The following is a 72,089-nucleotide window of genomic DNA, read 5'->3' as shown; positions in this document are numbered from 1 at the left end:
AAATTAGTTTATAAATTCTAAGAGTTTTATTTTTAAAAACTTTTGTGGTACTGGGGATTGAATCCACGAGTGTTCTACCTTTGAACTGCACCCCACCCCTAATTTATTTATTTTGATTTTGATTTTGATAAAGGGTCTCACTAGGCACCGGTGGCATTTAACCTGTGATTCTCCTGTCTTAGTCTCCCAAGTACTGGGATTATGGCTTGGACCAGAACACCTAGCTTAAATTCTAAGGCTATATGTTGAAGTCATGAGAATTTTCTTTGTATTAGATTATGTTATCAGAAAACAAGAGGCAATTGGATGAGAGAACAATTAAGTCCTAGTTGTAGTAGGACTGATAATTCATGTGAGGCTTTATTTTCTGATTTTATTATTTTCATTTAAAGATGTAAAAGTTTGAAACAATAGAAATAATGTATATTTATATCATACAATAAATTTCATTCTAATTTTCACAAATATCAGTGGTTATAGACTTCTAGAACCCCTTAGCCAGGCATGGTGGCTCATGCTTGTAATTTCAGCATGTGGGAGGTTGAGACAGGAGGATTATGATTTGGGGACAGCCTCAGCTACTACTTAATGAGGCCCTTTGCAACTCAGTGAGACTTTGTTTTAAAGTAAAGAATAAAAAATAGGGCTGGGGTTGTGGCTTGGAGGTTCAATGCCCCTGAGTTCCATCCCCAGTACTGCAAAAAAAAAAAATAGAACCCCTTAAAATGTTTAATAAATTTTGTTTATAAAATATATTTATATAATCATATTCATAATAATATTGTGTCATAATATTTGACTGCTTGATTTTTAAACTTTTTAGTTGTAATATTTATCTTTAATTTTTAGGATGTTTTAAAATTTTTTAATATATACTTTTTTAACATGTTGCTTATTATTTTTTCTCATTATTTTCTTTTTACAATCTTAAGGACATATGAGGTGAATATTTTTGGTGTATGTATATGTATATATATAATGATATATAAATATATATAAGATATGATATACTATATAGAGATTATATAGTTATATAATGATATAATGGTATATCATCATATATAATATATATAATGATTATATTTAAAGTGTTGATGAAACCATAATTTAGTTTGTTCATATATCCTGAATACAAGGACAAGTGTTTAGCATAATTTATTTTATTTCTAATTCTCTAAATAATAGTCTGACTATAGCTTTCCAATCAACAATTATAACACATTTAATCAGATTTTGATAGCAATAGAAGAGCTATAATTACTTTTAAAATGAGGTAAGCTTTTAGTTGCAATATTCTTCAGTCAATTAGATGTAAAACATTAAATAGCATTTTATTCATTTCTTATTGTAAAAACCTCTAATATATTTTGTTGTTTAAATGAGAGTCTTGAGTCCTAATGAAATGTATAAATTAATGAAATTCATAAAGATTATCCGATTACTGCTGGGCGTGGTGGCGCATGGTTGTAATCCCCGCGCTTGTGAGGTGGAGACAGGAGGATTGTGCTGGTTCGGAGCCAGCCGCGCTGGCTTAAGAGACCCTGTTTCTAAATAAAAAAAATATAAAATAGGTCTGGGAGTGTAGTCCGGAGGTAGAAGGGCTTCCAGGAACCCCAGTATCACACACACACACACAAAAGATTATCCTATTATGCATATAAAGAACTATGGACCTTACCATGAAGTATGATTATTACGACATTTATATTTAATGAGATCATAAAATGAATAAATAAATACATTTCTAAATAATAAAATACAAATTTGATAAAGATGATAATCTAGTTATCAATAAATTAAAAATATTTCTTTATAAATGGGACAATTTCTATCATAAATACTAACAACATATGTCATTTTATTATGAATAAAACTGTCATTTTGGATATCAAAATATGCCAGGTATAGAAAAATAGATTCAAAATATAAAATAGAACAGTGATAATAGACCAATGCTCTAGAAACATATTTCATGTTAAAATTATAATATTCTAAAATAATTTTTAAAGCAAAATTATGAGTTGAGGTGGTATTCTTATAAAATAAATCTTGGATGTGGTATATTATGCTCTTTTTTTGGAGTTTACAATGTTTGTAAAATGTGAAAGATGTCGAAAAATTCTGGATTAGAAGCTTTGTTTTCTAAAAAAACATTTTATAAACATTTTGTTTCATAACATTTGGTATAATATCTTTGCAAATCTATTATGTTTTTCTGAACACTAGTGTTGCATAAAAGGCAATTTGGGAGATGTTATAATATTTTCATTTACAATCTGGTATGTTGCTGCTATATAAACTGAAGAGTGTAAACATTTTTAAATTGGTTTTTGCCAAACATAATTGTCTTCAACAGTATTTTTAAAATAAAAAAGTGGTGTGTGTGTGTGTGTGTGTGTGTGTGTGTGTGTGTGTGAATGAACAGCCATGGCATTTTTAAAATTATAATTAAGATTATCAGTCAAATATTCAGTGAATGTCATTCATAGTAGTAAGAACATGATACTAATGATTGTGCAGTAATGCAAAAAGACATTGCTAAAGTTCATCAGTGGAAAAACATTTTGGCTTTCAAGCATTTATGAAGAAGACTGTTGGAAAATTTGCTTTATAAAAATAAAAGTATACTTTACGATCATGTAAATGAAAATAATTGTGTTTTATCTTGTTTTGTTGAATTAAAGAATTATTAGAATTAGAAACACTTCTGTCAGCTTGCCATAAAGTCTTTCTTAGTTTATATAAAACACATAGAAAGACAAATATGGTACAAAAGTAATGACTGGGTGGTTTTGATATCATGGAGACTGAAAAGAGAGAGAATAAAACTGTATGTGTTCAAGGCATTTATGTAAGTGACAGTCACAGAGATAATATAGACAAGTGGGTGATTTATGGATTCGAGGAGCTGCCTTGAGCTTCCAAGCTTGCAAACAGTGCCCACACTTGATTATTCCAGCTGGAGTGGCAGTAACTACACAAGTAAATGAAGGGATTATTTATCTATGTTGCTTCATTTCTCTTGCCTCTTGGCATTATTACCTAAATGAAACCCTTGGAGATATGTGAAACTCCTGTTCCTAGAAGATTCTGTGAAGTGGTTTGATTGTTAGAAATGATGGCCATCTGCATCTTGAAGATTTTTGCTGCCACTACAATGGCTAATGCTGGTCCAGGGGCAGGAAGCTGAAGAACCCTTTTCAATTGCCAAGTGTCAGATATGAAATACTCAAAACAAGAAGCAATGAAAATTTAATTCATAGTGAAATACTTTGCAATGAATCTTGAAAGAGTAAAAAAAAATTTTTTTTGCAAAAGATTACTTTTTAGTGAGTATAATTTTAACTTAAAAATGGAGATTTAATGTTGATTCCTTCATTTGGCTTACAAGATAATCTTTCTTACAAGATAATCTTTCATCAGGCTACTTGCTTTAATCTGAAAAGTAAATTAAATATTTTCTTCTGGCAGACATATCACTAATATTTCTTAAATTTTTTATCTAATGTTCCAAATCTGTTTTTTTTTTTTTTTGCTTTTCTCCTGCTATTTATTCCAGGAAGTATTAGTGGCCACATTCTTAAAGATTTCACATTGACTTACATACTGTTTTGAATTTTAATTTTTCCCTAAAATCCTGCCTCCTATTTTCTTAATATTAAATAATCCGATAGGTCTTTTATGAGATTGTTTTTCAGAAATATTAATTTTGTTGTAAATTTTGTGAAAAACAAAAATTTATTAAGAACCATTTTGGGGTTACTGAGAGCCTCATAGTACAAACAGCCTCTGATGTTTCTCCCAGGGGAGTGTGCTGGGACTCCTGGTCCCCAGGGGCTCCCATGCATTCATGACTGGAATCCCCTTATAGACCAAGGTAATTTGCATTCCTTCTTCCTGCAGCTTAAGAGTCCATGGCTGTCTGGTGCCCACACCCCAATAGCAGGCTCCAAGTAGCTTGTTTTGTCTCTATCTCTGCCATCCACAGTCACTGGAACCACTTTATTTATTAATCGGCATTGCCTCTGCCTCCTTTCACCAGACCCACCTTGTTTTAGAATGCATAGCCTGTCATTGGGGCTGTATAGCAGCAACAGATTCTTAAAAAACTAGCAGGCCATTTTTCTAGTCATCTACTCCTATCTCTGGCTGTTGCCATGGCTACAGACTGTGGCCTCACCAGAGGGTACCTTGGTGGAGAAGGAGTTTTCTTCAGATGATAGAATCTGAGCACACCCACCTACTCTCTTTCTCCAGAAAAATTGCTGCTGGTGCTGGAGCTGAGTAGAGGGACCACTGCCTCATGATGGTAGTCCATGCTGAGAGGGTGGTTCCCCATCTTTAGGATGAGAAGGGGAATAGCAGACAGGCTGGCTCCTTTACTCCCCTTATGCTTTGTTGGCTTGTCTTCCTCAAGCAGCTGATGCTCAGAGGTTGGGAAAAGGACAGGAGCAAGGGCAGACTCACTGGCACATCTTATTGGAGGGAATTGTACAAAGAAAGAGCAACATGTAACTTTCCTGTACATGATATTCTCTTGAAATGTTCAGCCTAAACCCTAGCTTATCTGATTCTGTAGTATAAGATATACAGCCATATCATTGTTAAATTTTATTTTTCAAAGATACCCGTGTGTCATGGAGGTTGAAATCTATGTCAATGGTGGCCCTCAGTACTGTGGGTTTCAGGTGGTTGTAGAGGGGCTCACAGGAAGGATTGGGAGTATTCCTACTCCTGGCTCAGCCATGAGCACCCCAGGATTTTGTCTATGGCAGGCCTCTGCATAGGGTTCATGACGAGTAACTGAAAGATAAGGCTGTGAGCTTCCTTCAAAAAGTGAATTGGAAAGGCACACTTGGCAAGCAGGATCTACTTCTGATTTATAAGAGGCTGTCTGATCAAATGGAAGGTCCCCATTATCATCAAGTAGAAAATGACACTCAGCCTCTAGATGTCCACTGAAGAGCCATCATTCTCTTCCCACTAGAAGACTTCTGAGGCCCAGTACTAGTCTGGGCTTCAGACCCCATGCAGCTTCTTCCTGGCCTTAAACTTGTAGCCCAGCCCCAAACAGATGACTTAGTCATTACTTCAGCATCCAGCAGGATGTTCTGGTGCTACAGGTCCCTGTGCACAAATATCTTCTCATGGTACACAAGATCTGTAGGAACATGCCCCTGGCTTCCTCCTCCTCACGCCACCATCTCTCTCGGGATGTGCTACAAGAACTGTGCTCCATCATGAAGCAGTTGTGTTTTAAGGCTTAGATCACCAGAGACAGCTGGCTGATACTAGGGTGCTGCGCAGTCTTCATTACATTCATATTGAATATAATGAATGGGAAAGCCTGTCATGGCCACCTCTGTCCCTGTGAGGCAACGGATGGCCAATTTCACATTGTCGTAAGTGCCCTCGAAGGTGCCTGCTGGACCAAGTAACTGTCCATGAAGGTCTCCTTATATATCAAGAGAGGGCCTGGAAACCCTGCCGCCCTGTCCTCAGTTCTCTACTCTCACTATTCTCAAAATAGTAAATAAGGTTGAGTGGGTAGCTTGGATGTAGCATACCTTGGCTTAATCCATAGCACCACAAACACATACACACAAAAGTAATCAGTCTGAAGAAAATTGTCATAGAGTCATAAGAGCAGAGACAAAAAGGAATACAAAGGCAGGAGATGATTTGTCTTAAAGGAAATAATGCTTACTGTCTGAAACTGAGTGTATTAGTAAGAATATTAAACTATAAGACTGAAAAATATTTGAAAGATACAATTTATTAATCAGTTATACAAATATTTAGTTAACACCTGGTCTGTTTGCTGCTATTTTAAGCTTAGAAATATGGTGATAATAAGACCAAAAAATATTCTTTATGTTTATACTTCTAAAGGGGTACTAAAATGTGAAGAAATAAACAAACCAAGAAATAATAATGACACCATTCATAGAATTTGATTTGTGGAATATAAGGGTTCTTTGTATCAGTCATCAAGGAAACCCTGCTGAAAAACTATATTCAGTAGAGACCAGCTTGAAAGGAATAAAACAACCATGTCAAAGTTGTTTAGGGGAAAAATTTATAAACTGAGCTGGGAATAAATGACAATAGATAGTATATGGCATCAGAGAACTATACAGGAGAGGATTGTGTATAAATGTTAGTGATATTATATCTTAACTCTATATTTAGTGAAAAATCAGTGCAGCATGTTAATGGTATATTATGGTAGGGATTTAGAATGTCTCCCTAGACCTCACATAGACAAGATTGACATTTTTGGGGTGGGGCTCGGTTACTTAGAAGGAATTCCTGTGGGTGTGCCCTTCGGGATTTTATATGGTTTCTTCTTTCTTAATTATGCTTTCTATTTTCAAGTCCCCCTCTGTGGTGTGAAAGCAGATCTCTCTCTCTCTCTCTCTCTCTCTCTCTCTCTCTCTCTCTCTCTCTCTCTCTCTTTCACTTTCTCTCACTTTCTCTCTCTCTCTCTTCTTCCCACACCATGCCCTGAACTCCACATACTTTAACTGGCCTAATATGGACTGAAACCCTGAAATATCCATAACTGTGACAAAATAAATCTTTCTTGCTCTAAGTGTGGTCAGGTATTTTGAGTCACAACAGTGGGAATTCTGACTGAAACAAAGTAAAATGATGTGATTTAAATTTTCAGTATGGGTATTATATGGCGAATAGAATGAGGAAGGTGAAGATACTTAATAGAGGTAACATTAATTTAAACATGATATTGGCTATAGATATAAATTAAATACATGGATTCAAGATATATTCGGGTTTAGAAATGACACGCTAAGTTTGGCGTCAGGTCTGACTTACAATTTATTATTTTCTTCTTAATGATAAAAATAGACTTTCCAAATTTTTCTAGGTAGTGACCACCTGACAAACGAAATATCAGCAAAGTTTACTGGCTGCATCAGAGACTGAGATTACAGGGTAAACGCTCAACCCCAAATCTAGAGAGTCAAGTGTATTTGGACAGTCACAGCTGAGGTATACTAACATGAAGCACAGGGGACCATATGCCACAAACGTGCATGAATATTTAAACAGTATATTTGACATATTGCTGGAAGCAGTGAGCAGAATATATTAAGGCTAAAAAGTTGCCATGAGCTATATTCTTGGGGGTGCCCCACACATTTGCAGGATTTTTCTCCAGGTTTCTCATCAGATCGTCAAAAGGAGAATCAAAGAGAGTTGCTTTGATGGAATTGGCAGGAAAGGGTGATAAATAGTCATTGTGAAACCAACCTAGGCCCTTAGCCCTAACATATGCCTGAACTCCAGGGGAAAGGATTTTTGCCAGACTACAATTTGAAAATGACTCCAGTGCAGAAATAGAGTTCCACAACAAACCTGCTGGTGGCTAGCTTTTCTGACTCAGCTAAGGAAGAATAAATTAATAAAAGCCATAGTCAACAAGAAAGAAAGATTTGAAGATAGAGAATGAAAATATTATCTACAGGAAAGTAGCATAAAGAAGTATAAATAAGTTAAAAAGCTCTGCTTCTGGTGGAAGGACAGAAAGAGTTTCGATTGGCATGAGAAGGTCTGATTAGATAAAGGAAATTGTTTAGATGAATAAGGTCGAAACACAAAACTGAGTATTTGTCAAGACTCATTGAATTTAGCATGAAGACTAAAATTTAAGGTGAGGAAATTTTAATAAGACATCTTAAAGTGTTGAGGGATAGTAAGACGCAAAAGGTGATAAAATTTAGACACATATATAAGTACATACATATAAATATAGTCACATAGGTATACACATATCAATACTTATATACCTGTAGATATACATATGTACATACATACAAATACACATTTATATAGTACATACTGCTAAAATATTTTGTTTTTAAATGTTCAAGTAGTTTTAGAATTAATGAAAACTAGTAAAGATGGTACTGACAATTTCTGTAGACACTGTCCCTTAGTTTCTTAAAACAGCTTTCTGCTTCCTGACCCCGATGGCTGGAATCTTGAAAGGATAAAAATACATCTCCTACCTCTTCTTAGGTCACACCCATACTGCTAAGGGAAGCTGAAGAAGTATATTCAGTGTTAATGTTTCATCATATCTTATTGTATAAATTGTTCCTAATTCATTTTCATATTATTTTGTTTAGATTTGAGAATCATTTTTTTTATTTACTGGTTGGAATGTTCAAGCCTTTCTATAGGGTATATGCTTACCAGTGTCAGTTCTGGATCTTCTACATAGAGCATATGTTTTCTCAGATTCTAGAAGTTAAGTTCAATTAGTTTCCAACAACAAAGTCTAACTTATTATGGACTCTCCAAAATTATGTTTCCAAAGAGAAAAATCTCTGTCAATACATATAATCGAAAACTTTTAATTAATTTCTGATTCATACAAATTATCTCATCATTGTAAATTTGATTTGTATTTTTCAGATTAATAGTTGAACAGCTTTTTGTGAATAATGGTTATTGAGTTTTTTGTCATTTTCAAAAATCTACATAAATTCTTTGCATATATCAAACATTTCATAATTTTTAAAATAAAAAATTTTCTTATTGAAAAATAAGATAAAAAACTAACTCTACCATGGCCATGGGCATAAAGTAAGAAAAATTTGTTACTGTTTATTTTATGTGATTTTATTTTTATACTACATCAGAAAAGCTGCAATCCAACATGAAACATATTACTAAGGACTAAAAATAATAATACCAAATATATTTTTCTAATTAATCATGACTATAATAGTTATAGTTAACCCCAGTTTCCATACGGATGAGAAATGTTATCTGTATTATAAAATCTATAGTGCCAGTTCATATTCTTAAATTATGTAGTACAATAAAATTATTTAACTTGGAGAAGACACAAGATCACTTGAAAATACCCAATGTCATATTTGTGAATTTTTTCTTAATGATTAGATATAGGTTTACTTTTCCAATTTTAAAAATACAAGACAGAATTTGAATAGTAGATATTTTATAAAAATAAATATTATTCAAATATAATAAAAGTATTTACCAATCCTATGAAGTAGTGAGTTCTTTCAAAATATTTCAACAGAGAAAGTGACCAATTATTCAAGATGGAAGAGGAAGTTTTGTAATATGTATTTTGTAGCTTATTAAATGATTCAAATTTTTGTAATTACAAGCCTATAAAAATATGTAAAATCACATCATTACTCCAAATATTTGTTTCCTTCACTGTTTTTAAAATCTTTGTAGATTTATTCAATATATTCCCAGGAGCCTTCTTTATCTTAAAGATAGTTTAATGTTATTAAAGCACAAGATAAAGAAGATTTTAATCTTCAATTCCTTTCCCATGATTTTAACCTTCAATATTGAAGAGTAGGGAATAAAAATATGTCTAATCTGTGATTAAAACAAAATCAAACATAAAGCAAGAGATCCTTTAAGCATAGTCAGGGGGTTCATACTCCATATGACTAAATTAGGAAATGAAGGTTGTTGAATATACCTTATACTCATTATCTTTTACCAGGCTATCAAGAGCTCAATTGATCTGAGAGAGAAGGATGGGGGGAGGAGAGAGAGAGAGAGAGAGAGAGAGAGAGAGAGAGAGAGAGAGAGAGAGAGAGAGAGAAAGTGAGTATTGAGGGTCAGATGTTAAAATAGCTAAATTTAAGCAACATAATTAATTAATTAAACTTTAGATCAGTTACTGAGATTGTATAAGCAATATATTCCATATATTAGGGATTGAACCCAGGGGCATCCTACTTCTGAGGTACATCCTCAGCACTTTTTTCATTTATTTATTTATTTATTCATTGTTTAGAAACAGATCCTTACTATGTTATTGAGAGTCTCACTATATAATTAAGGCTGTCCTTAAATCTATGCTCTTCCTGTCATATAAGCATTGAGCCATCGCATCCACTGGCATGAGAAAATTTTCAAATATATTTTTATAGGGGCATTGCAATTATATGTCATAATGAAGAGCACATGACATGAACATATATGCACAGAGCACCTTGATGTTTCCCTCTGCATCTCAACTACCCCACTCTTGCCCCTCCCCTATACATGTTATGGAGATTGATATCAATAATTTCATATACATTGGCAATGTTGCCTTTATCGAGTCCCCCCTTTCTCCCCTAAACTCCATCCGTCATTAAAAATCTAAAGTTAGAAAGCCATTGACTCCCCAGAGTGATTTTCTTCATGGATTTTCTTTCTTCAAGGTACATCAGTGGAGAGGTGGATTAAAACAGAATTACAGGTCATCTTAGTAGTTGAAGAAACCTGAATAGTGCCCAGGCAATTATAGGTTCAAAGGTGGAGTGAGAAAGTGAGAGGAGGTAGAGTGGTAGTAGTGGAAAATTGAAAGTGAGGCCAAATATCTTCTAGGTTTCCCCTTCCTATTTTTCTTTACCACCCTATAAGGAGGCCTCAGCATAGAATGAAGAATATTTCTGCTGGAGACCTGATATAAAAGACCTAGGAATTGAAAGCCTATAGAATAGAAATGCAAATGTATGAAACAGGACCTCAAGGCGGAATCCTGGACTCTGACTCCCTTCAGAGACTGCCATTCTTTGGGGGTACACAGGATCTGGGGTGGGAAAGGCAGCTTTCCTCTAAGTCCTGCCAGGCAAAGCCATTGGAATTACCATCAGTGGGACCGGAAAGATCCCAAGGATTTCTATCCAGGACCCAGGCTTTTCACAAGCAGTTTGGGTAATTAGGTTAGAGATTAGGTGAGGATTAGAGTCAAGGAGACATACAAAATGTTTTACCCTATTTTATCGAAAGCATGTATTAAATCCATCCCCTGATTTAAGCATTGCTTAATAGTGACATTCAGCTATTGGGCTGCCATATGCTGTAAAATGTCTATACGTAGTTAAAATATAACTGAAACTTGACTGTGGAAGATCAAAAAAATAGAGCAGAATGTTATATTGGCAAAAATATGAAGAACATTTTCTAATTAGAAGTATTCAAGGAGATGTGCATGATTATACAATTTTAGATTTGGAAATAATTTGATACATTCAAGCCAATCTATTGATTTATATTTAAAAGTAAAATTTTAAAAGTTTTTCTAAGCTCATATAATTAATAATGGTATATCTGGAGCAAAAAAACCCCATAATTTACAATTATAGAAACACTATGAACTAGAAGTCAAAAGTAGAGCTTGGAGTACTAATTTTGAAGAATAATATTTTAGATATTTTGCCTAGAATAAAAGATACTTAAGAAGATAAAACATTAACGCAGAATACTCATAATAGCTGGCATGATCCATTAGGCATATTTTAAGAGAGCCATCATAATTTTAGTTTGTATGCATTTTGAGACATGCATTTATTGAAGGATTGTCACTTTTGTAGTCTTCAAGCTTCCATAATCAAATGCCATGGAATATACATGTCAAATAATAAAAATGTAGTTTTCATAGTTCTGGAAACTTGAAGTCCAGGATCAAGGCAAAACAGGCCTTCATTTCTGATGAGGACCCTCTTCCATGCTGGGAGGTGGCCACTTATGACTACATTTATTTATTTATTTATTTATTTATTTATTTATTTAGTGGTGGTGGTACTGGAAATTGAACCAGAGGCATTCTTCCTCTGATTTACATACCCAGCTCTAAGCCTCTAAGTTTCTAAGGCCAGCCACAAACCTATGATCCTCCTGTTTTATTCTTCCAAGTGTTGGATTACAGGTATGTACCACAATGTCTGGTCTCATTTAACCTTAATTATCTTATTTTTTAAAATATATCATCTATCTAGATATCTATTATCTGTCTATTTGTCTGGATAGCTACCTCTAGCCTGGAAACTTCAAAAATGCAGAGAAAAATTTTTCTTTTTGAATGATTTCCATTTCATTTGCATAAACAGAGATGGAATTCAATAAATATTTGGTGGATGAATGAAGAAAGAAATATGTTTTGCTCATCTTCCAGTCCTCAATTTCCTTTATATATAATTTATTATAAAATACTAATTTTCTTCCTATGGACCTGTCTGCAAACACAGTCACATTTGGGGATTAAAGTGTCAACATATGGATTCGGAGTTAAGATTTAGCCCATAGCAGTCACCAATAGTAACATTAGTGGATGTGACCACATGAGATCATTTGAAGTAGTTTATCTTTCATTATAAAAACAACAGTGCCTGCCTAGGATTTTGCAAACATTTTGGCTTTGGAAATACAGTGTGCATTAAAAACCAAAACATAATTTTATTTTAAAAGACATTTGTATGTATGAATATAGTACTTCAAATCTTACTATGATTCATAGTTATGAGGCACCAGTAAAAGTGTAAAACAACAAATAATACCACACTTATTTCAAAGGAAAAATAAAGATAAAGGAATTAATTTAAAAGTTTACTTCTTTTATTTATTTTTCTCTGATTTATGTTTTTACAAACATGTCTAATAATATCCTAACCCACTTTTCTATGTGTTTTATATTCATATTTATATGATACAGTTCTTTCATTTTTTTTCTTCTCAAGAAATCTTTTTTACACCTAATTATCCACAGACCAAAGTATGTTTTGAACGCACATCACAATATATTCTCACTTATATAACTCTTACCACCAAATTGCCAAAAAAGGCCTACTCAGTCCCTGCCAAATTGTAGTAGGAGGAATGTTAGCAAAACTGATTTTCTGTGATGATTATGGTATATTCAGAAGAGGTCATCTATCAAGTCAAAAGATGTCCAGTATTCTAATCTTTAAAAGAATTCCAAGATATGCCTGTTGGCTAGTAGATATTATGTATAAAATAAAGAAGATATAACCATTGCTAATTAATGCAATTTTGAACTCTTATAAATGGAAAAAGAAGAAATATGAGAAATATAAAAATGGTTTTTGCCTGCTCAAAACAAACATCCAAAATAAGAAATAAGATATCTGAATTAGTATAATTGTATTCATTTCTTATTGCTGCTGTAATAAATGACTCTAAACATAGTGGATTAATTTAACACTAATGTATCATATTATACATTTTGATGCCATAATTCCAAAATATGTCTCAGTGGGATAAATTCAAAGTGTTGGAAGCATTTCATTTTCTCCAGAGACTTTAGGGAAAGATCCATTTCCTTACCCATCTCAGCATCTAGATATTATCTGTATTCCTTGGGTCACGTCCCCACTTGCTCATCTGCAATCAAAACATTATTAGAATTTGTCTCCCTTTTTCATATATCTAATTTTCTCTTTTGTTCTTCTACTGTAACCAAATTTTGATATCTGTCCCAATTTGCCACATCAAATCCTTCTTCCCATTTCCCTCTCTCCCAATACAAAGTACCCAGATTGACATTGGTATATTCTCATGTATATACATAGTATATGGTAGTATTTCCATTAATGAACCTCAGTCTTCATCCTCCCCTACCCTTAGATCTCCTTCCTGGCTCCACTGAGGTTATTTATTTTAAAACAGGGTCTCACTAAGTTGTGGAAGGCTTCACTAAGTAGCTGAGGCTGGCTGTGAACCTGCGATCCTCCTGTCTCAGCTTCCCAAGTACTGGAATTACAAGGGTGCACCACCACGCCTGGCTCCTATTGACTTTATAATAACCACTTCAACTAATAAAATTAGGGTTGAAAGAGACATTAGTATTAAAATTTTCACAATTGCCATACTTTACATCTTCAAATGGTAGTTGACAGGGTGACTAAATCTGTTATATGTAACTAATTGCTGTGTAGATGAAGAAGCAATGAGTATCACCTTTTGAATACAAAACATAGGGCAATAATTGATCACTTACAAATTGGGTCTCAATTCTGTAAATTTTCAGTCATGATGAAGACACCTTACCAGAATCTACTTAAGACCATAAGTGTGGAGATCATCAGATTATGTTATTAATACTACTTTTTTCTAATTTAAGATGTTTCATGAGAGGAAAAAACAGAATATAATAAAGTTATATAATCACATTCTTTTTTGTTTAGCATCAAATATATAAAGATGAAACTAGAAAGACAAAGAATGAGCCAGTGGGGTGGCTCCCCCTATAATACTAGTACTTGGCAGTCTGAGACAGGAGGAGCTCAGGTTCGAGGCCAGCCTCAACAACTTAGTAAGGCTCTCAGCTTCTCTGGGAGACCGTGTTTCAAGAACAGAAAATAAAATGGGCTGGGGTTGTAGCTTGGAGGTAGAATGGCCCTAGGTTCAGTCTACTGCACATGTGCACTCTCATGCATGCACACAACCAAACACAGATGCACACATACAAATGCACACATATATCTTTTTGCTTTCTGTCCTTTCTGTGCCATTTACCAATAATATTTTTTTCCCATGATACAAAACTAATATTGGCTACCACAAACAACTGCATATTAAAATGCTGGTAAACTGTGGTATTGAAACACATTAAAATCATAGTGGGCCCTAATGCAGATTTTCTTTCACAGAATTTCCTCAGGTTGCATTTGTGTAAAGGAGAAAAAGTCACATATGGACTGAGATATTCTTCCGGAAGAAATGAAAACCTCTAGTAAGTAGTATGGAACTCACGTAAGACTAATTTTCCAAACTCACTTAAAAATAAATAAAACTAGCTCAAGCTAACTACCAAGCCTATCTCCGTGTGGTATTCAATAATTTACCTTAGATTTTACAACTGTTGTTAACTTTAAGAGTGAACTAATATAAACCTATCAGTGTGCATGAGGAGAAAGGAGTCCATAAAAAGAGAAACCCATTTTCCAATGACTGGTTTGAACTAGTGTGGCTCAGTGTCCTTCCTTTCTAGCTATCACATGTTGGATCAATGGCTGAAGCTAGGGCTTCTATATGTTAATGAGCCCAGACAAAGAGGAACACAGATGACTCCAGTCTTTACATAATGCATGACATAAAGGAAAGAGATCACCAGAGAGACTTTGTACATATTTGCTGACCAGTCATTCCTCTGGAAAAATTCATCCTGAGAAAAAAATAGAAAACGACTCACAAGAGTAAAGACTCGGCAGGCACCAACTTATCAACATGTTTGAAATGTACTTTATGCACAAAACTGTCTTTCTACCACAGTCATTACAGAATGATAAATTACTGTATTCAAGAAAATTACATTACACTAAGGGAGTAAGATGCATAGATAGCAGTTAAAAAAAAAAAAGAAACTTCCAGAAGAAACAGATATAATACAACTGAATTTGAAAAAGAAAGAGGCTAACCGTATTTAGCAAACAAAGCAGTGAAAGCTGTGTGTGTGTGTGTGTGTGTGTGTGTGTGTGTGTGTGCGTGCGCGCGCGCACGTGCATTTTATTAGGGATAGAATCCAGGGGCCTTCTACAATTACATCACCAGACCTATTATATAATTTTTTATTTGGAAACAAAGTCCCATTAGTTCCTGGGAGCCTCACTAAGTTGCTGAGGTTGGCTTCAAACTTCCAATTCTCCTGTCTCAGCCTCTCAAGTACAAGAGAAAGCTCTTTATGTTATGTTTTTGTTGTTGTTGTTGTTGTTGTTGTTGTTGTTGTTGTTGTATATAAGAAAAGGCTGCAGAAGCAGTGGCATCATCAGCATTAGCTTGCTTGGACAGCCAGGATCCCAAGGAGCAATTGTCCTTGAAAACATGGAAGAAAGTAGCTTGATAGCGATAACTCTAGTTGCCCATTCTCGGCGTACACAAGGGAAAACCAGTGTCCTTCAAGATGGGAGGTATCTGGACTTTTCAATGTAGTTTTCTTCTCAGTGTCCCCTTAATTTGGCCAGGTTTGAATGGCAGCATTCAGGGACATGGTGTTTTGCTATCCCATAGTCAATTCAAGTTATGAAACAACCAGTAATGGTTAGGTTAAAACCCCATGATCCAATCATTTCCTAAAAGCCTCAGCTCCATCTCTGAGTGTTGCTGTGTTGGGAATCACGGCTTTAAAACATGAGCCTTTGGGAGAAAATCCACCTCCAAACAGCAAGTTGGTCCTGTTTGCCAGATACTAGCTAATAATGCCTAGAAGGCAGAATTTTTATTTATTTCCTCTTTAGCCTTACAAAATGGACTTTCTTAAAATGATGGCCTCTAGCAAAGTTATATGTTCATATGTGAGTCCCTTTTAACCTTTTATCCTGTTCATTCATATGATTAAAATGTTTAACCTTCTTGGCTTCTTAAAGCGGGGAGAACTCCAAATTGAATGATTTCTTTTAGGAGAGTGCTAGGAGTCCTGTAGGAATGGCAACTGGCAGAAATCAATACATGTCAAAAGATCTATGTGACCTCATAGAGAAAAAAGTCAGAGTCTAATAACACCAGTGTTACAAAGATATAGAGCAGGAAACTGCCTGCACGCTAGCAAGTGTGCAAATCTACAAATAATTTTAGTGTCAATTTGGCAATATCTTACACAATTAAAGATACATAAAACCTAATATTCATACCACCCAGTGATGCTGCTCCTAATGTTATGTCCCGGAGAAACTTTCATGCTATGCCCAATGAAACACACCAGAATGTAGTGCAGCCTTGTTTTGCAATATCAAAACTTTAAAGGACCTGTCTCCGGTGAAATTAATGAAGCATAGCTGCACCTATCAGCAAAGATAAACCTTACAAGCATAGTCTTGGGAATTTTTGCAAGTGATGTATACAAATGCACAGGATATATGACTATGTAAACAATTCTCCCTTCCTCCGTTCCTCCCTCCCTTTCTTTTGTCTTCTAACATGTAATACTAATGATTGAATCCAGGAAAATTCTACCTCTGAGCCATATCCCTAGCTCTATTTTTTTATTATTATTTTAAAACAGATCTCACTAAGTTACAAAGGGCCTTGCAAAATTGCCAAGGCTGGCCACCATGTGATCCTCCTGTCTCCTAAGTATTTGTATCTCAAGTGCGCCACAGTCATGCCTGGTATCAACACTATTTTAAATGTATAACATGTCATCATACATTTTTTTGAAGATTAAATGAGTTTATTAAGAAGATAGAGATACAGAAGATAGTCACAGCCCCGTGCCATTCAGGAGTGGCATGGTGGGGGGTGATTCGAAGAAATTCAACCTGTCATCATATATTTTAAGTTACTTATAAAAATTAAGAAACCAAGCCAGACATAGTGGCATACTCATATAATCCCAGCATTCAGGAGGCTGAGACAGGAGAATTGCAGTTCCTGGACAGCCTCAGTTACTTAGTGAGATCCCTGTGCAACTCAGTGAGATAGTTTCAAAACAAAAAATAGTGTTTGCACTCCATGTTCTCCAGCCCCGGCAAAAGAAGAAAGAAAGCCCTGGACAACATAATGTTAAGTGAGATCAGACAAGCACAGAAAGAGAAGGGACATATGTTTTCTCTAATATGCCCAAAAGAGGGAGTATTAGGGATACCAGAGAAACTCCAGATAATAGAGGGGAAAACTCAGCAAAGCTAGAAAGGAAGGGTAGGAGACAAAGAAGGCTGAGGTTAATTGATGGAGGAGCTACATTCGAATATGTGTATAAGTGTGAATACAGCATGGTCAACCCGGACACTCATTATTTGGAGGAGGGAGGGGAAGCAGGGGACGGAGGGCACCAAGGACTGTATGACTGTATGACATTTTCAATATGATCCACATAAAAATAAAAATAAAAAACTCTAAACTTCTAGTTAGATATGGTGATGCACATTTGTAATCCCAATACTTGAGAGACTGAGACAGGATGATTTCAAGTTTGTGATCAGCCTGAGCTACTTAGTGAGGCCCTAGGAAACGTAGTGAGACCCTGTTTCAAAATAAAGAATAAAAACTAGGGCTGGGGGTATAGCTCAAAGTTAGAAGGCCCCAGGGTTTAATCCCCAGTTCTGCCAAAATAAAAAAAAAAGAAGAAAAATGGGACTGGGGGTGTAGCTGGGAGGAAGATACCCCTGGTTTCCATCCCCAGTGCTGCAAAAAATTAAAAAAAAATTAAGAATCTAATATATGTAGACCTTAAAATACATAATTAAATTCTGTGTAATTATTTTAATATTTGTACCTCAGGACCTTCCTTTTTTTCTTTCCTTCTCTACCTCCCTTATTTATTTATTTATTTATTTATTTATTTATTTATTTATTTTGGTGGTACTGGGGTTCCTGGAAACCCTTCTATCTCCGGGTTACACTCCCAGACCTATTTTATATTTTTATTTGGAAACAGGGTCTCCTAAGCCAGCATGCACGGCTGGCTTCGAACCTGCCCGATCCTCCTGTCTCAGCCTCCCAAGCGTGGGGATGACAAGCATGCACCACCATGCCTGGCTTCTGTTCATTTATTATCAAAAATAATATGCTAAAACCCATGTGCTTTAAAGAAATATGAATTTGAGTTCAACATTAACTCAAAAGCATCATAAATGTATAATGTAGAGTTAATTACACAACCTTGGTAAATTTGAATTCTTTCATCTGATTTTTAACTGTTTTGTGAAGTTAAAAAGAAAATAATTAATATAATGCTGGTAAGATAGTGTCACTCTAAGTGTTGGCAATTCTTTCTTGAATACTTAAATTTTTTAACAAAATAAATGTTGATTTTGCATAAAATATAATTATGCAAATTCATAAATCTTAAATGTTAAAAATTAATTCAGCCAGGCGTGGTGGCTAACACTTGTAATCCCCCGTGCTTGGGAGACTGAGACAGGAGGATCGCACAGGTTCAAAACCAGCCTCAGCTACTTAGTGAGGCTCTCAGCAAGTTAGTGAGACCCTGTTTCAAAATAAAATATAAAAAATAGAGCTGGGAGTGTAACCCGGAGGTAGAAAGCCTCTGGGTTCCATCCCAGTACCACGTAAAAAAAAAAAAAAAATCAAATTTATTAATTTAAAAATTGACAATATATATTTTCCATGCTTTAAACATAGTTATCCACTGGAAAAATTGGTTTTATAATTGTTTCTAATTCATATTATTTTTTTTTATTCTGGGCTTTAACCTCTTACTATTTCTTTGATAATTTTGCAAGCAGAAAGTATTGTTTTGTATGTTTTATTTATAACTTAAAGAAGATTGCTTCTCTGTGCTGTTATTATTAATATTGACTTGCCGGGCGTAGTGGTGTATGCTTGTAATCCCAGCATTCGGGAGGCTGAGACAGGCGGATTGCAGTTCGTGGACAGCCTCAGCTACTTAGTGAGGCCATCTGCAACTTAGTGAGACCCTGTTTCAAAATAAAGAATAAAAAAAAAAATAGGGCAGGGGGTGTAGCTCAGAGGTCGAATGTCCCTGGGTCCTGTACTCAGATTCACAAAAAAATAAATAAATAAAAACTGACTAAAATAAAATGGCTATGAATGAAAAAACTATCCCTCATTATTCTGCTTTTCAAGAACTTAATTCAGGCTGCTTACTAAACATTATCAAATAAATTTAGTATTTATTGAAGTATTTAAATAGGATTTCTTTCTTTAATATTCATAAGATTAACACCTATTTTTAATGGAATAACTTACCAAAACCTGCTATTTTTTATTTTATCACTGTTGTCATACTTAATATCATTAGGTATATAATATATTTGTACTTAATATCATTAAGTATATATAACATCTGTATATTTAGTGAATAAAACATTTGTTTTTTGCTTAGTGAGAACAATAATGCCTAATGTAGTTATAAATTTTATCCCATATTTATAGAAAGAATTATCCAACCTTCTTTATTTCTGTTTTAGAATACCTAGAATGAAAAAACTGTCTTTATAAAATATACTCTAAGTTTTCTGTATATGTATATATATATATATATATATATATATTTAATATAGAGTATTATTGATTGATCGATTGATTGATTAATTGATACTGGGGAGTGAACTCAGGGGCATTGAACCTCCAGGCTATACCTTCAATTCTTATTATTTTGAAACAGCATCTTGCTGAGTTGCTGAGGCTGGCTTTAAACCTGTGACCCTCTTATCTCAATCTCCCAAGTATTGAGATTAAAGGCATTTATCACTACTCCCAGCAAGCCTTATTTTTAAAATAAAGCATTATTTAGTACTTGTGATTTGACATTAAAAAAGTTTTTCCTTAAAATTTATATACTTCAACATTTTTCAAATTTGCTGATAAAATTTTGTTATAGCAAAAAATTTACAATAAACAGCAACAGGAATCATTATGATGTGTTTTTTTTTTACTTTTAATGTTTAGTATTCAGATTTAATTATCTTTTACTATGCTTCTTAAAATATCCACATTTTATTAGGCTTATATGTAATCTTCACTTTACCATATATAAGGAGTAATGAATCTTTATTTTCACAAAGGTTAAAAAAAATTCTTCATTTTACATCTCTAAAGAATGAAGGATATTTCTTTCTACCAGCTATAAGGAGAGAAGGAATCAGAGACAAATAGAAGGCCAGGCAATATTAACTTGAGTAATTTTTTATAGTTTTTATTGTTGCATTGTAATCATACATCTTAATGAGGAGCAGGAAGGTAGAGGTGTACATGCACACATCATTCATTTAACCCTTCCCAAATTCCCACTCCATGCCCTATTCCTTCTGTCCTTCTGTCCTTTGCATATTCTGCTTAATGATTAACTTTAAAATATTTATGAATGTATACTATGTGCATTATGGAATTTCTCTCTTTCCCCCTCCCATCTCACTAATTTAGGACACCTTCTTTACTCACCTAAAGTTATTTTTTTTTTTTGTCTAGAGTCCCTCCTATGACATATTTTCTTCTAGCTTCCCCATATTAGGGAAGGGATCTGATTCTTCACTTTTTGTGACTGACTAATCTCACTTAGTTATGCTAAATGGTCTCCATTCCCTGGGTACATTTTTGAATTAATTTAATCTCTTGACCTACATGTAGTATTTGTGCATATTTATGAAGCACAATGTAATATATTGATTCATGTATACACTGGCTCTGGGGAACTAGAGAATAATCTTTCTGGGTGAAAGTTTTCATCTGTTGAGATATCACACTTTACCTAATGGTACTGTTTCATTTCTCTGAGAAGCCCCAGACTCAGGCAGTTTCTGTGACAGACCTTACAGTCCTCTCTCCCTGAACACGTAGTTTTAGAGCAAGCTCTGAAGTCAACTACCTGAGAGCCAGGAACTAGAACAGTTGTTCTTAAACTACAGTGTATGAAGACCTATATTCCTTTCTCATTCATAAATTTTTAGCCCCCAGAGAATTCCAGATTCACAAATTCTCTTGTGGAATCTATTTTCTGTCATGCTGATTTTCATCTGCATTTCTGCAAAAGAATTTTGACATTTTGACCTTTATATTAATATAATTTCATTAAATTTGTGTCTTAGAGTAATTTTTCATTGATTTGTTCCACTAATGATATATTTCCTGGTTTACATAATATTATGGAGATAGATATGCTCATTTTATGTTCCTTCAATATTTTCAATATTCACTTATTCATCAGGGACTGGATTTCTGTTTTTCATTTGCAACATATTTTAATAGAAAATCATAATTATACAAAAGTTGTGTATATGTAACTGTGACTATAAAAGGTTTCTTTTTTCGGACAGGAGTCCAATGAATTTATTACAGACTTAAAGGTTATAATAATGGGGACTCAGCTACTTAAAATCAGTTTCAAATCTGGTATTAGCAAAAGTATGACACCAAATTAAAAGAGCTATCTAAAGGGATGGTAAAGGGAATACCTGCATGCAAAAGTAATGCACGCAGACTGTAGTAAAGAAATTACCCATGCTTAGCTTGTCCACTCCCATTGAGGCCAGCTTATTAATTCAAATATGTCTAACTCACTTACGGTCTTATACATTTGCTTTTTTGTTGTCTCTTTATGGTTTTCTGTGTGTGTGTGTGTGTGTGTGTGTGTGTGTGTGTGTGTGTGTGTGTCATGGAGGTTTACTTGTTTTGTTCATTTGTTTTGTTACTGGGGATTGAACCCAGAGCATTGTACCTTCAAGCTACAACGCCAGTCCTAGTTTTATAAATGAAATCTCACTAAGTTGCTGAGCATCACACTACGTTGCAAAGGCCAGTCTTGAAACAGTGATCTCCCTGTCTCGGCCCGGGATTCCAGGCATGTATCTCCATGCCTGGCATGTATTTATTTGTTGATGGCTACTTGATTCTTTTCATTGACCCAAGAAGAAGTTGAAATATTTTATGTGTTTATAATTTCTTTCTTTCCTTCCTTCCTTCTTTCTTTCTTTCCTTCCTTCCTTCCTTCCTTCTTTTCTTTCTTTCTTTCTTTTTTCTTTCTTTCTTTCTTCTTTTTTCTCCTTTCTTCCTTTCTTTCCTTCCTTCTTTCTCCTTTCTTTCTCTTTCTTCTTTCTCCTTTCTTTCTCTTTCTTTCTTTCTTTCTTTCTTTCTTTCTTTCTTTCTTTCTTTCTTTCTTTCTTTCTTTCTTTCTTTTGTTGAACCCAGAGGCTTTCTACCTCCAGGCTATACTCCCAGACCTATTTTCTATTTTATTTGGAAACAGGGTCTCACTAAGTTGCTGAGAGCCTCACTAAATAGCTGGGGCTGGCTTTGAACCTGTGCGATCCTCCTGTCTCAGCCTCCCAAGTGCAGGGATTACAACCGTGCACCACCACGCCTTGCTATAATTCATTTTTTGAAAAGAAAGATCTATTTGTCTTTATTTGTTCTCAGTATAATTCCATTTAATGTAATTTAAAGTCTAAAAAATACATGACCTTCTTGTACATACCTGCATCTTTACTATAGAAGTATTTTTAAAAAATTTTTTATTGGTGCACTGTGGTCATACATTGTAATGGAGTAAAGGTGGTAGAGGCATACATGCACACATCACTTATTTAGCCCTTTCTCAATTCCTACCCCAGTCCCTGTCCCCTCCCTCCTTCTCATGTTCGGCTTAGTGATTGACTTTGATATGTTTGTGAATGTACATCATAAATATCAGGAAATCTTCCTATTCCCCCTACCATCACCCGCAGTTAGGTCACCTTATTTGCTCCTCTATGGTTTCTCCTTCTTCATCTAGAGTTCTTCCTATGACCCATTTTCTCCCTAGTTTTCACACGTTAGGAAGAGCATCCAATTTTTACTTTTTGTGACTGAAAAATCTCACAGCATATTGTTCTCCAGTTCCATCCATTTACCCACAAATGACGTAATTGTGCTTTTCTTTATTGCTGAGTAAAATCCCATAGCCTACATATCCCATTGTTTTGTAATCCATTCATCTGTTGATGGATATCTTAGCTGGTTCGATAGTTTGGCAATTGTGAATTGTGCAGCCATGAACATAGACATGCATGCATTAGTTTGTTAGTTTGGTTTCCATTCTTTTGGGTAGATACCCAGAAGTGGTATTGCTGTATCATATAGTAAGTTCATTCTCATTCTTCTGAGGACCCTTCATATTGTTTTCCAAAGTGGCTTTATTAATTTGCAATCCCACCAGCAATGTATTAGAGTGCCCACTTTTCCATATCCTTACCAGCATTTGTTGTTTCTGTTTTAAATGATTGTCATTCTAGTTGGAGTTGATAAAATCTCAGTGTAGTTTTGATTTGTATTTCTCTGATTACGAATGGTATTGAGTATTTTTTATACATTTATTGGCCATTTGAATTTCTTCTTTTGTGAAGTGTCTATTTAGTTCAATTGCCCATTTTCTATTTGGGTTATTTATTTTCTTTGTACTGGACTTTTACGAGTTCTCTGATATTTTAGATATTAGTCCTCTATTGGAGGAATAGTTGGCAAAAATTTTCTCCCAATCTGTGGATTTTCTGTTGGGGTACTTGATAGTTTCCTTTGCTATACAGAAGCTTTTCAGTTTAATACAATCCCAGGTATTGATCCTTCTTTTAATTTTTTGTGCCTTTGGGATCTTGTTGAAAAAGGTTTTCTCTGTGCCTATGCATTGAAGTGTTGTACCTATGCCCTCCTCAAGGAACTGTAAGGTCTTTTGTTTGATGGTGGGATCTTTATTACTACTTCAATTTATTTGATTGCTATTGGTCACCTTAAGATTTTTATATCTTCTTTGTTTAATTTTGGAAGGTTTTATGTATCTAGACAATTGTCAATTTCTTCTAAGTTTTCCATTTTTTGGAGTATAGTTTTCAAAGAAGTTTTTTGATAATCCTATGAATTTTCACACTGTTGGTGGTAATGTCTCCCTTTTCATCTCTTATTTTAGTAATTTGGTTTGATTTCATTTTTGGTTAGGTTGCTAGTAGTTTATCCATCTTGTTTATTTATTTTATTTATTTATTTTTCTTGAGAAACTAGCTTTTGGTTTTGTTGATTTTCTGTATTGTACTTTCATTTCTACTTCATTGATTTCTGGTCTGATTTTAATAATTTCCTGCTTTCTACTGGCTTTGGGGTTAGACTGTTCCTGTTTTTCAAGGGTTTGAAGTGTGTTATTGGGTTATTTATTTGGTGATTTTCTGTTCTTATATGGGCACTCAGTGCTATGAATTTTCCTCTTGAAAAAACACCTTCAAGGTGTCCCAAGAGGTTTTTGTTTTGTTTTGTTTTGTTTTGTTTTGTTTTGTTTGTACTGGAGGTGGGACCCAGAGGCTTTCTACCTCCAGGCTATACTCCCAGACCTTTTTTTAAATATATATATATATATATATATATATATATATATATATATATATATATATATATATATATTATGGGAATAGGGCCTCACTAAGTTGCTGAAAGCCTAACTAAGTAGCTGAGGCTGGCTTCGAAACTGCGCGATTCTCCTGTCTCAGCCTCCCAAGTGCAGGGATTACAAGCATGAGCCACCACGACCGGCTGTCCCAGAGGTTTTTATATGTTGTGTCTTTGTTTTCATTTGTTTCTAGAAATTTCTTAATTTAACCCCTTCATTCTTCAATGACACATTCATTTTTATCAGTGCAGTGTTCTGTATTCATGTGTTTATAGGCTTACTCTGGGTCTTCTTATACTTGATTTCTGGTTTCATTCCAAAGTGTTCTAAAAAGACACAGGGAAGTACATCACATTTTTTTTTTTTAATTTGCTAGTGCTCACTTTGGCCCAGAATGTGATCTATTTCGAAGAAGATTCCATGGGCAGCTAAAAAAAAATGTAAACTCTACTGTAGTTGGGTGGAATATTCTATATGTGTCTAATAGGTCCATTTGGTTGATGGTGTTCTTTAGGTCTGAGGCATCTTTACTGACCTTTTATCTAGAGGATCGAATTGGTCTAGCAGTGTGCAGTGTGAGAAGGGTGTTTAAGTTTCCCAGTATTATTGTATTGAGATCTATGCGTGACTTAATGCCACAAAGAATTTGTTTTATGAAAGTGGATGCACCTATGTTTGGGGAGTAAATGTTGACTCTCATTATTTCTTTTGCTGCATTGTTCCTTTGACCAGTAGAAAAATGACCTGCTTTGTCTATTTTGATAAGCTTGGGCTAGAAGTCTAATTTGTCTGGTTGCTACTCATGCTTATCTTTCAGTTTCATTGGCAAGGATTACTTTGCTCTAAACCTTCTCCTTTTGTGACTATCTTTACTTTAAGATGTGTTTCTTGCAAGCAGCATATAGATGGATTCTGTTTTTTAATCCATTTTGGCACCTTATGTCTTTTTATTGGGGAGTTAAGGCCATTTCTGTTCAGTGTGATTATTAAGAGATGATTCTTAATTCCTAACATTTTGAGTTTTAACTTTTGTTTGAGTTAGTGTTTGTTCTTCTTTTCTTAGTTGTGTGTTTGGTGGAAATTCTTGTTTCTCTGGTTCTGCTTTGCATTACTTATTACTTCTTTGCAGTTAACCTCTTTGAATAATTGCTCTAGTGCCGAAAGACATAAATTTGAAAGATATAAATTCTTTCAGCTTCTGTTTGTTACAGAAGATTTTATTTCCCTATTAAATTTGAGTGATAGTTTTGCTGGGTAGGATATTTGGGGCTGTAAGCTTTTTTCTTTTGGAGTTTAGAATATGTTACTCTAGGCCTTCCTGGTTTTTATGACTTGGTTTGGGAAGTTTGGAGTGATTCTAAGTGGTTTTCCTCTGAATGTCACTTAGACCTAGTGTTTGTAATTCAAATAAGATATTCTTGGTCTGTATAGTCATTTTGAGGACAATGCTTACAAAAGCCTCTGCTTTAGAAGTTGTATGGCCAGGCGTGATGGTGCACGCTTGTAATCCCTGTCCTTGGAAGGCAGAGCCAGGAGGATTGCACAGGTTCAAAGCCAGCCTCACTAGCTTAAGAAACCCTGTTTCCAAATAAAAATATAAAAATAGGTCTGGGAGTATAGCCCAGAGGTAGAAGGGTTTCTAGGAACCCCAGTACCACCACCAAAAAAAAAAAGAAAAGAAGTTATATAGTCACCAGCATACTGGTTGAAATAACATCTCATATAGGGAAGACTATTTAAATAAATACTAAGTATTTTGTTTTTCATAAAAATTGCAGAGATATGCTCAGGATAGTTTTCTTTGTATTTATCATGATTGAATTTTATAGAGTCTTTTGATATGGTAGGTTAATCCTTTAATAATTTAAAAATATTCTCCAAGGTTTTGTTTTCTTTTTCTAGAACTTAAAGTACATATACTAAACTTTTAAACCATGTTCTATAATGTCCTTAGAAGTATTTTGACATTTTAGTTTTTCCAACTTTATGCTATACTCTCAGTATTTTGTACTGAAGGAATTCTGCTTCACTAATTCTCTTTCCTATTGTACATTCTTTAAGACCATCAACTCCATACTTAAACTTTAGTTATTTTATTTCTAAGATCTTATGTATATTTTTAATAGATTTTGGTAAAAGTTGCCATTTTTGTCTACTATCCTTAATATATTACTGAAATATTATAATGAAATTTATTATCATCTATGTCAGTATCAGTTATGAATCAGCTTATAACATCGCTTTTAATTTTCTTTTATTTTATTTGTTACTTTTCATAGCTTTACAGTTGATTTCTGATGAAATGAGAGTCATTATAGATATCAGATAATACATGCTCTTGATATGTCTTCAAAAAAGTTTTAATATTTTTCCAGAAAAGCCAAGTTTTCAATTTATAGCTTTCTCTTCTTCAATAAACAGCTTATGTCCGAATAGAAAATGCAAGTTCAACTATAACAGTCATTGCATGATCTTGGCTTTTTTTTACTATGACCTTGACACCCTGTATTATAGTTTATCTGTTTGATGTGCTATGTTGTGTGTGTGTGTGTGTGTGTGTGTGTGTGTGTGTGTGAGATGCAATCTTCAGAATTTTCTTTGATACAAAGATAAGCTTAATACCTACTGAAAAAATTTCTTTATGAAAATAAATTTCTTTGTGTATATTTAAAGTGTACTACATTATATTATAAAATACCTATGTGCAATGAAATGGTTATTATTGTAAAACAAATCAACATATCCATAATCTCACATTAGTTGCTGTTTCCTTCCCATGACAAGAACAGATATCATCTGATTCAGGCATAGAATATACTATTATGAACTACAATCCTCATGCTTCATGTACACGGGCTGAAGCCACATTCTGAATGTTTTCCTATTATTTGAATATTGTTTTAATCAAATGAGGACATCTTATTTTAAAGGTATCTCATATATTTATTAATCTTAAAATTATTTTATATTCTTGAACATGTAGGGTGCTTTTCAGAAATGTATCTCCTTCTATGCATCAGGTTTAACAGTACAATATCTAGGAACTTATTCTTATATTAATTATTTTATTGGTGAACTGAAATTCTACATCATAATGAGGTCCAATGTGATAAAAACCTACAAGCACATAGCTTTTAGTACAATTCTCTCCCATACCACCCCACAATCTCTTCCTCTCTCCCCACACATGTAAGTGAAATTGGTAGTAATACCTTTACATATTGCCATGGTATCACTTGAACTGACTTCTTCCTCAATTATCTCTCTTCCCATTCCTAACTTCCTCCCCCAAACACAATCCACTACTCAAAGGTTTCTTGCTTATTATTTAAAGTCCCTTATGTTTCCTATTTTCTGTCTCCCTTCCACATATGAGAGAAAGTATACAACCCTTTAACTTCCGAGGCTGGCTGAATTCACAAACATTTTCTAGGAACTTATTGTAATGAATAAGAGCATAGAAATTTGGGTCTGATAAAAAAAAAAAATATCAAACTGACCATACAGTATAGGTTATAAAATGACCAAAGAATGTAGATTATATTTATATCTTCTCCCCAAATTTGTTGGAAGGAGTAAGACATATTGTGAATAAATCTCTCAGCACTTGTCCTCAGATGTTGTATCTGGATAAGTAGTGACAAGCATTACATCACTATTTTCATGATAACAGTGATCAGGATGAGCATGACGGTCATCATCATCACATACAAACTTTAACACAAATAATTTTATCTTTGAAATAGACTTATTTTGTCTAAGCCTCAAGATACTTATGGTAAAATAAAATAATAATTAATACTGAGGATTTTACATTTGGCACTGACCATCATTTTGTACTTCTTTTGGTTATATTACCTGTTTCTTTTAGCCATTGATTAATTTTATCTCTAAATTCACAGTACTTCAAACAGAAACAAGACCATTCTAATGATTTATTTTAATTTATTAAAATAGTAATCCCATCACAAATGTGTATTAAAATTTGCTACTTTTTAGAAAATTGTCATTTCCAATATTCTCATTGAAAAATCAAATTATTTGCTACTTGAAAATTTAAGAGCTGGGCATAGTGGTTCACCTTTGTAATTCCAGTACTTGGGAGACTGGGACAGGAGAATTTCAGGTTCATGGCAGCCTCCGTAACTTTGTAAGACTGTTAGCAATTTAACGAGTTCCTGTTTAAAAATTAAAAAGAAAAATGGGTTGGTTTGTAGCTCAAGGTAGAATGCCTCTAGGTTCAATCCCCACTACCAGAAATAAATTAAGAGCACATCTTATATATCTTACATACAGCATCAATATCATATTTCATCAATATGATATCAGATATGTATAAATATAGGAAGTCAAGATAGATGGTATTTGTGTTTTAAGAATTAACAAAGTATTATTTTTAAAATTAGAAATAACTGCATGTAATCCTGGATGTTGATCTTAAAAATATCCAAATTCTACAGGTTTTAAGATTTAACAACCATTTCCCTCCCCTGACATTTACTATGTCAGAAGAAGGTACAAAGTGTGATTTCTTAGAATTAGTTAAACTTAAAAGAGCAATGTCCTAAAAAATAAAATTTAGGAAAAGATCCATTTCAATAAAATATTAATCAAGAGATTTCTTTGAAGTACAATATTTTGTGGAAGCAGATATAAAATGCTTTGACCTTTCACGTAAAATAGTGAGCAAGCATTAGCAGTTTCGTCAATAAAATGTTTTACCCATATTGGACATAATGTTTGAAAACAAGAATAAACATCTTCTAAATTTTTTATATTGAATACTAGTCCTAATTCTAATTCTAAATATAATTGTAATGTTAACGGCTACTTTGTAGTACATTAATCTTTCTTGTTAATCTAAAATTAAAGACAAATTTCTAACACAGGCATTTAATATTAACAAAAGTCATATTTCCTTCTACTAATTATTTAAACTAATAAATACAAGAGAAATTTTTGGCATGATATTATACTTAAGTAACAACTGGCAATTAACATTCAAAAATGTTTTTGCTCTTTAAAATAATAAATAGGGAGCAGTGTTTTGTAGACCACAAGTATAATTCTACTCTGGCAGGACCTCTGAGTTTAGTATCTGTATCATATTTAGAGAAAATGCATTAAAACACATAGTTAAATGAAAAAGAAAATTGTTGACAGTTTTGAATCATTGCAAATGTACCATGTAAAATATAAGATATTTAAAGTTAAAAATGTATTGCCACTGAGCATGGTGACATGCACTTTTAATCCTAGTATTTAGGAGGCTGAGACAGGAGGATCCCAGGTTGATGGTCAGCCTCAGATACTTAATGAGGCCCTTTGCAACTTAGTGAGACCTGGTTTTCAAACAAAGAATTAAAAATAGGGCTGGAGTTAGAATGCACCTGGGTTTAATCCCCAGTACTGTTAAATACATACATACATACATACATACATACATACATAATTATTGCTTCACAGGATCATTGAAATTTACCTAAAATTTCTCACTATCAAGTATATAAAAATTAACAATTTTCACTTGTCTTTGAATTCCATCTCTTAGTTTGATTAAAAATTCTCTTCTGTATACATGCCTCAATAAAAGTCACTAGAGAAATTTTAATGACTTTTAGTCACTCCTTACTTTGTCTACTGAAGATGCCACAATAGGGATTACATAATCAATACTTGCTTACTTATCAAATATTTGCTTTTGATCTCAAACTTCTTCCATTTAAAACAACAATTAATTTAAAACTGAACCAAAAAACACAAAAAGTATTGAAATGAGAGGGTTAATAATGCTTTTCTTAATTGATCATGTGGGGGTAGCTACTCCCCCTTTTGTTTTTGTAATTGAACTTTTAGGGTATGATTATATTTTTCTATTAAAGCTTGTCCTTTTGGATTATATGGAATGCCCGCAGTATGAATAATTTTCCATAATTGTAGGAAGAAGGTGAAATGTTGACTAATAAAACAAGGGCCATTATTAGTTTTGATTTGTTCAGGAATACCAAGAATACCAAAAAAATGAAGAAAATAACTTATAGCATGTTTTGTCTTTTCACCCGAATGAGCTGAGGTCCAAGCAGCCCTGGAAATAGGTATCTATGGAAACAAAAATATACTTGAGTTTTCCAAATGGTTGAAAATGAGTTACATCCACTTGCCATAATCCATTGGGGCATAGGCCTCTCGGGTTGACTCCGGGCGATTGAAGGGGGTGGGGGGTATTTGCAAGAAGGGTTGACATGATTTACAAGTGCAAACAATTATTTTTAAATCCTTAGTAAGGATTTGAGGATATTTGTGTTTTAATCGCCTCCAATTTACATGGGTTAATCGATGAAAATCCATGGCCTCTTCTACAGAAAGGGCTTGAACTTTTGTGGAGGCCAGTTGATCAGCCATGGCATCGCCATTGGATAGTAATCTGGGTAGGTTTTGATGTCCCCTAAGATACTGAATATATATTGGATGTCGACATTGTTTAAGCAGACATTGTATTTGTATCATTAAAGGGGTAACGGGATTGGCATCTAATTTAATATAAGCATCTATTAAAGTAGGTAACAAATTTACTACATATAAACTATCTGAGAATAAATTTATAGACTCAAAAGATTCTTGCAGGGCTAGGGCTATGGCAAAAAGTTCTTTGAATTGGGGGAATCCTTTTACAGGCTGGAAGAAGGTTTTTTGGGGCTGGGGATCCATTCCTTTTACAAAACGGGGATAAATAACCACGGAGGCCCCTTCGCATCCTCCATCAGTGAACACAGTAATAAATTTGGGATCTGGGGAAAGTAAAAATAGCCTTGGGCGTTTCCATTCTAATTGTGTAAAAGAGCTCATCCACTTGTAGGGAACATAATGGCAGTCCAAGTCTCCTAAAAATCCCTCTAATACAAATACTATCCTTGAATTATTTCTCTGTAGCCATGTAAAATCAGAGAGGTGAAAGGGAATGATAATTTTATGGGGGTCTATTCCGAATAACCGATTGGCAATATCCCTGCCTTTTATAATGCAATCAGCCATTTGATCAGTGATGGAATATACTCTAGGTACTCCCCCAACGGCTAAATGGATCCAATGAATAGGTTCTCCTTCCTGAGCAAGTACTGCTGAACATAGAGCATTTCCCACAAATATATAAAAATTAAGCGGCAAATTTGAACCATATCTCCTTAATTTTGCATCATTAATGGATTCTTGCACTTTGATCAGTGTTGCCCTGCAATGTGAGGGAAGGGAGACATTGGAAGGTCCAATCCTTTTAAGAGACCAAAGAGGGGGGAAAGTTCTTCAGTAGAAATGTGAATCCATGGCCGAAGCCGATTTATTTCCCCTAACAATCGTTGTAGTTGTGGAAGAGTGTATTCTTCTTGTATTACAAATTGAGGCTTGGTAGGGGAGGCAGCGTCCAAGATTAGCATGGAGCCCAATAGTTTGAAGGGAGGAATCCTTTGGACCTTATCAGGGGCCACCTTAAATCCAAATGAGGCCAATCTTTTCATGCACTTGTCTACTAATAAACATAATCGTCTTGGGTCTGGGTCGCCCAAAATAATATCATCCACATATAAAACAGGGACTCAGATAAATTGAAAAAAGGGAAGAATACCTTAGACATATAATATTGGCAAATGGAGGGGCTATTGGCCATACCCTGTGGCAAGACCTAAGGTTAGGCGTTTGATAATGTAAGGAGGGTACAGAAAAGACAAACCTTTCCATATCATCATGGTATGGAAAAGAAGCAATCTTTAATATCAATAATAGTCAAATGATATTGATTAGGGATGGGCGGAACCCATGGGAGTCCCCTCTGTGGGGCCCCCAAGAAGGATCATCTGTTCATTAATTTTTCTAAGATCCTGTAAAAACCTCCAGGTCCCATTAGGTTTTTTAATAACAAAAACAGGGGAGTTCCAAGGGCTAATGGACGGCCGGATATGTTCGAGTTTTAATTGTTGTTTTATTAGCAATGGTAACTGATCAAGTTTGTGTAATGGAAGAGGCCACTGCTCCACCCATATGGAATTTTTTGACTTCCATTTAAGTCTGATTAGAGAGGGTGAGGCAGTGGCCCTTAGTATTGGGGATGATTCCGCGTAAACCTTTCATTTATTAGAAATGGGTCTGGATGATTTCTGCTTTGCCGCTCAAAATGGGGATCATCCCTATAATTGGGATGACACCTTCTGCCCTGCTCAAACTGCTGCTGGTATTCCTCCTCATCTAGAAGATCATTATAAGAGGCTCGATTATCAGTGGCAATGACAGCCTCAGCTTCCCCAAGAATGTCCTGTCCTAGAAGGTTGGCAGAGAGCCCAGAAACCACAAGAGGGCGGGCCTCTCCCTTCCTGCCAGATGGGTCCTTCCACAGCAGCCACGTGGAGGTTTCCCAAGATGAGGATTGACCACCCACTCTTTGAACGGGGGGTCCAGGGACTAGCTGCCATGAATGGGGGACTTCCTCTTTCCTAATCACTGTTTGATCAGCTCCAGTATCAATTAAACATTTTAAAAATTTATCTCCAATTGTGACGACCATCTTGGGTCTTAATCCGGTCACCAGAGGTACTGTCCAATGGATCTCGGTGGAACCATTCCCCTTTTTTAATGGGGCTGGGGGAAACCCCCTTGGGAGTTTAAAGGCTCCCCCTTTAAGTTAAACTTGGACCAGCAGTCCCAGGCCCAATGAAAGCCCTTACGGCATTTGGGGCAGGGCGTCCAGGGAGTTTCCCCTTTCTTCCTTCCTCCCATAGGAGGCATGGCCTGGGACGGACACTCTCAGCGGAAATGGCCCTCCTTTCTGCATCTGAAACACGTGGGGGGGCAACTCTTGATTGCTGCATTGCCTGTATCAGAGTCTGTATGCCCTCCCATTGTCCTTCCTTTACCGCAGCTGTCATGGTTTGAAGTTGATGGCTCATAGAGCCAACATCTCGAGAGGCCACGATCTATCTTTCTAAAGTATGCCCCTTCAACCCTGCACAGGCCAGTTTATGGTCGGCTGTCATCCCATCCCACACTAGCATTCTGGCAAATTTGTCTCTTAATGGACTGGCCAGAAACCTCCTCCCAAGGCTGTTATACACTCTCTCTATAAATGTAGGTAGATCCTCACCGGGCTTTTGAGTGATTGCCACAATAGGGGCCTCAGTGGGCCCATCGTCTAATTTCCTCCATGCTGCCAGGGCAGCCGCCCTAACCTGATCCTGGTATGGGGGGGAGGGGCAAGGCCACCTGTTGTAGGCCAGTGGTATGCGGCTCGGCCATCCCCGTAAGTATGCCGTAGGTTAAGGGGATGGCGGGATTGGCATTCTGATTTCTTTCCCCCAAGATTTGGCATTCCTCCTGATAATAGGCCATCCATTTCATAAAGAGCGGCCCAGGGAGAACTGCGTTGATTAGGTCTCTCCAGTCCTGGGGGACTAAAGCCTGATGGTCCAACCCTTCCACTAGGGTATCTGCCCAGGGGAAATTGGGACCATCCTCCGCCACTGCCTGTTGGAGCTCTTTGAGATCCTGCGGTTCCCAGGGGTACCAGGCAGCTGGACGGTCTCCTCCTGGGTTGACGTTGATGGGAAAGAGGCCCACAGTTCCTCCGGCTCCCCCTACATCAGCATAGAGCAGTGGAGCAGAGGGTATGGAGAAGGAATTGGTCAGGGAAAGGGGCTGTGGGGAGTCCTTAGTGTCCCCAAAGGAATCAAGGGAGTGATCAGGAGGATTTTTAGGGGCTTCAGGACCAGAGTGGGGTGTGTGCTTGGCAGCCGCTTTTTTCACTGGCTTGAGGATACGGTCAGCGAGTTTCTCTGGGGGTCGTGGGGGAAAACAACTTTTAAGCGCGGAGACAGTGGGGAGAACCGCAAGGGGGGGGATCTCCCCTTGCTCTGTCTGGGCTCGCCTAACCAACCCCTCAACTTGATCCCAGGTATCCCAATCATAAGATTGCTTTCGGGGAGCCACGGGGCAAATTTTAGAAAGTACCCCCAGGCCTGGGTGGCTTGGCCATCAGCGAGATTAAGTCCTCAGCTCTTGAGAACGAGTCAAAGGGATTCTAGGGCAGGGTCAGGTTTAGAACTGGACTTCCCCATAACTTAAGGGGGGGGCACTCACCCGCAGACCACTTGGCCTGTCAGCATTTCATCAAGAAAGAGGTCCTCACACGGGGCACCAGACTGTCGGGGGTCCCTGCCCCCCGTCAGTGGCGGGGCTGAGCAGGAAGATAGAGTGCCAATGGCTCGAACACCACACGGAGCCAGGAGATATGTCAAGCAAGGTCTTGTATATTCCTTTCCAAGCAATCATATATATATAGCACAAAACCACGAGGGGAATTCCCATGGGAAATAGCGTAGCCTATTGGGATAAAGATCACTAGCACATAGTTCACAGCCAATCCCAGACCAGTACATGAGCCAATCATGTGTGCGGAAGCTCCTTTAAAGGTAAAAAAAGGGAAAAACTGCTCAGTCTCCTCACCCATAATGAATGGGGAAACCACGCCTTCCTAGCTTCCTCCAGGCGCCATCTTAGCCCCTTTTCTGCTGAATCATTTTACTGCGGAAGTTCTTAAACTTTACCTAAAGTTTTGCCTTAGGCTGCAGGCTGCTCAGGTCGAGGGAGGCTGCATCTCTTTAGCCGCTGTATGGACACATCCCATCATTCAACAACTTCGTTTGGCTCAAAATTGTGCTATTGCAACATTTTATGTAGAAGAAATATATGTATACTGGTGAAGTAAGTATTGGTGATTTGGGAATTATAACAAGTCTCAGACATTCAATCAAGAAAATACATTGAGTATAGTTAAAACATTCGCTCCCACATTTTCTAAAAAAAAAAAAAAAAAAAAAAAGTCTGTGTAAATTATGGCATTCAAAAGTAATCAAGAGCTAACTTCAGCTATTAAGAATAGAAGGGAGCCTAAAATCCATGGGTTGCTTCTCTTTCATTTTATTATCTTTTCTACAGCAGGCAGGTAGCCTATTTATAGATAAAATATAACTAAAGAGCCCCTATTTTCTCATTGACAAAGAGGCATAGACAGAGATTTTTAAAATATTTTTATGCTCTTTTTTTCTTCAAAAATTCTAAACATCATCATATAGTTTATATAGATAAAGATGAAATCCATTGATTAACGTATGCATTTCTACTTTTGAGGCTCATTTTTAAATACACCAAAGTTTCAACAAATAGGTATTTAAAACTAAAAAAAAACATAGAAATTTTTGTGTTAGTTAATGTTCGTTACAAAACCTTAAGCAATATATATTACACTGAATTAAGAAAATTTCAACCCTCTTTCCACCCTTTGAATTGTAATGTCTGGTTATACTCCAGCATTAATGGCTTTATTTCCAAACTAATTAACTAATTTGCATTTTTACACAAAGTACTTGCTGTCAAAATACCCATATGAAACCAAAATTTAGTCAATCATCTCTGTACATGTTCTCATGCTTCCAAACATCTGGCAACTCAGAAACTTCAGGATATTCAAAATAGCATTTTAATATTCATCTAACATATTCTTCATAAATTATGTGGGTCAGAGGGCTGTGTGGAAATACCTGATAGCTAAGAGCCCAATCTCCTGAGGAAAAGTGCTTGTGCACACACTCACAGGTTCCTGCATATCATTTCAGATTCAGATCACTCGAAGCTTGCCCATAATCTCAAGGTTAATTATCCTTGATTGTGAAGCTTACCATTTTATATTCAATCTTTTAGGATGCATTATTTATTTATTTATCTATCTATTATTTTATTTTTTTATTGGTACTGGGGATGGAACCCAGGAGCTTTTTACCTTTGGGCTATACTCCCAGATGTATTTTATATTTTACTTGGAAACAGGATCTCACTAAGTTGCTGAGAGCCTCCTTAAGCTGCTGAGGGTGGCTTTGAACCTGCTATTCTCCTGTCCCAGTACTTGGCAAAGTACTGGGATTACAAATGTGCACCACCAACTAGCCTGGCTAGGATGAGTTATTTTGAAATTGACAAAAGTTAATATCCACGTTACCTTACATTCACATCTTTGCAAGCATATATAGAATATTACATACTTAAGAATATTTTGTGTTAATATTTGCTTAATATCTACTCATTCTTCAGGAGTAAGAGATTGTCAGTTTTGCTTATTAATTTACCATCAGCACCCAGCTCATATAGTACTACAAAAAAAGTTGTTGAATTAACCAATCAGTTTGAAGTAAGCATTTTATCTATGTTAGAGGGTTATTCACAGCAGAAAAATATATGTATATTTATATAAAATATAGAAATATAGTATATATTATATTATAAATTATATTCTATTAAATTTATTGTATTATTTATCATAATAAATATATTTTTTATAAAAATATATATTTTTCTCTCTTTTTTTCCTCTCTCTCCCACTCTGGAACCAACCAAATCATGTCAATATCCCAAAAGAAAGGTTACCAATCATTCAAATTATTTGGGGGGGGACTGTAAAAAAGAACCAAAAGTATAAGTTTAAGAGTTTATATATTTTCCCAAAGATGTTCACACTAAAGGTTGGGATTCATCTGTAGAGCCTTCTTGATATAGTCTATTTATATTATTTAAAAAGACATAATCTAGCCGGGCGTGGTGGGTCACGCTTGTAATCCCTGTGCTTGGGAGGCAGAGACAGGAGGACTGCGCAGTTTCGAAGCCAGCCTTGCTGGCTTAAGGGACCCTGTTTCCAAATAGAAAATATAAAAATAGGTCTGGGAGTGTAGGCTGGAGGTAGAATGGTTCCATCCCCAGTACCACTTAATAAAAAAAAAAGACATAATCTAAATATGTTTCCAAATGATAGGAAAAGCATGGGACTCTAAATCCTAGCTAATTTAAGTGTATTCTCAGCAATTGAAATGGTGTACTACTTCTTCCTTCTTGATGTATTACCTTTACTTGGATTTCTGGATCTTACCAGTTCCCACTCTTACCGGTAGCTCCTCTGTAGCTTTCTCCTTTTATCCAAGACCAATTTAATAGCGCATTTATTAGAGCTCAGTTCATATACTTTTTTTCTTTGTCTGGACTGACTCTTTTAGTAACCTGCTCCTGTCCAGGAACGTTAAAGTGTCTGCATGCAAACAGAATGTAGATGTACATGTCTCCATCTACACGACTCAAGCTCTTGAAAGATAAAGGCACATTTGTAAAATGAAGAAGAGAAAAAAATGGCTATTGACAACAAGGGGATATTTGCTTGTGAGGCACTGGTAATAATCAGGGCATTAGAAAATATTCTGGTGAGAGGGAGCTGGGGGAAAGCTCACCAAGTGCTTTGTGTATGCATGTCACATTATACAGGAAAAATATAATGCACCAATAAATGTCTACAAATAAAAACAAAGAAAATATTCTGGTGAGTGGAGAATATTCTATAATATCCTAAATTCTTAGTTACAAGAGCATATACATTTGTCAAAGCTCAGAATCATACATTTCTAGGCTTAACATTATTATGCCAGTAGAAAAAAAAATAGGAAAGTGGTTCAGAAAAGCATTTGGTGCAAACTAATTGCTAGTTGATTGAATGTGTTTCATACATCAGGATACACAAAAGAAAAACTTCACAAATGCTGGCAGTGTAAGTTTGAGCAGGGGGGGTAAAACTTGGTATGATGAATGTTGGTAGTTGTCAATGTAATTCAAAGGAGAGAATGCCTAACGTCCTCAGAACTGTATATAAATCGAATATATTACGAAAAATATGATAATATACAGTGCAGAAGTAAGGACCTACCTGATGTGGGATCTCATTGACCACCTCAATGTGACTGTTTCATCAGAAGCTAGTCTATTTCCCACAGCTTCTCTTCAAGTCCTGGTTGATTGGCTGGGATATGTGAGCTTGCAGATAATGTCAGGATCCTGCTGTGCTTACAGTTAGTCTGCAGGGATTTTGGATTTCTCCATTTCTTCCTCCTTTGCAGACTAATTTATTCTTTTATTTTGGTATGTGTTTGAATTTCCCCGTCTGAATGTCCTTCAGATACTTTGTGTAGATTCCTGCCTAAAAATCACCATATTTTTTTTCTGATGTACAGTGGCTGACTGTGTTGTGTCCTCTTGATGGCCTGTAACATACTGTATTTTGATACTGAATAGGCAGAGAATTAATTAGGTGTTAAAATGTTGAACAAAAATATGCATTCAAATCCTCATTCAGCAAGTAGGATATAATGTTTTCACAAAATAGGGCATTTTGAGACATTATTAATAATTTATTAAATTTCCCCAGTTTTCAGTCTTTCAATGGGCTTTTTTTTTTTTTTTTTTTTTTATGAAACCCCACCAAAACTGTCTGGGAGATGTATCAGCAACTAGCAATCTCAAATTAAGCAGTTACATTTTCCATTTCAAGTTGTCTATGCAAGGTAAGAAAACCCTACTTATTTGAAGGAAAAAGAATATCATGAATCAATAATGATAATAAACAAGTGTTTCCTGAGTAACATAGAAACGATTGATGAAGTATTTAATGCCATATAGTAGGTTAATTTTATATTTTTAGTATTTTCTAGTTTGAATATGTAATCACATTTAGACCCTACTTCTTCACTCAGAATAGGTCATATATAATATAAAACTGGAGGAAACAAAGCCATAAAATAATGGTTCATTGAAAACAGCTGTATTTTAAAGATCAACTTTAAATTTGACTAATAATTTCTATCTTACATAAGCTTCAGTTTGTACATAGAGTATTGTAGCTTTCATTAAATCATTCCTACTTAACATGGTTTTAATCAGAACATTTTTTGATGAATCTGTGAGTGGGTGTAGCAGAAAAATAAGCAAAGGGGATATAATGAGAAAAATTAAAAGGTTAAAACACATTCAATTTAAATTTTATGACTTACGTCATTTGGCTTTTCTTTCTCAATGTTACATACTAATGAACATTTTAAGTTTAGAAAAAACAGCCATATCATCATTTATACTGTGAACTCATATAGCTAAGATTGCTTTTCTTATGTGTTTCACAGATAGAGTACATGGAACACTACAGAAAAAAAATTCATAGAAAAGCATAAAATAGATTTATTTTTATAACTACAGTTAAATAGATCATAATTATTAAGATTATGTATACATATATGTACAGGCAAATATGTATTAATTATCAATTTATGAATATATATATATATATCGTCTACTATGCATTTACTGTCTCCAAATGATTATAATTTTTTATCTTTTTTTTTCATCTAATAGTCCTTGGATGCTTCTGTGTGAAAGGAACATAATATCTTATTCTTTACAATTAGTAGATTTAATTATGTCTTCCTTACTATAAAATTTTAAAAATAATAAGCCGGGTGTGGTGGCACACGCTTTTAATCCCCGCTTGGGAGATGGAGACAGGAGGATCGCCCCGTTTCGAAGCCAGCCGCGCTGGCTTAAGAGATCCTGTTTCCAAATAAAAAAGTATAAAAATTGTTCTGGGAGTATAGCCCGGAGGTAGAAGAGTTTCCAGGAACTGGGCACAGTACCACCAAAAAAAATAAATAAATAAATAAATAAAAAATAAAAAGTAATAGTTAAACATTAAAATATTTCTGAACTAGCTGGGTGTAGTGGTGCATGCTTGTAATCCCAGTATTTGTAAGGCTGAGACAGGAGGATCACAGGTTCGTGGCCAACCTCCACTGCTTAGTGAGGCCCTCTGCAACTTAGTGAGACCCTGTTTCCAAATAAAGAATAAAAAATAGAGCTGGGGGTGTAGCTCAGAAGTAGAATGCCCCTGGGTCAATCCTCCGTTCTGCAAAAAAAAAACAAAATGTATTTCTGAACTGATAGTTTTGGCTCCATTGAAGCCAAAATGCACAAGCCTAGAAAATGCACTAAGCACCACGTCTAACAACTGCTATTCACATCAGTCATCACTGATGGTCTTATCCATTGTGAAAATTTCTTACAGGATAGAAATAAATATCTTCAGGAGTGGCATTTTTGTCTTTCCTTTCTTCCTTTTTACTTTTTTTCTTTTATTTTTGTTTTTACAAGATTTTCTGTTAGCTAGCCAAGTCTCGCAGACTTACCTAAAAATTATCACATATTTCTGATGTACATGTAGATGATATTTTCATTTCTTTTAAGTAGTAATATATATATATATATATTATTATTTTTTTTTTTTGGTGGTACTGGGGTTCCTGGAAGCCCTTCTACCTCCGGGCTACACTCCCAGACCTATTTTTACATTTTTATTTGGAAACAGGGTCTCCTAAGCCAGCGCGCAGGGCTGGCTTCGAACCTGCGCGATCCTCCTGTCTCTGCCTCCCAAGCGCCGGGATTACAAGCGTGTGCCCCCACGCCCGGCTTAAGTAGTATTTTGTACTCTATTGAATATTTTTATATGTATTATAGAAAATTATGTAATCTATAAATTATGATCACTTACTTCTTGTTCAAGCCACCAGTGGTATCGAAAAAAAAAAGAGAAAATAGCTGTATTTCCATGATGCTAGTGTGGCAAAAGATAAGAATTAGAATACTTATGAGAGCCTTTTGGAATAACAGAAGTAGTAAAAAAAAATATGTTTTCTATGGAATTAAGGCATAATATTTCCTTTGAAAAAAATTATATTCAAGTGAACAAAATTATAGGATATAATATAGTGACTAGACTAACTTCATTTTACTTTCTTAACTTTTTTATAAAAAGTGATGTAATACTATAGATTGCCTACATTTTAATAAAGACAACACATGTTAAATATAAAAATCAAGCAATTTTAGTAATTTCAAAATATTTCTGTCTTTTCTCTATACCAGTATATACTAGCTAAGTCTTTCTGTAGAAACAGTAAGAGGCAAATGATAAAAATCTAGAGCTATTGAGCAGTAACTATTAAATGTCACTATTAAATGAGAACTAGGTTAAATTAAAACTAAACGTTTGTGTCTATGTAACATCTCTCTTCCTAGTCAACAACTCAAAAACGTATTCTAGACTGATTTATCTATATTTTTATTGTTTTTTGAATATTACTATTGGTAGTGATACAGGATACTTATTATTAAATATTCAAAATGTATGAAAGCTTTTCTGCTTCATAGAACATTAAATGACACCCACCAGCTTACTGGTATTTTAGAAGTAGACATATATACATACTTACATGAATATATATGCATATATATATATATTTTTTTTTTACTCAAATTGTATGACTAAATTTGTACTCTGCTTTTTCTTCCCACACAGAATCCTGAATAAATTTTGAGAATTTCAGGAAAGAGACAATCTGCTCTTCATAAATTTAAATATTTAATATTTCACAAAGGAACTAATAGAACTTGAGTAATTTTTTAAAAACTTGAAAGGAACCATGCTAAACTAATTAAGTAAGTTAATGGCATTGATTATATATATTTGGGGCAAAGGGAAAACATGCATAGTGCATTTTTTTCACAAATTATCCATAAGTAAATGGTACCCGCATCGGTACACCCATTGTATCTATAACACGTGTGTACATACACACTCACTGAGATTTTTCCTCAGTGGTGAAAATGGTCAACATTTGTTGATAACCTATTAAATTTGCAAAGTTATAAAGCCAGTACTCTTTCTCTATATTGGCAAAAGAAGATAAATAACTTACCCAAGGCAAATTAGGCTTCAGAGTGCATCTATATGATAAATATTCTATAATACCATTGTCAGTGTTACACCTTCAATACAGCAAAATGATGGCCCATTTTTCAAACCCAAATAGTTTATGAAGACGCTAAAAGAAAATAAGAAATTTATCACAGGATATCTGCAGGTTATCTTAGTAATTGGAAGGATGTTTATAATGCATTTAGCATGTTGCCGGGATTCATAGCTGAATACCAACTGTCTACACACTAAAATTATTCATACCTCTTTATTATAGTCAGATTGAACAGAAACATCTTGGAAGCAGACCTATACCATTCCATATTCTGAACTAGGGAGTTAGTAAACCAAGTTCTGATAAAATTTTGATTAGTAAGAGACAAACTTTAAAAATGCATTCTGAATTATTTTGCATGTCTATAAATTCTCACTGAAAACAAGAATTTTAGCTGAGCGTAGTGGCACATCTTTGTAATTCCAGTTTTGGGAGGCTGGCTGAAGGATTTGTGGTTTGCAGATAGCTTGCTACCTCTGAGCTACAAACCCTCAGCCCTATTCTTTTTTTTATTCTTTATTTTGAAACAGGGTCTCACTGAGCTGCAAAGGACCTCACTAAGTATCTGAGTCCCATACCCAATACTGCAAAAGAAAAGAAAGAATTTAAAATCATACCAAAGTCGGGTGTGGTGGCACACACTTGTAACCCCAACACTTGGGAGGCTGAGACAGGAGGATCGCACAGGTTCAAAGCCAGCCTCAGCTACTTAGTGAGGCTCTCAGCAACTTAGTGAAACCCTGTTTCCAAATAAAATATAAAATACATCTGAGAGTGTAACTTGGGGGTAGAAAGCCCCTGGGTTACATCCAAGTACCACACACACAAAAAAAAAATACCAAAAACATACTCATATAATAAAATTAACATCATCTATTAGCAAAATATTTTAAACTCAAATGTGTTTCCATAGGCTCAATTTGCTATCTTTTTAAAATATACTTTTATTGGCCATTATAGTCCCATATAATAATATACATGATATTGACAGTGACATACACGCACACATCACTTGGTGGACCCATTTCCCTCACCTTCTCATTTTCCTTCTTCCCAATAGAGTCCAGATATTACCACTTAGGTTATCTTAGCAATTGCATTGCTTGTATATTCACATATGTACACATACTCAATGATAGTGTTTCCACTATTGGACCTCAGTCTTCCCTCTCCCCTTCCCCTAAACTACCTTCCTGGCTCCTCTGTGGTTTCTGCTCCATTATCTGGAGTCCCTCTGGTTTACTTACTCCCTAGGTTGTGCACATTAGAGAAAACATATGACCTTTCACTTTTTGTGACTGGCTGATCTCACTTAAAATAATGTTCTTCAGGTTCTTCCATTTTCTTTCAAAACACATAATTTTGTTCTTTATTGCTGAATAGAATTTCATTGTTTATTTCCCATAATTTTATAATACAGTTATCTGTTGATGAATACATATTTTGACTTCAGAATTCGGCTATTGTGAAGTCTGTTGCTATGTAAACAGTTATGCATATTTTACTCTAGTTTTTTAATTTCAGCCTCTGGAAAAGATACCCAAGAGTAGTGTAGCCAGATCATATGGGAGGTCCATTATCAGTTTTCTAAGGAAATCTCATTGATCTTCATAGAAGCTGAACTACTTTACAATGCCATCAACAGTGTAGAAGAGTTCCTATTTCCCCACAGCCTCACCCATATTTATTATTATTTGACTTCTTGATTGCCATATTGATTGGGGTTAGATAGAATCTCAGTGTGGTTTTAATTTGCATCTACCTGATTGCTAATGATATTGAATATTCTTTCACGATATCAGTTGGCCATTTGTATTTATTCTTTTGTGAAGTGTCTATTCATCTCAATTATTCATTTCTTTTTTTTTCATAAAAGACATGTATTTTATTTTTTATTTTTTATTGGTGCACTGTATTCATACATCCTACTGGGATACAAACTTTTGTAGACATACATGCACACATCGCCCAGTCAGCCCCCACCCGATCCCCACCCCATTCTCTCCCCATCCCTCCCTCCCATGCTTGGCTTAGTGGTTGACATCTAGTATTATAGCAATTTATCCAAAATTAAAAATGATAATCTCACATAACAGTTTCATTTGTCTGATACCAAGTTTTGATGACTTAAAGATAACATTTCAGTATTTCTTTTTATTTTCTTTCTTACCAGAGAATATTTTTTTTCTATTTTTTTTAGGTGAAACTATCATATATTTATATATTTATTTTTCAGAAAAAAAATCTATCCTAATATGGAAAATGGACTCTAGATACCCAAGGCAATGTGCCAATTGAAGCCTTTATTAGCTGGCCAGCAGCGGAGCCCTCAGTCTAGAAATCAGACCAGAGGGTCATGCCAACTGCCAGGGTTAGGGGCTTATAAGGGATAAGCAAGCAGGCTACAGAAACTGAAACTTGCAGGTTAGGAGATGTTGGGGAGGGATACCACACAGGAATTCCAGGTAGCTAGATAAACATTACCATTGGTAGGGGAGTGGTCCCCCTCCTGCTATAGCTTGGTCATTCCTAGAAGTGTAAGATTAAATTTTAGATTAGCTGCTTGAAACAGGAAGAGGGAGGGCTTGAGGGGGATTACTTACACAATAATGCCAAATGGAGTCTTCTTCTGCTTCCAAGGTATCATATCACTCCTGATATGCATACATAGAAAATAGATATTAAACTGGGAGTGGTGGCACATGCTTGTATCCCAGGGCTTGGGAGGTGGAGACAGGAGGATCACATAGGTTTGAAGCCAGCCATGATGGCTTCAAAATAAATAAATAAAATAAAATAATAAAATAAAAAAGTATAAACATAGTTTCCAAATTTAAAAAGTATAAAAATAGTTCTGGGAGTGTAGCCTGGAAGTAGAAGGGTTTCCATGAACCCCAGTACCTCCCCCCCAAAAAAGAAAAGAAAATAGATATTAATATAATTCATCTATCGCATGCATTTCTATGTTTATGTACCAATTTTTAATATTAGGTTATCTGAGAATACTGTGAGCATATTCCTCTCTAATTCAAGTAACATATATCACCATTTATTGGAGAACTTTTTTCTAACTTTTCTCAAAAACCAAAAGTCTTTGCAAAGCAAGAGTTGTTAAAATGATTAGACAATTGAAGAACACAACACCTAAAAAGTTATGCGCTGCAAGTATGATTTTCCTTGAAAGATGGCATGTAAAATTTAGTATTGCAATGACAAGAAGCTCTTTTGACAAGAAAGAGAAGTGACATGAGTAAGCTGTTTCTGTGACAATGATTTTTTGACTAGATGGTAGAGTTGTATTTTTTTCTCTTAAGTTTACAATGAACATGGTTTTACAATCATTTATAAGATATTGTGAATGCAGTGCATAAAAATGTTAAGCAGGTATTGAGATTATCTTAAACCTTTACAACACAGGAAAAATAGATGATAGAATAATAAAATTAGCACTGATAAATTATTTAAATATAATAGATTTTATAAACACACTATAAAATTTGCTGTCATGGGGTAGAAACAACTGTTTGCTGAATATTATTCATTGACATAAAATCTTCTGGGTAACCATGAAAGAGAAATTTTGATAATTAGGAAAAAGGAAAGTAGACACAGCTGAGATTTGCAACTCTTATGACCTTTCAAAAAAAGATGAGATTATTTTTTTCTTTTTCTAATAAGTAAATAAAAACAGTCCAGAGATGTGTTTATGTGTGAAGCTGACGATCATTTATTTCCACTGACAGCTGTGTAAACTGTAGTGTTTATTACCAGTACTGAAAAGTACATGAGACTGTATGAATGTTCAAAACTCAGTCATTTGAATATTATTTCTTCCTTTTTATTCTGTACTTTTTTTATTGTGAATCAACTATTGAGTTTGAGAAATTGCCTCTTTTTACAAATCCTTTAAAAATCATTACTATTTTAATAAACTATCAGTGGACTTGGTATGATTCCCTCTGGATCTCACCGCACTCTACCCTCTTCCTGTGCATCCTGGTGAGATCAGTAGCGATATCTTCACATAAGGACATGGCATTTTTTTTAACTGTTTTCCTCATCAAGCTTCCTTTTTTCCCACCTTACCTCTCTCCCCCAATCTCTTTCCACTATTCTATTTTTCTCTCATCTCATTTATTTGAAGCTTCTTCTCTTTTCTTTTTTCTCTCTACCTTCCACATGTGAGAGACAGCATATGACCCTTGACTTTCTGGAACTGGCTGACCTCACTCAGCATAATATTCTCTAGTTCCATCTATTTTCGTGTGTGTGTGTGTGTGTGTGTGTGTGTGTGTGTGTGTGTGTGTGTGTGAAGCTGATGATCATTTCATTTATTTCCACTGACAGCTTTGTAAACTGTTTATTACCAATATTGGAAAGTGCTAAAGTATTGAAAGTGTGTGTTGGTAATACTGCTTCCCTAACTCTTCATTCCTTTCTGTATCCACTTTCTGTACCCTGTGGCTATTGTGTTGGAGTTCATTCCACTAAAGATTAGATTTACCTCTCAATTCTTGACTTTGATCCCCTTTGTGTGACTTGATTTATCTATGATAATATTAGTAAACATACCACAAGCATGTCCGTTAGCTGGCTTCAGGTTCCCCTTTAGTGCTAAAGATCTTTTATGGGAGTGAAAATTCTGGGTGTATCATTTCTTCAAGAAGAAATGAATCATAAAGAGTATTTTTGAATCAATAGCAAGTCTAACCTATATCACTCAAACATAAATCAAGTGGCTGCATTAAACATAATAAGTAATTGCTGAATAGGCTGCAGTTTTATTTGGGTTTGGCTAATGAAAGATCATAGCAAAAGCTACTGAGCTATAGACAGAAGATCACATATATATATATGTATACCTATACCTATACAACTTTTTCAAACAACTTGAGATTTAATACATATAACACATTATCAAATTATTTAATAGCTTTTAGCATATCCATACAAATTATGTCATTACTATATAAAAATTCTTATATCTCACTAAAAAGACAATGTACTTATTTATTAAATAATAAAATTCACCAATAGTAATAATTATCTAGTTTTCTTTTTATTTTTCATATGCACAATCATGTTTCTGAAAATGATTCTTTTTATGTCTTTCTTTTTAGTCATTATTTATTTCTCTTTTCAAACTAATTTTGTAAGCACAAATTTCCAACACAGTGATAACTAGAAGATAAGTAGCCTTTCTGGTTTTTAATTTAAACATTTCACATTTCTGTAGATATTGGAAGAAACCTTAGTGAAATAAATTTTATTTTATTTTAAATTAACATTGGTTTTTGAAATACTTATTATATAAATAAAATTACCTTAATTTTCTACCTCATTCATTTAATATGGTAAATTCTATTTCATGGTCATAAAGTGCTATAGTAAATTTCTTTTCTTAGCCATAATTTACATGAATGAGGTCTCCCAAAATTATTGTATTTGAGTTTATTTGAGATCTGAGGTTCTAAAGAGTTTGTTTTACAAATGAGGTGCACCCAAATTTGGGACCTAAATGCTTACTACCATTATATTTTCTTCCTGGATTGTTCCTTTTATTAGTAATAAGTGCCCCATTTTGTCTCTTTTGATGTGTTTTAACTTAAAGTCTCTTTTATCTGATATCAGCATTGCTACTCCAGCTTGTTTTGGGTCTCCTTTTACTATGGTGTATTTTTTTCCATCCTTTCATCTTAAGTCTATGAATTTTTTTTTGCTTTAAGGTGAGTTTCTTGCAAACAGCATACAGTTGAATTATGTTTTTGAATTCTTATTGCCAGTTTATGTCTTTTAATTGGTGAATTAAGTTTTTTGACATTCAGGGTTATTATTGAAATAATTTTTGTTTTCTGTCATTTTGTTTTCTATATTTTGTTTTATGTAGTGGTATTTTTCCTTTGCTTAGTTGCTCACCTGATGGAATTGGCCTCTTCTCTGATTTTAAAATTTGCTTTCTTTTTCTTTTTTATGATTTATTTCTTTATATATTTTCTCTAATATTCTACTTATCTTAGAATGTTTTCATTTTTCCATCAATTATGAATAATATCTATGCTGGATATATTAGTCTTGGTTGGAATATATTTATTTTGTATATTTCACATATGACATAACTTTACTTTTTTGGCTGAATAATAATATTTTTGTTATCTGATTCTAAGCTCATAGATACTTTACAAGGTATCTTATAAATATGTACCAGTTTTATATCAGTTTTATATGTAAAAACATGGCATGTGCACATGTCAACACACACATGTGAGAGTATGTATGTGCACACACATTCACACACATACTCACACATATATATAAAATATTCATTAATTTTTCTAGACTAATCTATTGATGGTTTCTTCATCGATAGTCACATTATTCTGAATGTGGAGGAAAGATTATGGAGAAATTCAAGAAATTCAGGTTATGGAGAAATTCAAGAAAGCCTAACAAAAGAAAGATAATTTGAGATTGATATGATAAATTTTATTTTGACAATCAATAACTGAAGCCAAGGAAAGAGAAGAGTGCACTTTATTATTCTGGTTCATGTGACTAAAGTCATAAAGGTAGAGAAGTGAAGATTTATTCTGTTAACAGAGAGTTCAGTTTTACTAATAATTAAATCAGATGGATTATCAAGTATGTAACACCACTGTCCAATAAACTGTATAATTTCTGAATTCTATTCAATCATGCATTCTGCAAGCATTTATTGATCTTCTCTTCCAAAAAAGGTAACACAATCTGGAGATACAGAGGACAATAAAACATAATCTACTGCAAAGAAATATAATTTACTGGAAATAGTGACTCATAAACAATTTTAGTTTTGTTTTATACTTAACATATAAAAACATATTACAAGTTATTAGACCACCATGATTAGAAGAATTGGGAGTATGTTGTTAGATAACTCATCCTGAGGTTTTTTTTTTTCCCTGAAATTTAAATAACCGCCTTATATATAGATTCGCCAGCTACCTGTAGCTTTAGGGGTAAGTGTATTGAGAAGCATGTTGAACAGAATTCACAAATTCACAATTCAAATCCCGGTTTACTTGTTGGTTGCTGAAAATATTACTAAAAAGTGAAAGTTCCAAGAGTTTCTGGTTTATTGAATTAGCAATTAGAACCTTAGCACTATGTGGTTAACAAAGCCATCCTTTACAGTAACTAAATAGATGTAATTTATTCACAGCATTGCTGGGATCACTGTGCGTACTACACAGAAGTGTGCACTGTCTTTAATTACACCACATGTGACATTTATGGTTTCAGAGGTTTTGTGCAAGCCTTGTATTTGATATCTGTAATTTAAAAATGTGTGAGAAAAATCAATAAAGTTAGATTCATGACAGTTTACATTTTGTAGCTTTAGACATTGAATTTTAGGGCTGCTTTAGCAATTTTTGTTATATTAATTACTACTAGAAAAACACATTTGTCTTTATGCCAATGCCACATTTTTATAGCAAAATTTGTATTATATTTATAAGAAGATCTGAAACATAGAATTCACTTTAAGTTGTATGTGGACACATTTTGTGAAATAATTGGAATTCAGTATGCTTCTATTCATTTTATAATTCAAATAAATTTTCCACAAATCGTAAAGCAGAGAGTATTTTGTACTGAAAATTCTTTCTATATTTAGATCTATTATGAGTCAATGTAATATATATTTTGTTTAAGAAGTTAAATCAAAATTATGCTTGTTAATATAAAAATACACTATAATTATACATCACAGTATGATTCAAATGATGCAAATATATATATGTATATATGCACACATATCACTTGGTATATGTGCATGTTTTTTCTACTAAAATTATTATCTTATAATAATGCTTTAGTACTGACTATAAAATAGGTAGGTAGACAAGAAATCACTAAATAATCTCAGAATATGTAGATATGGAAAAAGTCATATTTAGAACTTATGTATAATATAAATATATATATTTGTCTTAAATTACTCTAAATTAATACAATGAATAATTATAAAACTTATATCGAAATGAATTTCTTTTCTAGTTAACTTCTTACTCTACTGTTAAAACATAAACCCACAGTTGGGCCTGTTGGCACATGCCTGTAATCCCAGTACTTGTGAGGCTGAGACAGGAGGATCCCAGATCCAAGAGCAGCCTCAGAATCTTAGTGGGACTCTCAGTAAACTAGAAAGATCCTGTTTCAAAATTTAAAAAATAGGGTTGAGTGTATAGCTTGGAGGTAGAGTGACTCTGAGTTCAATCCCTAGTAATACAAAAGCAAACACACACACACACACACACACACACACACACACACACACACACCCTAGTACCACATAAAAAAAATAAACTTCCCTATTTGGATCTTCATAAATTACTGGATCATTTTACTCTTTTCAGTGCCTTTCACTAAAGAAAGTAACATTTTAGCCATCTCTGACTTTCAAAATGTTCTACCTAACAAAAAAAAGCAAGTTTTTCTCTATTTCTGTATATAGGTCCCTAGAGATCCCCTGCAGTATTTGATCAGCTCAATCCCAAACCAAAAGGCGACATGAAGTACATCTGTGTTGTTACTTCACATTTGCACCCATGGGGCATGAAAAGAGCGACACAAATTGTACTCCCAGCCTTATTCAACTGTGAGAGTCAAATGAGATAATATTTGAAAGTGCTTTTTAAGAATATAAAACACTGTGGAAATATAAAGTAAAATCTTTGATATTAGATGAATGAAATTTTTTAGTCTTTGTTATATTTTTTTTCATCCTTGAATATTGTTCCTTCAAATTGTATGCTTATGACCTCTGATTTTTTATTTATCACTGCAAATATTCATGGGATTGATAGTAAGTTTCAGAGAAATAATGACAATCAATGGGCTTTTTAATTTCAGTTCAGATATAGTGTTTATAGAAGTTTTGCATACTGAGTTAGATAAAATTGAACAGAAACAATGCATTTTACTCAATTTGATTCACTGATCAAGTTGACTCAGTAGTCTCAGCATCATATGTCAGTATCTCCTGGGTGTTTGATATAACCCAAATTCCTTGACTTTCAGCTAAATCTACTGAACCAATTTCTTAGATGAAGCCAAAAGCATATATTTATTAAAATTTGGGGGCGATTTTATTCTAAATTGGAGAACTGTTATTCTAAGGAAAGTTAATACAGGATAGTATGAGAATCGCAAACATTGGTACAAGCTCAGATTTTAAATAAATTATAGCTATGTTTGGTCAAACATATTTTAAGGGGAAAATGTATTGCAGTAAGTTTTTTGTAATTTTACTAAGGAACTCAAAACATTTTAACTCTGACATACTGAACTAACTAAAGGAGTAACAACAATTCCCGGTTTTTATTATGATTGTTTTTTGTTTAAAGTGAAATATCCAGTGTATCAAATCATATTGGAGAAACATTTTAAGTATTGCTTAAATTAAAAAAGGCTATATAATTGTTGAGTAGAAAACTCTAAAATAGTATAGCCAAAGGGATGTGCAATTTAATTTTAAAAGGCGTTTCTAATATCCTCTATTACCGAATGATAGATTTCTGGGAAATATTTTTTCCCTTAAAAGCTGAAACAGAGGTAATATATGTTTTCTACACCTCTTAAGCACCAGAAAGACAAATGACCACTATATTCAGAGCTAAAATGCTTCAGAAAACTCTTGAAATAACTTAAAATTATAAGTATTTGATGAATTATATCAGAAAATCTGAACCACATTCAGGCATAGTAGCACACACCTGTCATCTTAATACTTGAGATGTAGAGACAGAAGGATTGAGGATTTGAGATGTGCCTCAGTAAATATAAGGAGACTCTCCGCAATCAAACAAGACCCTATTAAAAACAAAAAACTTAAACATAGGGCTGGCAAGATAGCTTGAAGATAGGATGCCCCTGGATTCAATTCCCCATCTCTCTCTCCTCTCTTCTCTTCCTCTCTCTCTCTCTCTCTCTCTCTCTCTCTCTCTCTCTCTCTCTCTCTCTCTCTCTCTCACACACACACACACACACACACACAGATTATGTTGGATGTATTATACAATATATGACTGTAGAAGCTACTTTAGTCATCTAGTAAAGATATTTTTGTTTCTAGTTCTGAGGCTCAACCAAACAGGATCAATAGCTGAGACAAGACAATAGACATAAGAAGTTAAGATTGGGTAACAAAAGAGATCTCAAATAAAGAAGTAGAGACTCCAATGGAGCCTGTGGAGAGAGAGTTAACAGGACGGAGAAGGGAAGATAGAGACATAATGAAGGTAACAGTTTAAATAATGTTCTGTACCAATTTCAATGACATGAGTGGGGAAAAGGAGGGAGTGAGTTGTGATCCCGAAAGAAACACATCAAAAATTGTGTGCATGTATATCCCTGTTGCTCTATCCTTCATCACAATGCATGAATAAGAGTTATAAGAAGTACACAGTGTAATTCATAATGACAATCTGACCTGAATAGAATATATTTGAATACACCTATCACAGTCTTACACCTCAGTAGAGCAGGTGACCCATGAATCTTACTGGCACCCGTCACTACGGAGTCTCACGTGCTCTGCCCATGATTTTGGAGCAGTTGAAGAGATCTGATGGGAGCCGCTCAGCACATGAGTGACGAGTGCATGGGAACTTCATTAGATTTTCATCAACCTTCAGAATGCAAAATTTTAACCATTTTCTTTATTTTTTCCCAAACTCACATGAATGCCTTTGCTCGGTTGTAATATAGAGCCTGTGGGGAGACAAATTCCTACGTCTGCCTATCATGATGGTACTTGCGCACATGTAACTAAAACCTAGTCACCCTCTTTCCAAGAAGGACACCAGTTTCAAATTTTTTCTCTTTAGTCAATGTTCAAATGTTCATTATTCTACTAGCTGAATTACAATCTCTTCTTTAATAGCTCATAACTTAGTTGTATGTAAAATCTGTAAACAGCTATTACACCATCTTACAGGGATGCTTCATAGTATTGGGAACATTATAAGGCCAGTAAATTTTAACAACTCCAATGCCACACCTCACTCACTGGGATGTTAATCCTTTGGTCAGAAGTTACTTTACTTATAATATTAAAAGACCAAATACAGTGTTTTTTAAGTCAACGGATTTTGAGTTTAACAGGAGAATTGTATCAGAAAGTCAAATGAACATCTAGAGCAATTGACTTTACAGGAATAAAATGTTCAGTGCCTTCTATGATAGACCTAGTCTACCACTGTCAATGTGCCACTAGCTGATTTGCCAGGGAATAGCCTGATAGAGGGATGCAGTGGTTGTAGCTGAGGAAGCTTTGGTGATGAGAAGACCCAGTTTAAAAAAAAAAAAAAAAAAAAAAAAACCTCCCCTTTGCTACCATGGCCATTTGTTCCTTTTCCCATTAGGCAATATGAGAGAGGCCTGGAAAAAGCCTCACGGTCATCCCTTGGAATCAGTTATTTTGTTTAACTGTAAACTCTGATATCCTGAAGCCACTTCTTGGGTATTTATATACAATACATGTATCTTGATATTCTGTGCCCATTCTGCATGGTCTATGTTCATAACTTTTCATTGGAACTCCTCGTGACCCAGCATCCTCTAAGTCCTTGCCAAACCATTTGATCCATGCCCCTGGCCATCTCTCCTACCAGGCAAAATGAGCAACGAGTTATGCTGCCCAAAGTCCTGACCACTGGGAGAGATAAGAGAGTGCCCACTGTTTGGAGACAGGCACATGCCTGGCTCAGTATCCAAAAGCGCTGATGGGGACCTGGCTGTTGCTGGTAATTTGCATATCAGCTGCTGCCCCACACCAACCAGAAGAGCAAGGGCATCAGTGATAAAGTGGAAGTCAAAAGCACTTGGCTTAACACTGATTTTACAAAACATGAAAGTGGCTGCTTTTCTATTTCTGTCTTCCAAATCACATAGAAATTTCTCTTATGGGCTAACTCAACTTGGAAACATTGAGAGAAGATAACTGTGGGGGAACATGATTTAGCATAGCTAAATAAGTCACCACAGGAGGCAATGATATTATGGAGGGGGAGATGGAATACATTGGAAAAAAAATGTGAAAAACTAAGAGTGCTGGTAAGGATTTTTTTTTTTCATGCACTTGGGTGAATTGTGATGTTTGAAATGGATAAAAAAGACACTAGAATTAAGTTACCATGATAACTCAAAAACCTAATTCTTCCTATTGAGAACAGGGAATAATTTCTGATTCTCTGGCATAGCATCCCCATTGTCTTCTCTATTACATGGAGAGTAACTCTTACAGTTTTTGAAAAGTTTTAACAATGCTCTTACTAATTAATTCCTAATATCTTGATCAAAATAACAAACTGTAGATCTTTCCATTTGTGGCATGACAATTGCTGAGAAACTTGATTAAAATAAACTTATTTCAGCACGTTTATTGCTCGACACATTCTATTTGATGTTTAATAATATTGCCATATTTCTAATGGCTTAAAAGAACACACATTGATTGTTTCAGAGTTTCTGTACATTAAAAATACTGGCTTATCCAGATGTGGTGGTACATGCTTGTAATCCCAGCATTTTGGTGGCTGAGACAGGAAGATCTGGGTTTGTGGCCAGCCTCAGCTACTTATTGAGGCCCTTTGCAACTCAGTGAGACCCTGTTTACAAATGAAGAATAAAAAATAGGGCTGGAAGTATAGCTCAGAGGTAGAATGCCCCTGGTCCCAGTACCACAATAAATAAATAAGTAAAAATAAAAATTATGGCTCAAATTAATGGTTTCTTCTTAGAGTTTTTCACAAGCATGCACGCAAGATGTCAACCAGGTCTCAAGTATAAACTAAGATCAGTTCAAGAAGGACCCACTTGCAAAGTAATTGAATTTGTGGGCAGAGTTTGGCTACCTACAGTTGTAAATCTGAAAGCTTTAGCTCCTTGTTTGTTGTTCTTCAAAGGCTGTCTTCAGCTCCATTTCCTTTCTATGAGATATTCCCAAAAATAGATGCATAATAACTAAAAAGCAACAAGAGCTCAGGGCACTATGGCATACTCTTCTAATCTCAGTACTTGGAAGGCTGAGATACCTCAGCACCTTAGTGATGCCCTCAACAACTTAGCAAAACCCTGTTTCAAAAAAAAAAAAAATAGAATAGGTTGGGGTTGTAACTCAGAGACAGAATGTTCCTAGGTTCAATTCTTAGTACCACAAAAATGAAACAAAAAGGCAGCAAAGGAGGGAAGAAAGAGAGAAAAGAGAGTATACATGTGCATGAGAATAAGAAAGAATGAGTGAGAAAGAGTTAGGACTATAACTCAAAATGTATTACATTCCCTTTTAAGACAATCAAATCACATACACATATCCATGTACATTCTTTCATCTCTGCTCTATTTTTTGTCTGGAGTGGGGATCACAGAAACACATAAACACCGGAAGCTAGTGATCATAAGCCTCCTTGGGAGTCTGTCTGCCACATCTAGGAAGTTCCACTTAAAAATTTAATGATTACAGCCACAATAATAAACTCAGGCTTGTATTAGCCAACCTTAAAGACTACTAAAAACGCAGAGGTGTTTAAACCAAAACATGAAATTCCCTAACTCTGAAAAAGTGCCTTATATTAGTATATGAGCCCAGGTAAATCTCTTTATTTTCTATACTTTTGTATCCTTACACTTCCAAGTATATGTACTGCAGACATCTCCCATTACTATTAGTAGAAGTCATAGATGGTAGACAGATAGATAATAGGTATATAAATAGTAAGAAAGCTTGAGTCAAGAATAAAATGATATTAATATTGAAGTTTGAGGAACAAAATAGAGATGTGTGGAAAGAACTGAACAAAAGAGTAAATAAGCAAAAGAGACAAGAAGAAATCCAAAACACTTTTATCACTGAAACTATAAACCTGTATGTGTAGTCCAAATAGAAGTCAATCCAGTTCATTTTACTTTTCTTCTCATTTTTTTTTCTGTTTTTCTTTAACTTTGCCTCTCTCTGCATACTTTCCAATAACCATTAGATATTTCATCTTGCTTATTTGGTTTTCTTCCAACCAGTAGTCTTTTAAAGGACACAAAATTACTCTATATGGGCCATTGATATCAAACTCCTTCTGAAAGCAAACCGAAGAAAAATCTGCATAGCTCCACTTTAATGTACTTAATTTATAACATTCTTATGAGAAAAATATCTCTAGACTATATATAAAAATTAAAATACATACATTATTTTCTATTTTTTGCTCTTTGATTAAGAAAATTGAAATCAGAGAAAAACATCATATGTTATCATTACACCTAAGTAAAGAACTTGTGGGTTACAAACTATCATTTTGGAAGCACCAAATATGCCATAAATATATAAAGAAAGGCACAAAAAAAGATGTTTGCAAAACAAATTTTCTTTCCATGTGTACACCTTGAGGGTAATAAAGCAGCTATCAAAAATAAAAATTTAAGGACCATTAGATGACCTTAAAAATATTGTGACAATGCCAAGCACATATTTTCAATATTCCTGAGAAATCCAAGATACTATTTTAAACACCATGTAAGACTTTTGATAGCATCGGTTTTGTGCGATGTGCAAGCACTTGCTTTATGACACTGAGTAATTTTAGTGAACTCATTTCATTTATATGCATGTCCATCATTTACTTGCAAATGTGAACTGAGGTACCTCATGAACATCTGAACTCTATATTCAGGAAAAAATAACATCTGTTAAGAAGAAAAGTTCTACAAGTGCTTCAAGAGATTTAAGACTACATTGTCTTGTTATCTTTGCAGAGCCAACAATTAAAGCATGACTATATATTGAAGATATTTTGAATGTACTTTCAATGTCAAAGAAGGAGAGAGAGAGAGAGAGAGAGAGAGAGAGAGAGAGAGAGAGAGAGAGAGAGAGAGAATCTTTTAAAATATTGAAGACCATTATATTTGTTTGCAGGTTTGTTTTTTTGTTGTTGTTAATAACATATGATACTTGAGAATTACTGAGACATAAAAATTGTATTGTGATTTATATAACTAACTAGTTACTATAAATTACTTGCCTCAGCCCTCAGATTAATAGAAATCTATAATGATATTGATTCTCCAAGAAATATAACGTATAATTTGATTATGCATCAAGGTTAGACTGCTCATAACAACATGATACTAATATATATTTTCCCTGGATGTTCTTGCCCACAAGAATTAGACTATGAAATAATCATTATTGTATTCCTCACATTGGGAACTTTCCTCAAACCAACTTATTTGACTATTCAAATGGTCAAATTCTTATGAAAAAAATTAAACAGTGACAAAATGATATAGGATAGAAGAAATAAGTAAGTAGAAATGAGACAGACAGGAAAGAAAAGTAAACTGTAACTTTAATACAAGAACCTGGTGCTGAAGTGCTTCAGCCTCCTCCGGGAAACCTGTGGAACCTAGAGTTAACTAAAATAAACTATAATTTTTCTGTGCATTGACTACAAGACAGATGCAATATTTTGAAAAATCTATAATTTAGGACACTACAGCTTAAATGTAAATCAGCTAATAAGGACTGATCAGCCTGTGGACCCTAAGATTGACCAGACCACCAGGAAGTGCCTTGCCTAGGGACTACAGGACAGAGATCATCCACACAAATCTGACCATACCACCTGCCCACCATAAACTGCCTCATGGACTACCGGACTGAGATTATCCTCACACACTTCCTCTAGCCCACCCCTTACTAAAGTTCCCTAAAGAAGAGAACCCTGAACTCCCCAAAATGCCTTCCTCATTTTGAGGTGGCCTGAATTCTCTCCTGAATGTGTATTTCCTCCCCTTTCCCCAAATAAACCTCTGTCCATGTCTCTGACTGGTGTATGCTGAAATTTCCTTCATCATGTTACCCAAGGACCCTAAAGATCCTGAGTTCCTGAGGTGAGGACCCACCCCAAAAATGCCTGTTATAAAAAACAGATCATCACTTAAATGAGCAATCCATTTATTCATCAAAAATAGTTTATTTACCAAAAGTCATTTTAAGATCCTAACATCACTACGTCCACTCTGGTCTAATAATTTTCAGGTCTTTTATCTATCTTGAGTTGACTTGTGCAGAGTGAAAATATAGAATTTGTTTTAATTTTTCTGCAAAGGAATAACCAGCTTTGCCAACCGCATCTCCCATTTTGAGTGACTGTAATACTTTTTGTCAGCTTGATGCTCTTCCTTATTGTAGGAGATAAAAAAAAGGGTTTGCTTGATCACCAGGTTGTTTTAATGATTTGTTCAACAGTAGAAACGCCAAGTGTTGTAGTATACTGTAGTATACAATATTTATAAATATTTGTGCCTATGGCTGAGAATTGATTTTGAAATATAAAACATTAGCTACACATTATAAAATTATTTGTTTTGAATGTAAAATTTTGAAACGAATTTTCCTACTACTCACAGTAGAGTTGAAAATTGTGAAAATCACTCAAATAGCTGTATTTTACTTAGGGAATTTGAATAAATGTTACCTACATTTAGAGCTACAATTAGGACTATAAAACTATTGCAGAAAGGTTTAAAAAAATCTCTGAAAAATTATTACCCACTTTAGTTGAGTAACCATCACTATCCTCTAACATATAGAAAACTCTGCTTGATACCTAGTTCTTTGAAAACTAGGATCTAAAAAACAAGGAGGAAAATAGGAATTTAAACATTAGAACGCATAGATATTGAAAGGATCTTTACAAAGAATGCATTTTAGGGAAGCAATCTGGTGTATATAAATGGCTCTATGTAATGCTTGAACTGATCAATTTGAAATGTGTGGTAACAAAATTGGAATACAGAAGTCTTTATGACTTTGACCAAGTGAGCCTTATATTACCCTCAGTTTGGCTAAAGTTTAGACAGCATTTTCTGAATATATGCTCTCACAAATTCTTCCTTTTCTTAGAGCACTTACTTTACAAACCTTTCAATTGCAAATTCATTTTTTTTGCTATTTGTGATGTAAATTACTTTGTAACTTATTGTAAATTCTTTCTCAAAGGCTTGGGAACAATTTCTTTGAAATGAAATGTAATTATTTGGGGAGGTAGCTCCCCCCAACACCCTCCCAGTCTCCTAATTTCTTTTAGAAGGTAAGAGCCAAACTTCTACCAGCAACAATTAGCTAATACAGATGACCTGATCAAAACAGGAGAAAAAAGCCTTTGAAAAGCCAGGAATTATGAAAAATTAACAATAAGTCTGTGCTTTGTAATTTGTTGAGTTGATAAATTTTTACAAGTGCAAACTGTAATGGTGTGAGATGGAGCCGCAAGTTCTTGTTCTTAGCTGTTTTTAGAAAAGAATAGCCAGAACTAGTTGCTGTAAGTTGAAGGAATTTTTGTTATTACAAAAGCAGAAAGAAGGTACAAAAAGCACTATGTCAGAGAGAGAGAGAGAGAGAGAGAGAGAGAGAGAGAGAGAGAGAGTAAAGTGCCTTGAAAGTAAGATACTGAAGTTTTTGAATTCCGAACAGTTATCATAAAGATTATTATCTCTCATCTTTTTTAACCAATAGTCTTCCTGACCCAAATAGGTATAGATCTGCCCATTCCCTCCTTTTGATGTGATGATGAGGATTCACCTATCTTACATTTGTTTTAATCCTTCCATTTGCTCCTGACTTGATGTAAGCGTAGGCCTAACCTTGTTTCCTGTGCAAGCCCAGGTGTTTCTTAAGACCCAAGATACAGTTACTTGATAACAAAGTCAGGGGTCACATGGTGTCTACATTCGTGAGGTAGACCTGTACCATCCTCAGCATACTTGAAAAATTTTAGCCTGTCTGATAGAAGTTATTTATTATGTAAATTTGTCTTTAAAATACAAAGGCCCTGGGCTACAACTCTTGTATTCTTGCTAATCACTTTTGGTGCCTGTGCCCAGAACTCTGCATGCAGGGTAACAGCTGCCTCCTCCTCCCTGCCTGAGCGGCTGTGCTGCACCAAAGCTATTTTACAATACATTTTCCAAAGCCATTTCCCAATACTGGCACATTCCCTATCACTAATTTTCCAAAAGAGCACAAAGAGTAGAAAAACAATATTCTTTTAGTTGTGGAAAAATATTTTAAAAAATCCAAAATAATCTCTTCACTGTTCTAAAAATAAATAAATAAACAAATAAATCAACAAAACCCCAAATTTTCTCATTAAACAATACATCCAGTAGATCAAGAGAGGATGGTAAATGAAAGAATTGGATTGCACAACATTTCATATACTTCCACTATAAATATATTTCTTTCTCCAAATTTCCCTTGAATGTTTCATGTTTATCTCAAAACTATCTTCTAGAATATTCTCCCAGTTCTCTTTTACCTGCCTCTATTTCTCATTCCTGCACTCACTACCTTTATCATCTTAAAAATCATTATTTAAGGAGCTTAAGTCCTTTTCTATGCAAATTTGAGTTTTCCTCTTTAACTTTTCTTTATTTTATGACCACAAGGCCTCTATTTCAAGAAGATTTTAGATCCACAGCACTGAATAACTGCTCTTGATGTTTCTTTACAAAATGAAGAATTTGTTTCATTGAATATTCACTGACTGAGTTTTCATAATGTATTTATGGAACTGAATTTATGCTTTATAATTACCATCTCTTTCGCTGACAAAAATAGTGAAAATAAGAACATACCAATATTGAAGAAAATTTCATCAGTAAGAAATAAAGTTAATTGAAAAAATATGGGGAAATAAATACGGATAAGTTTAGGTGCTGCGTAGTTTAATCAGATGAGACAGTCATTTATACCAGCTGTTATGCAAGCTTCTAATTATCTCACTTCCACAAGTCTTTCCTCATTACAAAGAATCATCTAGATTCCTGCCAGTGATAACAAAGCAAAACTCAGATACCATGACTTCCCATTTTTGAAAAATCTTGTTGTAAGAAGATACTAGAATGCTATGAAGTGCTATAAAATACACATTTAACAGGATATTTTACTAAAAGGAATCATACTCCTAGTATAATTTAGCTTAAGTAGGATAATACTGTATTTCTATAACCCTCTGCATTTCCTTCTTAAAGGACACTTCTAAACAGTACCCCACAACACAGAAGCAATAAATTAAAATGCAAAGGAATAAATTGGAATGGCCTTATTCTATAAAGAATTACTAGCAAATGTGCATAAATAGCAAAAATCAGATTTGGAACGGAAAATAAAGATTTGAAAACAATCACACAAAAAAACAAAGAATAGAGTTTAGACCCAGAGCTTATTTATTAAGTTGGCATAGACTGTACCAAGTATGGGCAGCAAGACATGAAAAGTCTTCATGAGAACTTGGTCAAGGGCTAGAGTTTATTGGGATAGGCAGTTCATGCAAACCAAATGAGACCAGGCAGAGATAATTTATCTAGAGCGTTTTTAGCAGGGGAGTCAGCCACAGCCTTAATCACATACATTATGCAAAGACTCAGAGGCAGGCAGAAGAACAACAAAGGCTTTATAATGAAAGGGGGGTAACTTCATGTATGTCCTCATGTCTTCATTATTTGGGGCTCTTGTTGCAGAGGCAGCAGATTAGAGTTTCATTGTCATCTGTCCATCATAGACATGTATGTGTGTGCATGTTTGTGCATGTATGTGTGTGTATGTGAACAAATATGGGAGTTCAAAACTTAAAAATAATCTATAAGCTATACATTATTAGAATTAATGCACCTTCTACTGGGTGTGAGGATAATTATTAGTAAGTCATAGGAGATAACAAAAATGCATTTATTAAGTGGTTGGTTATCTGACCAAAAACCATGATGGCTGTCTCAGTAGCATTTTTTCTGCTAAAATCCAAAACACCTGACCACAAAAGTTAGAGGTAGAAAGATGTGATTGTTCACAGTTCTGGAGATTTCAGTCCATGTCAAGCTGGGTCTGTAAAAGCACAGGGCATGGCAGTTGGAAGCAGAGAGAGGGAGGGAGCAAGAACTCCTCTCTCACATCATGAAGACCAGAAGCAAGAGAGGTAAGAACAAGGGGAGCAGATACCATATATAATCATTAAGGCCACATCCCCAGGCAGAACTCTCCTCAGGAACCAAGCACCACCTCCAACACTGCTGCGTTGTTTCAATGAGGTATGGGAGACATTCTTAATCCAACTATAACAATGCTATTTCTGTTTCCTCTTGCTGTCACAACATTTAAAGGTATATCTTAAGATCCATCTGTGATAATTACTTGTTTAGTTCAAGTACAACCAAACTATCTTGCTAGCATACACCACCAGGAGACATCTACTTGGCTTTCTTATGGTAAAATATTTAGGTGTGGCTGATGGAGTGGGATAAATTTGCTTCTATACTCTTGATACTGGGTTTGTCCAAAACTTCCAGGAGTCAGAACAAAGGTGGAGGTATAAAGATTAGTTTGGTCATTTTTAAATACATTAATTTGTGATCTGATCTTACTCTTGATTACAAATATTACATTTTATTAGCTTTTATTTACTTATTTTATTTGAGTGGCCAGCGGTTATTTATATTTATGTAATAATGCCATTGAAAATAAATTTCTTGAAGTGACTAAAGATAGTATAAAAGTTTTTATGTCAGAACTCTAATATGATTGTATTAATTTAACATATATATACATATATATATATATATTTTTTTTTTTTTTTCAGGTCTGGGGATGGAACCCAGAGGCATTGACCTCTGAGCTACACCCTTTGCCCTATTTTTTTTTTGTGTGTGTGTGTGTGACAGGGCCTCACTAAGAGCTACTTAGTGAGGATCAAATCCAGGGTTTCATGCATTATTACAAGCATGCACCACCAAGCCCTGCTAATTTAGATATTATGTACTATGGAGGCATTTTTGGGAGATTGGTTTCAATTATAAGTATGGTAATTTGTTGTATGTACATATATATTGTACAAGAAAGTGGAGCCGGGAGTGTGGCCCACGCTTACAATCCCCGCATTTGGGAGGCTGAGACTGGAGGATTGCGGCTCACAGACAGCCTCAGCTACTACTTAGTGAGGTCCTTTGCAACTCAGTGAGACCCTATTTCAAAATAAAGAATAAAAAGTAGGGCTGAGTCTACCCAAAGGTAGACTGTCCCCTGAGTTCCATCCCCAGTACCTCAAAAAAAAAAAAAAAAGAAAGAAAAAGAAAGTGGAAGATGAGCAGATTATTGTATCTCATGACCTCTGAAACTCAGTATGTTTGATAACATTTAATACACTTCTTAAATATTAGAAATATAAGTTAATATTTATTCAATTTTTAATAAATTTATTTTTCTCTAACCTTGTTAATTTTACACAGTTATATCAAACTACTTTATTTATTCATTTATTTATTTTGTGGTATTGGGAATTGAGCCCAGGGACATTCTACCTCCCAGCTTTACCCTAATCCCTATTTTTATTTTTATTTTGAAACAGGGTCTTACTAGGTTGATGAGTCTTACTACTTGCTGAGGCTATCTTCTAACCTGCAATCCTCTTATCTCAGCCTCCCAAGTACTGTGGTAACAGGTGTGTGCCATCACCCCTGCTTATGTATGTATGTATGTGTCTATGTATGTATGGATGGATTTAGGTTTTATTTATTTATTTATTTATTTATTTATTTATTTATTTATTTATGTTTTCGCTTTGCTAAGGATCAAATCCAGGGTTTCATGCATGCTACCCAGGCACTTTATAACTGAGCTACCTCCTCAGCCTTCAGTCTAATTTTAAGTCTTTCAACTGAACCATGTACTGTGACACATATTTAACATGAAGATAATTTTAAAAAGAAAAATTAACTTACAAACCCACAATCCACCCGTCTTTTGTTGAAACATCACGCAGAGTTTCATGCCTTTTGGCTCTAGCATAAAATTTTTCTTTTTAAAAAATGTATGATTAAAAAGTATAAAATGCTATCTCTTGCTTGTATTCTAAATTTTGATTCAGAAAGATAATATCCTATGATAATATACTTTGAAGGAGTTAATGCACATAGATTTCTTCTGTCAGGAAAGTGGGAATAAAAGCAACACAATTCTGACCAAAATGTTTTTTTTTTGCCTAGTAAATCAAATATTAAGTGAAATGATTGTCAAGTAAAATTTTACAAAATGAAGGGAAAAAAAATGAAGTGATAGAACCATCAACTAGACTTTTTCCACAAGTATATTTTGTCAGAAATTCTTAGGCAGATTTGGATGCTCTGCCAAGAAGGGACATAGATACTCCTTTTCTGCAGTCTGCTGTTTTGGGGTCAAGGTCATATACTTCAATTTTTCCTATTCTTCTAATCTGGCCCCAGTTACAAAGAATAACTTTCTCCATTTTTGTCCCCCAGATCCCAAACTCTATTTTATACCTTTCTTGTTACTCTAGAGTAATAACAACACTGAAAATAGCAAGATGAAAAAGGAAAGATGAAAGATTAGGGATGATTTCTTAACCCCACTATTCCCATTATTCTATACTCAGGACCACTTGGGTTCTTTATTCAATATTCTTGAGTGGAAACTTCAATTAGTTATTATGTTGGTGATAGATGTCTCCTTAAATTGGTTGATTATTGATGCTAGATGATTGATGATAGAAATCTTCTTAAATATAAATGAATCTTACTTATTTACATACACTCAAATGCTCTATTATCACAAATTTGTATATTTTCTTTTAGGGTTAAAAAAGATATAAAAGAGCAGAGAGGAATTTGAAGATAAAACATTTCCTTTCTGTATCATATATGACCTCTTCCATAAGCTTCAGTGACCCATCTACAACTCTCCACCTGACATATTAATCTTGTTGGCTAAATAATTTTTCAAACTCTGTATGTCCAAAATAAATTTTTTTTGGCAGTACTGAGGATGGAACCCAGGGGCATACTACCTTTGAGACACACCCTAAGCCCTATTTTTATTTTAAAACAGGGTCTCACTGAGTTGCAAAGGACCTCACTAACTGCCTGAGGCTGTCTGCAAACCCGTGATCCTCCTGTCTCAGCCTCACAAATGCTGAAATTACAACATGCACAACACATCTGACTCAAAATTAAATTTCTTAAAGGTATATTTCTCTCAATATTGTTTCTTTTCTACTGAACAGTGCTTTCATGCATCCACTAAACAAACCAAACATTACAAGTTATGCTCGAGTTCTTTGATTTCTCTCCTATTTTTAGAGACATTCCTCAAGAATGACAGGGATTCTCAATAGTGAGGAAAGAAGCTAGCTTCTCTGATAGTGAAGATGTCAACATTGTTTTGGTGAAGTGTTGAGGCATCTGGAGTGTTCTGGAGAGAGAGAGCCCAATGTGATGAAAAAAAGAAGTTAGAGCTAAAAATTATTTGCCAACTATTACATATAAATTTTGTTACTTTAAAAAATAATGAGCCAGGCATGGTGGTACACACCTGTAATCTCAGTAGTTGAGAGGCAGAGACAGGAGGATCAGAGGTTTGTGGCCAGCCTCAGCAGCTTAGCAAAGGCTCAGCAAAGCCATCAGTGATACCCTATTTCAATATAAAAAAATAAAATAGGGCTGACTTTATATGATATTGTCTCTAGATTCATTTCCTGGTGTTGGAAAAAAAAACCCTCTGGTGATATTTGCTATGTGGATATGGTTGCTGAATTCCATTTATAATAAGTCTTTCTAAACAAAATATCTTGAATTTCCACTTATCACTATCATCTAAATACCATCCTAATCAACCCCATTGTTCTTTCTCAGTTTTTCAAGCCCTGCTCCTCTCATGGACATTTTCTGCAAAGTAGCCCGAGTAGTCTATAAAGATTGAAAAGTTTTCATGATTTTCCTTTGAATCAGTATGCAATATAGTTTCCCTTTTGCTAACAAATCCCCATAGAATTTCAAACTTGTTTTGTTTAAAATTTCACATTTAGCCCTTTCCCAACTCCCTCACATAATGATATTCATTATAATAATCTTATTTCTATTCTAAATAAAACCAGATTTATTCCTAATTCATAATCTTTGGCAGTTCCCTTCGCCTTTCAATAAGCTGTTTCTCTGCTTTCAAATCTTATCCAAAATGTCACTACCCTAGAGACAGAGTACTGAGTAACCTTGCATTATTTTCTAGCATGTTAAACTATATTTTTGTTCATCACATTTATCAAAATTTGAAATTGTCATTGTACTTTCGTATTTTTATTTTTATCGAATGCGCTTCTCAAACGATGTAGACAAATTTAAGTGAGGAAACTTGTATTATTATTATCGCTATTAATATTATCATCATCATTAGTAGTAGTAATAGTAGCAGATCTACTCCTAGTATAGCCACACTAAAGTCCAATATATTCTTGTTTAATAAAAGAAAGTTTTTTGTTTATGGTATAAAAAGCTCATACTTTTCAAAATAAGTGACAGCTTATGTTTAGCAGATAGTAAAGACTGTTACTTGTTATTTTCACTTATGATAGAAATTCTGGAAAGTTTTTAGTGAAATAAACTTCCACTTAGAAGAAGCAATTGAACAGATAGTAGCAGGGACAAGTGAGATAAAAATTAGGACCCCTGAAATCTATACACAACATTGATTTTTAAATGATGCCTAAGCTACATGCAATTCTCCTTCACAGGATAATTATTCAGACTGAGCGATTGTTCATTGAATCAAAGTTTATTCATCTGTTCCAAATGCATTGACTTTAGAAATGATTTTGCACAGTTACTGAGAGTTATGAGAAAAAAGAGGGCAACTTTTCTATCATAATGTTCAAAGCATTTGGAGTTCTACCACCTTCTTCCCTGTGCTGGATCTAAGAGAAAAATAAAAAAGATTCACCAGGTGAGAAAAATATATTTTCATCACTCTACAACAACCTACCAAAACATTTAAAAATCAATCATAGTTGATATTTTTTCAGCACAAAAGAAGTTTATATATTTTATAGATAGCTTTCTGTATTGTTTTTAAATAAGTCAGTGGCAAAACATGGTAGAGTTAACATATATTTATTTAGGTCTTCATGTACTTAATTCAAAGAGGAGGAGGAAAATCTTTATTTTAATTTTTTTAAATTATTTTATTATAGTGTTGACATCATATATCATAGTGTTCAAAACATCCAGGCACATAGCTCTTTGTGTATTTGCTTCCACATCCACCCCACTGGGCCTTCCTCCCGACAGGAGTTAGTGAGATCAGTGGTACGTAATTCTCACAATAACAGAATTATGTTGATCTTAATAATTGGTTTTAAAGATGAGAGTTTGAAATCCAGAAAGTCTTGCAAATCATTTTAGGTTACACTGTTCTTAGTAATAATGATGGAAAATGTCCACAAATTTGTCTGATTCTAAGAGCTTTAAAATGATTGGGTCTGGAAAACTATGTTAAGTGAAATTAGCCAGTCACAGAAAGTGAAGGGTCATGTGTTTTCTCTCATTTGTGAAAGCTGAGGAATAATTGGGATACCAGAGGGGCTTCTGATAATGAAGGAGAAACTTCAGTGGAGCCAGGAAAATGGTCTAGGGGAAGGTGAAGGGGGAGATGAGGGATCAGTGAAAGAACTGCTTCCATAGACATTGTATACATATATGAGAACACCAATGTCAATCTCAATACCTTGTATGGGAAAAGGGGGTCAATGGGGGGGCAGAAAGGGAAAGTCCGCCAAGTGCTGTGTGCATGTATATCACTATGATTACATTATATGAGACTATAATACACCAAGAAAGATATATAAAAAATAAAAGCTTTATATTTACTGTAAATAATTGATTTGCTTTATCACCCTCAAACTTATAGCAACGTGACCTTTAATACTTACTTATCAACTCTTTGTTTTTTTTGTTTTTTTTTATTGGTGCACTGTATTCATACATCATAGTAGGATACATACTTTTGTAGACATACATGCACACTTTTCCCAGTCAGCCCCCACCCAATTCCCACCCCATTCTCTCCCTATCCCTCCCTCCCATGCTTGGCTTAGTAGTTGACATCTAGTATTATGGCAATTTATCTAAAATTAAAAATGATAATCTCACATAACAGTTTCATTTGTCTGATACCAAGCTTTTGATGACTTAAAGATAACATTTCAATATTTCTTTTTGCTTTCTTTCTTACCAGAGAATATTTTTTTTCTATTTTTTAGGTGAAACTATCATATATTTATATATTTATTTTTCAGAAAAAAATCTATCCTACTGTGAAATATGGACTCTAGGTACCCAAAATGATATTGAAAAAGAACAAAGCTAGAAGATATATATTTTCTGATTTCAAACCATATAAAGCTACAATAATTGAAACAGTGTAGTACTATTCTGAAGGCAGATATATAAACCATTGGAGTTAAATAAAAGCCTAGAGCTAAATTCTTCCCTATATTGTCAAGTTATTTTTGACAAGGTTTCCACGAACATTTGGTGGTGGAAATATTAATCTTTTAACTAAATATTGTTGAAACATAATAATTACATGGAAAAGAATAAAATTGGGCCCTTACCTAATCCCATATACAAATATTAACTCAAAATAGATAATAGACCTAAATATAAATCTTAAGACTATAAACTTTTAGGAGAATATCTGGGTCATAAAACCTCACAACATTGAAATTGGCAGTGATTTCTTGGTTATGATTTCAATGGGACAGGCAACAGAGGAATATACAAACTCCCTAAAAAATAAAAAAAATATTGTATATCCAAAGACAATGTAAACAGAGTTAACAGTTACTAATAGAATGGGATAAAATATTTCCAATTACTATATCTGAAGGTATATTAATATTCCAACTAGAAATCCTAAAAATTAACAACAATAAAGGCAAACAATACCCTTCAGAGATAGGTAAAAGACTAACATAAATAATGAATCTCCACAGATAACCAATCTTAGTTGTCTATTGGATGGAAAATCTTGTTTCTCTGGTTCTGGTGTGTGTTACCTATTTCTTCTTTGTAGTTAATCTCTTTGAGTATTTTCTCTAGTGCTGGTTTTGAAGACATAAATTCCTTCAGTTTCTGTTTGTCATGGAAGCTTCTTATTTTTTCATCTAATTTGATAGAAAGTTTTGCTGGGTAGGAAATTTTTGGCTGGAAGTTGTTTTCTTTCAGAGTTTGGAATATGTTACTCCAAGCCCTTCTGGCTCTCATGACTTGGTTTGGGAAGTCTGGAGTGATTCTAATTGGTTTGCCTCTGAATGTCACTTGGCCCTTTGTTTTTGTTGCCTTTAAGATTCTCTGCTTGGCTTCCACATTGGTCATTTTGACAATTATGTGGCGTGGGGATCCTCTTCTCTGATCCTGTCTAAAGGGAGTTCTATAAGTTTCCTGGACCTGTGTATCGACCTCTTGCTCTATGTCTGGAAAATTTTCTGCTATTACTTCCTTGAAGAGATTGTTGATCCCTTTGGTTTCACTTTCTTTTCCCTCCTCTATTCCAATTATTCTTAGGTTAGCTCTCTTAAAATGGGCCCATATTTCTTCAATATCAGATTCCTGCTGTCGGATATTTTTTTCTAGATTAGAAACTATGCGTTCATTTTTGGATTGCTCATCTTCTAAGAGTGAGATTCTGTTCTCCATGTGTTCTAATCGGTTGTTTGTGCTTTGAATTGAGGCCTTTACTTCATTAATTGCATCCTTTATCTCTTTTTGGCTCTCTCTGAGTTCTTTTCGAAGCACCTCTATTATTTCTACAGTTATTTTCCTGATGTGATTTTCTAGAAATCTCTGATTTTCTGTTTTATCGGGTTCTGATGTTGTGGGGTTGTGGGCATTTATTGCTCCAGTATTATTCCTCTTTCCCATGATTTCGGATGTTTGTGCCTTCTCTGGGTTCTTCCCTTGGGTCACTATGACTTCACTTAAGGTGTTCTGGATCTCGAGTCAGTAGTATCTCAGACCCCACTACTCCTTTACTGGGTTGTATCACAGAGTCTCCGACCCAGAGAGTCGATAGAGGCTGCTTTAGACTGTGGGGGTGCCAGGTTGCACGTTCTCCTATGGTGTGATATCTCTGCCACCGCCCCTCCCCCACTGGGTCAAATCCCAGGGAGTACAGTACTGGGATTTCTCCTCTGTGGCCCGCAATTTGACTCACTGTTCTTGAGTACGCAGATGTAGCTGTACTGGCCTCGCTGAATTCGGTGCTGCTGCCGCCGGTGGCAATATGGCACCGCTGCTATGCCCTCGGCTGTGGGGCTGGTGTTTTTCTTCTTGGTTTTGATTTCCACTCTGAATCCCTGCAGCATGTGCTGAGCTCGGCCACTGGGAGCTTTAGATGCTCTCTGCGCGGAGAGATCCCGCCTGGCTGTTCCACAGTGGCTCACCTCGGCTTGCTGTAGCCGTCCCGTGAATTCGCCGGTGCCGCTGGCAGTATAGCTGCTCCCGCGTCTGCCGTGGCCTCGGGCATGAGGCCGGTGTATTTCCTCTGTGGCTCTATTCTCAGTCCGCTTTCTCTCTGGAGCCTGGTGATTTTTTGTTTCACTGGTGATGGTGTTTTCTGGCTATGAAAGGCGCTGATTTTGTGGTAATGGAGATTTGTTGTTAGCAGGGCTCTTAAGCCCCGCTTTTCTCTGGTCGCCATCTTCCCGGAAGAGAGCGGAAAGTAGCTCTTGACAACTCTTTCTTCCCTCTCCTCTCTCCTCTCATCCCTAATGATGTTTCCTGAAATCACCTACCACATAAATGACTTATATTCAAAACGTTGTTCTAGCTGTACATGGTAGCCCACACGTAATCCCAGACACTCAGGAAGCTGAGACAGGGGGATTACTAGTTCAAAACCAGCGTTGGCAACTGAGAAAGAACCTGACTCAAAATAAAAAAGAAAAAGTTCAGCCAGACGTGGTGGCACCCGCCTTTAATCTCAGTATTCAGAGGCTGAAATAGGAAGATCGCAGGTTTGAAAGGAGCTTCAGCAAGTAGTGAGATTCTCAGCCACCTTGTGCATACATTCCTTTATCTCATTCCATTTTCTTCTCAGGCAATAATAAAAATCAACTCTTTGTTTTTAATATTAAGCATCTCTATTGTAATTTTTATTTTTAAATTTTTTTCATTTTATTTTTATTTTTTGGTGGTACTGGGGTTCCTGGAAGCCCTTCTACCTCCGGGCTACACTCCCAGACCTATTTTTACATTTTTATTTGGAAGCAGGGTCTCCTAAGCCAGCGCGCACGACTGGCTTCGAACCTGCGCGATCCTCCTGTCTCTGCCTCCCAAGCGCGGGGATTACAAGCGTTCCCCACCACGCCCAGCTAGCTCTATTGCAATTTTTAAAGGAGATACTACTGTGGACTTTTAGAAGCATTATTTTAAAATAAAATAACATAAAAATTGACATTCATGATAGTTAAATTATGGCATGCTGTAGGAATATATATGTCTGTCTGAAAAATAATGTTTTAAAAATTTTAGAATTTATTTCATGATAGTTCAATTGTGCCATACTGTAGGAATATATAGCAGTCTGTCTGGAAAATAATGTTTTAAAAATTTTAGAATTTATTTATTGACACAGAAATATAATCACAAAGAAATAAGGATTTATGAGAGCCTTTGGAAAACCAATTAATCAATAGAATGTTTATTAAATGACTGATGTTATGTTATGTAGGAAAAATCCCACATAGTCATGTCTAAATGGGATTAAAAAGTTGAACACAGTACAAAATCTCATTTTGTTGCTGTACATGATGATATATATTAGAATGAAAGAAATAAATAATACTTAACTGTTTGAAGATCAATTTTCTAGTCCAAGA

The sequence above is a fragment of the Muscardinus avellanarius genome, assembly GCF_963383645.1.
Source record: "Muscardinus avellanarius genome assembly, chromosome: 7".
Classification (NCBI taxonomy): Eukaryota; Metazoa; Chordata; class Mammalia; order Rodentia; family Gliridae; genus Muscardinus; species Muscardinus avellanarius.
This window is presented reverse-complemented; position numbering follows the sequence as displayed.